Source organism: Thalia democratica, chromosome 9 (assembly GCF_965202585.1).
Source record: "Thalia democratica chromosome 9, ktThaDemo2.hap1.1, whole genome shotgun sequence".
Taxonomy (NCBI): Eukaryota; Metazoa; Chordata; class Thaliacea; order Salpida; family Salpidae; genus Thalia; species Thalia democratica.
The window spans coordinates 26,762,401-26,834,489 of NC_139173.1; the positions used below are offsets into that span (position 1 = coordinate 26,762,401).

At 26.2% G+C, this 72,089-nt stretch overlaps 1 protein-coding gene across 1 annotated transcript; it reads left to right on the forward strand.

Moving 5' to 3' along the window:
- The first annotated feature begins 31,942 nt into the window (after positions 1–31,942).
- On the forward strand, positions 31,943–49,330 carry LOC145845133 (WD repeat-containing protein on Y chromosome-like). The gene is made up of 30 exons (XM_082952554.1): positions 31,943–32,208; positions 32,621–32,732; positions 35,508–35,657; positions 36,149–36,217; positions 36,552–36,586; positions 36,651–36,819; positions 37,664–37,766; positions 38,171–38,255; positions 38,491–38,612; positions 38,675–38,748; positions 38,978–39,147; positions 39,279–39,346; positions 39,653–39,798; positions 40,211–40,357; positions 41,032–41,143; positions 41,773–41,990; positions 42,141–42,211; positions 42,355–42,536; positions 43,014–43,141; positions 43,354–43,486; positions 43,796–43,844; positions 44,253–44,445; positions 45,197–45,412; positions 45,700–45,835; positions 46,286–46,489; positions 46,781–46,887; positions 46,970–47,080; positions 47,906–48,070; positions 48,349–48,444; positions 49,265–49,330. Exons 1-30 carry the CDS (start codon positions 31,943–31,945, stop codon positions 49,328–49,330), a joined length of 3,903 nt encoding a protein of 1,300 aa, XP_082808680.1.
- Positions 49,331–72,089: the final 22,759 nt, after the last annotated feature.

Below are 72,089 nucleotides of genomic sequence, written 5' to 3' on the forward strand. Positions count from 1 at the left end.
ATATTAAGTTCCTTATTTCGTAACGCAAAAAATTGGTAAAACACAAAAGACCTTTAAATTAAGATACACTATTAAGATAAAGAATAAGACTTATTCATAAGTATTAGCCCGCAAATAAATACTATTACCTTTGGAAAGAAAACATGTTTTTTTGATAGAATAATAAATTTTGAACGTTCTATCAAATGAAGCAAATCTTCTTAATTGATTTGAGGAATTTTTTTATCAATAATTTCCCACCTGAACACAAGGACAACCATTCATTATTTTACTTATAGAATTAAAGCTTAAGTTAATAAAAAATTTTACAATAAACAAAAATTATCAAATTTAGCAACTGTAAGCAGCTTTTTAATTTAAAACATGCTGTTGAATGAATTAATATTTTGCTTTGTTTTTAGATTGTTTTTTGTTAAATAAAAGTTTAAAAATTCAACACATTTTGTTTATGAATGTTTATTTTATACTAAAATTCATAGTAAAGATGTAAAGAAACTTATGATCCATAGCGCAAAAAGGCTAGAAACACCAAAATCACGAAAAAGAAAATAGTCAAGATGGCTAGGGCTAAAAACGTTGGGAAAAGTCTTCTTTCGGTCAAACCTAAAGTTTAAAAATTACTTTGTTAGTGTTATAATAAAAAAATTAAACATATTATATTATTTTTCTTTACTTTGTTGACTTTAAGCTGTTTCTAAATAAATAAAAAACAAATTAATGCTTCAATTAAGTAAATCACACGATTTTCTAAAAAAATAAGGCTTTAATAATATATACTTTTGATATTTTTTTGATTATTTTATGTGCAGCTATTAAAGTTTTAACCATTTAAGTTTTTAGTTTGAGTTTACATGAAATTAAAAGTAAATAATAATTTAAGGTTTTGAACTGTATATACATACTTAATATGTTTTGCAACAAAAAAAAACTTCTTATAAAAGTTTATTACGGTTTTTACTATACTAACAATAAAAAAAAAATTTTGTTTATTTATTAAATAAATAAAATAAATAATTTATTAAATATGGTAGTCTTAACCATTTGTTGAACTATTTACTAAAAAAATTGTAAAATTCAAACAAAAAAAAATCTAACGTATGTAACCATCTTCATTATTTTCCTCAGGGTCTGTGGTAAAAAAAATCGTTTAAATATGTTTAAATTAAGATTGAAACAATTCACGAGCGTAAACTTAGCTTGACAGCGTTTTTTAGGAATTTTATAAAAGTGTCCAAAATTTAGACCTAATTACTTTCCTTATCTTAATAGCTAATTAAAAATTTCTTTCTAGAGAACAGTCCTTTGTCCTTGATTAAATAAAATCCATTGGACTGAGGTTTAACTTTTTGATTGGGGTCCCTTTAATAATTTTGAGTTTTTTTTCTATTTTTTATTTATACAAGCTTTTCTCCAAAATTAATTTTTTTTTCAAGTTTAATTTTCTAAACATACTTTCTTTTTAAAATGAGTTTAATGATGATGTGAATTTTTTTTATGACATAGGACTGAATAATTTTTTTATTAATTTTTGTTTTTAAGGACTTGTTTAGTTATGTTTTATGATGTTGTGATATTTTTTCCAAGTTTAAATTGTTTTTAAAATATATGACCCCTACAAGTTTTAACTAAATTCTTAGCAACGCTATTTGAAGGATTTCTTACTCAAGTGCTAAGAGTTTAAGTAAAACTTGTATGGGTCATATATTTTAAAAACAATAATAAACTGGGAAAAAATTATCACAACATCATAAAACATAACTATACAAGTATTTTGAAAATAAAATTTATTAAATAAATGTTTTGTTTTTGCATAAAAAGTTGTATATCTAAAAAACGAAAATCGTACAAAATTGGAACTTTTCTGGAAAGTTTACTCAGGCTTTTAGTTTAAAAAAAAATTAGAAAAAAATATACAACATCATTAAACTAATTTTTCTAAGTATGTTTAAAAAATTTAATTTGAAAAAAAAAATATTTTTTCAGAAAAGCTTGTATAAATTCAAAAATAGAATAAAACTCAAAATTTAAATTTTTAAAGGGGTCCCACTCAAAAAGTCAAACCCCAATCCAATGGATTTTTGTTTAATTAAAGACAAAGGACCTTTCTCTAGAATAAAAAAAAAATTAATTAGCTATTAAAATAAGGAAAATAATTTGGTCCAAAGTTTGGACATTTTTATAAAATTCGCTGTCAAGCTAGGTTAACGCTCGTAAACAATTTAAATACAGAAAAAATAAACTTTTGTAGATTTTAAAACAGAAAGATACTGATAAATTTATATAAACAAGCTATTTATGTTTAGAAACATTTTCACTAAACTCACAGAAGATATTTGTAAAAAAAATACTTTTATTACGCTTTAAAGTTATTAGTAGTACGTAGAGTACAAAAACTAATTATAAATTATTGACCGCATTCGTTTTTAGAATATATGTTTTAGTTTTAAAGCAATCGTTGTAAATAAATTATCTTTTAAATCTCATTGAAATTTAGGTAAACTAAAAATGCTTTAAAAGTGTTTATAAAACTAATAATATTTTTAATATTTGTAAGTGATTCTTTTTAAGCTCAAAGTTTTAATAACTTAAAAAATTATTTATTTTCATACATATTTAAACTTATATAAAAGTATGCAAAAGTAATCGACTTTAAACATAAATCTATTATTTTTACTTTTTAATTATGTGTATTTGTGAATATTTATAACTGCGTTAGAAAAATATATCATGAATACATTATTTAATCAAAAAACATATAAGTAGAAACACTCTGTCAGTAAAAAAATTGCTTTTTTTAAAAAGAAAACTTAGTACAAATATTTTAAAAAGCGCTATCTTGAAGTGAACCAAGGTAAGCTTCGAAATTTTTCAAACATACGTTTAACTTAAACTAGAAGTTTGCATAATATAATTTTGTACTATAAAAAACTGATACCTTAAAAGGAAAATAAAAATTAAATGAAACATATACATAGCTAGTTCTTTAGAAGCGATGTTATCTGTTTTTAAGATTATTTAAAAAATCTAGAGAAAAACAAAAACTTATGATATTATTTGATTATTTTGTTTGTTTCCGATAGCCTTGTATTTTTCAACATAATTTAGATTTTTATAACATTCACAAAATGCAATAAAAAAAACCTTTTCTCCTTATAATTTTAGATCAGTAAGAATGTAATTAATAATTGCCTTTCACGAAATTTTCAAGATAACAATTTAAAGTATCAAAAAATAAAATGTGCATTTAATTTTATTTTAAATTTTATTTCATTACAGAATTTTATAAAAACTAAAAAAAATTTGATAAACATTGAAATTTTAAAAAGTAAAAAATCAAACTAAGTACCAAATATTAATAGCATAAACAGTAACACATAAAATTTACAGCAACTATTCTTAAGTATGTAAACAGTTTTTAACTACGATAAATTTTTTTAAATTAGCTAAATTTAGTGAAAAACAAGAAAAACTAACGGTGAGTAGTAGAATTTTTTTTCATTATATTTTCTTCAAACATTATTTGTTTATCATCTAAACCCACTGAGTCTTTGTTTTTAATATCGGGGTTGTCAGTCTCCGCTATCGTCTTGTTATTTATCATTTCGCACGTGAAGGAGTTATAGTTAAGCCAACCCCCCATAAGCTTGTAGCTCGTTTTAACACAATCTTTTCCTTTTTGGGAACATTTCTTACACTCGTTGTTCTTTCGAGCTTTTGTTTTATCTGAGAAGGTTTTTAAAATAATTCTTTTTAGTACTTCATAATAAGTTCTATAATACAGTAACTTGCTACTAAGATACAGATATTTTAGGTACGCTGTTTTTATTTTTTTTAACTTTTTAATTTAAAAAAACTTATAATAAGTAAAACAAATTATACGGTTTTAAACTTAAGTAAAATAAAGTTCAGGAGACCAGAAAAATTTTGCTGTATATAAAACTCTATACAAAATTTAGTACGAATTTATTCTTTCAAGAATTTATTTTTCAAACTAAGTTTCGGTCAAAGACCTCGTCAGTGCTTAAATAAATCTAAAAAAGATATGTGACAGTCATGGAAAGTAGCATTTAAACAATTAAATTAAAATAATAACAAATTTTATCGAATTTTTACTTAAAAAACAAAACAAATTAAGTTTTAATATTAAGATTGAGTTTAAGTTAAAGTTTAAATTGTAGTTAAGTTTTAAAATCAATACAACAACAATATTAATAATAAAAGCTGTATGTAGCTTTCTTTTTTCTTCTAGTTAATTTTCAAAGTAAACATTGCTCAAGCAAAAATGTAGTTGAAAAAGTGAACTTAAAGTTAAGATGCATTTAAAGGTAGCTTATTTTAATTGTGACGTAACTATTGAAAATTTAAATAATCTTGTGTTTGTAATAGCTATGAAAGTTTGAAATCCCACCCAAATTCTTTTTATAAAAACTTATAGTTGAAACAAATTTTTACCTAAAAACAAAACAAATTAAATTATAATTTTAAGTTAAATTTAGTATGTAAAACATACATATTACAGTTTTTTATTTATAAAATAACGAACAGTGAAATTTGTATTTGCATGCCACAAAATTAAAACATAGAAATAAAAAATATTTTTGAAAAGTTTATAATTTAGACAAATGAAAATAACGAACAGTGAAATTAACATTTACATACCCTAAACTTGAAACATTAGTGTAAGTAGCATACAAAAATTTATATTATGTTTAAGTTGATTACAAAAGTTGTCTACTAACATAAAACAATAACTTAATATAAAAATAATAGATAATAAGTATAATAGAGTTAAGATGATTTTGATGAACCACATAAATGTAGAAAAATAGAAAACATAAGTTCTTAGGTAGGCACTTCCGGTCGCTTACACTTTGTTGTGTTCAAAGTGCGTACCTTAGTGATTAAAGTGCGTACAGGCTTGTAAGTTAAACAATAGCACAGTTCCGCTTTTTCAAAGCATAAGCTTAACTTTAAATGTTTCAAAAGTACAAAATATAATGTAAACTACTAGCAAGTTTTCCGTTTACACTAATAATTCTTTAAAGCCAAAAGTGTAAAATTACAACAGTTGGCACTTGTGTAAGTTCTATTAAAATTATTTAATTGTCTAAGGTTTTTTATAGTAATAATTGATGTTTGCTAATTTGAATTCGGATCTAACTTCTTAAAACTTTTAAAATCAGTTAAACACGTAAAAATCATATTTTTTTGGTAACAATGCTTGATTTCTAGAATTTATATAATCAATATAATTAGAGCGTCTATTTCAACTTGATATTAATTTAGAAAGTTAAATAGCTAAGGTATAAAACGAATTGAGCTAAACCAAAATAATACAAGAGGTTTCTGATTTAAAAACAATTATCATTGTCATCAAAATTGCAAATTTATTTTCAAAGTAACAATTTTTTAATTAGTATTTAAATACTTCTTAACAATTTTATTATGGAAAATTTAAGAAGACTTGGTCCCAAACAAATCAAATGCTTTGAATGTCACTCAAAAATAAAGTATAATAAATGTTAACTGACCTGCTAAAGCTCTGTGATATGGCTTCTCACAGTAAAGCGCTCTCGCTGACCCGACTAACCTTGCATGATCACCTAACAGGCAGTGTTCACCTTCCAAGCAGTTAAGACCAAGTTCGGAGCACTCTTCTAAAAATTTGGAAAATAAACTAACTTTAGAAACATTATAGAGCTCATTGAAACTGAAATTGATTGAGCTAATAAAAGCAAAAAGTTTTTTTAATAATTTTGTTTTGTAAAAAAAAAATAACAAAAACCAAGTTTTCGAAAAGCAAAAGTTAGCTAAACATAATTAAAGCAGGACACCATAGCAAAAGAAAAAAGACTAAACTATACAAAAAATCGTAAAAAAAAATTTGAGTCATTAAAACTCAAACAGAAAAACCATCCAACCTAGGGGTAGCCTGGTGAAACTGTAGCAGACGTCCAAAGTTTCGCCCTCGTGCGTTTCTTTCTTGCAGAAACCGTTCGTGCAGGTCACGAAGTGTTTTTCGTCGCACCTGATGAGCTCACCGTTGTAATCGTCAGCTACGGAGTATATCTTACTTTCTCCTGCGCAAGAATGTTTGGTAAACCAACAAAAATGCTGCAAGATAGCTATAGAAAAGTAAATGATAAACTTAACCAAAATACTGCTCTCGAATGTTTCAGTAAAGTTTTCGTAAACTTTCAGGCTTTATATAAGCAGCTCAGAGAGCAGATTTGACTTGTTTTGCAAAATAACGTTTAGTAACTTTGAGTAAAACACATGATAAAGTTAAGTAAGCGTTTACTGCTTTGCCATAAACTTTATTAAAAAAAAACTTTTACGTTTTAACAGAGTTATTATTAAATATTAGATTATTTTTATTATATACTCAAAAAATACAGTACAAGTAAAAACGAAAACAAGTCAAAGTTTTGATTTAAAATTTAACTTCCCGTGCGTGTAGCTCATCATAACGTTATCAAGTAATTTGTTCTTTAAGAAACTTATATAACTGTATTATTAATTGCAACAGTGTTAGTTTTTTATTAAGTACAATTTATGAGAAAAATATTGTTTAACATTCTGCAAATTCTTCTACAATATAACCTTATTTTAAAACTTTATATTTCTACAAAAACTGCTGTCTATGAATTTGTTTAATACTGACCGAAAATTTGTATTAAACATTGAAATCACACACAGCATTGAACATTTTTTTAAAAACTTCAGATTTTTGTTCAGAAGAGGAGCATAAATTAGTTCACATACTATCATTTTTAAATAAAATTTAAAGCAAATTAGAACAGCTCTTTTTTTTATCTAAATCTTATTACGTATAAGTTCATTTTTAAATCATCAGTTTTGAAACTTAAAAAAATCTAAAAGTCTTTTAAAGTTATTTCAAAGAATGCTGTACTACTATTTATCTGTTGTTTACATTTATAAATTAGTCAAAAAAATTAAAAGTTTAGTAAGAAGTTGTGAGCATTTTATTTTTATTTTTTAATCTTATGATTCAAAATTTTTATGAAAACTTTGTTTTTTTCTACTTTTTTAAGGTTTTAGCCTGTAAAAAAATTGAATTACCTAGGAAATGTGTTACAGAAATACTTTTACAAGCTATGTAACATAATGGGTGTTAGAGTCGATATGAATTACAACAAATCAAGCTACCTAAATTTTATTACTTGTCACATCTAAAGTAGCAAAAATATATAACATTTACGTATTAAGTATAACAACATTTTACCTAATTTATGTTGCTCTGTACCCCAACTAAAATATCACCGGAGTTTATGTTTTAATAAACTTTTACTAAAAAAGTTTAGTTTATAACTAGTAAAATAAACCGCTTAAAATTAAAACCTGATGCTGCTGCCTACACAATAAAATTACTAAAGAAGTAGTTTTAATCAAATGTAATAATGTTGTAACCACACAGTGCCAACCTGCGACCATTTCCCATCCACGCACAATTCCCACCCGATAAAATCCTAGAATCGCCTACCCACCGAGGTTAAGGGTTAGGGGCAAAAGTGATAGTATACTTTTTTTTAAGTTTTGGTGAGAATTGTACGCGGGTGGGAATTGTGCGGATAGGAAATGATCGCGGGTTTAAACTGAGCGGTTTCCAATACTATTACGCCTGAATTGAATTTTAAGTGAATACTTCTGTATAATGCGACCATACACTTTTACTAGAAAAACGTTTTGATATTAAATCAATCGGGAAATTGAGTGGGAATTGTTAGCATATTATAATATACTTGAGTGCCTAAAATAACTTTTAAACTACATAGTTAAAAAATTGCTTCAAAAGTCTAAACAAACAAATTTTATACTTTTAACTAATAAATCTTTTAAAGTATAACAACAAATGGTGTTAATAGATTATTCTTGATAAATACTATTAATTTTGTTAGCTATCTGAAAGCAGTTACATGAAAAGTATTTTAAATCTGTACAGACAGATGTAAAAATAATCGTAAATTGTTTTAAAAATTTAGAAGCTATACAAAACAAGCTATACAATTTTATAATATGTTTTTACTAATAAGATTGTACTTTAAATTGTTTTACACCACGGTATTTTTGTTTATAACTATCAATTGCAATTTTTGTTTCTAACATATTGATTTTATAAATGTAGATGTTTATATCGAATTCATTAGAAAACTTATACTGTGAAATATAAATTTTTACTGAAATTAAGTGTTTTAAAGTATCAATTCATTTTGTAAAAATAGTACTTACAGATTGAAGAAAAAATCTATCATATGCGAAACTAGTGTGAACTTTTTTAAATATTGTTGTAAATTGGTAAAACTTTAAAAAAACTTGATAAGTTTATAAATATTTGCTTTGAAACTTTACATTTTATGTTTTTGTTCCCAGGTGTTGAATACTTAAGCATCACAATTAGGTATAGATAAAATACCTTGTAGTTATTTAGCAGTTAGTTTTTTTTAAAGAAAACTCAAACAAAATTTGATAAAAAAACATTGTTTTCGTTTTAGCGTACTTTTAAGGTTTTATGTTTTTTAAATCCGTATTTAATATTCAGTGAAACAACTTACCTATTTTGAAGAACATCATAAAAAACACTAATAATATTAGTAAAAGGCTTTTTAAACCAGTCATACTTTTAAGTGAATTCCTGCAAAGTTTAGCTGTTTGTTTTGACCAATAATTTATATTTACGAACATATTACGACTTAAAAAACTTAGTTTTTTACTTAACAATTTTTTTTTCACTAAATGAGTTGATAAAACAAGCTGATACCAATTTTATCGAGTTTAGGGACCAAAATTACTTATATAACCAATAATTTGAATAGCATTTAAAATAACTAAGTTTTAGAAACAATACTTATTGCTAATTTAAGTTATTGTTTTTTTATTAAACATATATATATTATAAAGAATTTTTTAAGTTAACAAAACATCATATAATATAACATCTTAGTTTGTTTAACATAAATTTTTCTCTGTGATCAAAATTTTAATAAAAGTAACATTTTACTGTAGTTTTAATAACTTAAAAATGTTAATTCACAAGTTTGTTATACTTGGTCAGTTTTAAATTTCATACAAATGTAGCATATAAACAGATTTTTGTTTTTTCTTTTAATATATGTATGCTCATTGCTAAAGTAAGGGTCTTTAATTTAGTTTTATATAAAAAAATTTACTGCACTTGAAGTCTCATTTAAGTTTAATAATTTTTACTTTATGAATTTTATTTTAGTTAAAACAGTTTAATTAAACTTAATTATATTAGTTGTTGTTGCATTCTTTACGCAGAGTTTGAACTATATGAATAATTTTACATTTTTGTCAAACAAGAAATATTTTTGTTTTTTTTAAACTTCATTATGGAGTAATTGTTAAATTAAAGTTTTTAAAGTAGTATTGTTGCTTTACACATTAGAAAATATAAAAGGCAAATATATGTGTTTAAAACTGTTTTATTTTTATTTTTTATAAATTACTTATGGCAGCTAAAGTATTAAAAAAAAGAAACTAGATTTATTAGTTTAGGTTTGTAGTATAACTTGCATAACTGTTTTTATTGTTGATTTCTATAAACTTTAAAACAATACTGATAACGAATATGAAAATGATCTTAGAAAACTTTACAATGTAATTTTTTTTGGAAAAAAACTTAGGATTATTTGATTAATGCAAAAAAGATATATTCAAAAAAAAAATTAGATTCAAAGTCAAACTATATCATTAAAATTAGTTAGTTTACTTATATTTTATTTAGCAACTTAAACATTTTCATCTGAGTTTTTAGTAATATGTGTCATTTAATTCTTTTTTTAAATTAATCTCTAAGTAAATCATATTTTAATTACAAGTTGTTTTTGTTAATATAACCAGTCTTTAAGTATGTTGAGTAAAAAAAATATACTATTTACAGGGTTGCCACTCTTTTTTTTTTTAATTATTCCAAGTTTCAAAATTTCCTCCAAATTTTTAAAAATACACATTTTTAAGTCTATTTTTAGCTTAAAGTTAAGTTTAAGGTAAAAAACTGTGTTAGATAGTAGAAAAACTTTGAAAAGATACTGTAAAGCTACTTTAAATGTTATTTTAAATAAAATACTTTGATGATGACAAAAACTTTTCATCTTAATGATAAATTTTTTGTGTCAAATCGAAATTTTAGTACTTAACATGTAAAAATAGTTTAAATTCCTTGGTTTTCATGGTTTTTTTGTGAATTTTGTTCAAAATTCCAGGTTTTTAAAGATTTTTTTTTTAATTTCTTAAATTCCACGTTTTTCCAATTTATTTTTTTAATTTCTTAAGTTTCAGGTTTTTCCAGGTTTTTAGGTAGAGTGGCAACCTTGTATATAAAAAAATTAAGATGATTTAAATGTACAGCATATCTCAAAACTAAAAAGCTAATACAAACACAATTGTGTAAAATCTAAATCTAATCTAAATAAAAAACTATCTAATATATTTTCAATGTATTGTTTTAAAGTTCCAATTTTTTAGTTTGTATTTTTTTTAAACTATTAAATTATACTTATAACTTAAAAACTAATATGTTTCATTCATAACCGCATAAAAAAAACTGTTAGTAGACTATAATATTTTGATCATTCTGAATATTGTTATTGTACAAATAGAAACAGCAATCTATGTTATTCGGTATTCATAATATAGGGCTCATTTATATTAAAACATTACTCAGTACCTACTGTTATTTATACTAATAAACAAAGAAGAAAAATTGTTCTATAAACTTTATGTATTACGAGCTTTTCTAATTAGTAGAATAAAAGTCTAATATGACATTATTTTTTTTTAGTTTGTATAATAAAACAGTAATAAGACGATTAATAAAAAACAAAACAACTAGCAACAATTACAACTAATTAAATTTACATACAACTTACCTACTTAATCTATAGTTTTATAAAATTCTAATAGTTAAAGCAAGTAAAAAACTTTAAAGTTATGTTTTATAATTAATAAAAAAAAATAACTTTTTTAATTAGATAAAAACATTAGTTATAAAGCATATAATTCGAATATAGCTTAATTATGTTTTGTTTAAAATTTTTCTACAGCCTTCTAAATTTTTTGTAAGTTACACATACTTTTAACAAATTTTAACTTTAAAGATCGTAACACCATAACTTTTTTTTAACAAATATTTTCCTATATTTTCTACGTCAACTTAAATCACAACACGTTTTTTGCAGTGTGTGTGTATTATGTGCTCGAAATTCCATAATTCTAAAAGGCCAAAATACTGCATATCCAAACTGGGTGGGTGTCACTTTTGCACGAGCGTCACCTTTGTACGAGGGTCACTTTTGTACGAAGGGTCACTTTTGCACGAGGGGATACTTTAACACGGCGACTCTTTTGCACGAGCGTAACTTTAGCACGAGAGGACACTTTTGACATTTTTTTAAATGTCGCCGTGCAAAAATGTCTCCTCGTGAAAAAGTGTCACCTCGTGCAAAAGAGTCGCCGTGCAAAAGTGTCCCCTCGTGTAAAAGTGACCCTCGTGCAAAAGTGAAGCTCGTGCAAAAGTGACCCGTTCCCATCCAAACTAATTACTATACGTCTACATTTTATGTACACATAACATAATATATAATATTTCTTTTTTACTGTATCTATATATTAGCTACTTCGCTTTTGTATTTTTTTAGTATCAAAAACTATTTTATTATAAAAGGTACAACTGTTTAGTTGAGTATAGCTTAGTAAATTTGTTTATCATGTTTAAAATAATTAATAAATTTAAATTTTGAAGTATTCTATACATTTACCTCACACTCATGCAAAGTATATAAACAATATAAAATAAATTTGTAAGCTATTTATACTGTTCCAATACAAATAAATAATTAAAGTAACCTCTCGCTTATTTACGCACATTGTGTCCACAGAAAAAGTGCGTAAAGATATGAGAGATCGTAAAGAAACGAGAGGTACCAAATATACTCACTCAAATGGTTGTTTTTAATATTGCTTCTAGTTAAAAGCAGACTGGGCACTTTCCCACTTTTAACTATTTGTTTACCTTATTTATAAATATGAAAATAACAGATAAAACTATACATATATAAAAAAAGGATTTGAATTTCTATAAAATAATAATACGAGTAGAAATAATTTTACTATTTTAATAATAAGTAGAAATTATCTTTATCTTTTTTTATATGTGACATATATATTCTTTTCTACTTAGCAAATTCAATTTATATATAAGCATTTCTTTACAATTATAAAATGGTGTTTATTAATATAAAGGGCAAGACCGCTGTATTATTTCTTTTTGTTTTAAACTCTCATTATTTCATTATAGTTTCATTATTAAACACAGTCATGTTTATTTCAAAATTTTGATTTAATCTCTTATTGTTAACAAAATTTCTGATAAACTGAGGTATAACTAAATGTTTATCAATTATTCAAGGAACATAAATTTACAAAGTCTAAAGATATAGAGAGGTTTGTTAGCATTCAAAAACATATTTTAATTTAATAATATACATTAAACCTAATTTGTGCAATATTAAAGAAATTGTTGTTTTCTGAATTTTATAGAATTCTGAAATGCGTAACTAAACGAGAGTGCGTAAAGATCCGAGAAGTTACTGTATCATAGGTAATAGACTTTTCACTATAAATAGAATGCAGAAAAAAAACTTTCACTCAAAAAACAAAATAACAAAAATTCAAGCATAACTAGTACTCTGTAAGACTTATTAAGTTTATTAATTATTTTTAATCATAATACTTAATACTGAAAACTATTTTTTACTACTACTAAATATCATTTAAACATAAAATAGGATACTACTTAATAGTGAAGCTTAAAAATTCATCGATGGTTGCAGAACAACTTAATTTTTTCAACTGTTTTTTTTTTAAATAAAACAAAAGCAGTTCAGGATTAAATTACAGAGAAATGGAAAACTTAAGTATGAGATTTGTTTTGTGTTTATATATTTGAGGTAAAAAATTATTTTTGCACCTCTGTGGCGTTCTCACAGCTTACCCCTAATTGATGAATTTGCAAAATCTTAAGCACAACTTTTTCATTAGAATGCTCATAAACGTTTTAGATTAGTTACTTTAAAACACTTGTGCACATCAGTGTGCTTAGTTTTTTATTTACTGTTTTTTAAAAACAAAGATTATTTCAGGAATTTGGTTTAGCTCTACATTTTTGTTTTGGCTGAAATTAGACATATTATTAACAAACAATTACAATTGATATATAAAAAAGTACTTTAAAAAGTGTACAATGACGGTGAGATATTATGTTGCACACAAAATTTTAGAAGATACATGGTGTGAGGCTCAATGACCGAAAAGTCTTTCTCCACACAAATCCATTGATAGTTGTAAGCGTTCACATTTCTTTTCTTTCCTATTTTTAATTCTTCTTCTATGCATATTACTTAGTACTTAAATTTTGAAGAACAACTTCTCAAAACTTTAAAGTTGTTTATAAAATTGTAGAATAAATTAGCATAAAGGCCATAGTGTTGGTAGAAACTAGTCAAATTTTTTTTAAAGACTTAACTGCTATAATCAGTTTTGTAAACTCAAGCAACTAAGACAATAGTCAAAAACTTGCTGAGAGCAAGACAAATGTGGCTTGCCAAGCAAAAAAAATTGGCTTAAAAATAATGATTAAGTAAGGAAGGCTATTTTATATAACAAAGTTGCAAGTGTGCTCTTTTTGTTCTTGTATTTAACTTGTGATAGTTAATTTATGCTAATTTTGTTATGCATTTTCTCCGCTTTATTTAGTAAATAAACTTCAAAGCAAGAATTTAAAATGTACTGTGCACCCACAAGCATCAACAACACTTTTTCCTTTTAAGGTAGCTCACGTTTTATTTTCATTCTTGATGTTTTTAATAAAAGGATGTCACCCTGAAACAAAGTAAGCAAATAATAAAAAAAAAACCATACCTAGGTTCTATTACTATTATAACTTGATTAAACACAAGTTCAAGCAAAGTTTAATTAAAGTACTTATAAGAAATTTATAGTAGTTGTATAAATTGTTTTTAATTTTTAAATATAGACGCAAAATGCCATAAGCTTCCTATTATAAACAATTGATTTTATTTTTGCCTTTCAAACAAAGTATTTTTTGATACTTGGATCATGAAAATGCAAATTCGATAAATATTAGTTTTATACTTTTTAATTTTTCAAACCTACAACTGTTAAACAAAAAAATAGGAAGTTGAAAAGTATCCGCCCTGTCCTAGACAAGACGTTAACAGGTATCCAAGTGGTGTACGACTCGATAACCGAAAAGTTCTTTGTGCACCAGGTCCAAGTGCCAATTATAATGAGCGTTTTTTTGTCGTTCAATAAACTATGTTTGGGACGCACAATTTAGTAAACATTGTATGTTTCCATCAGTTATTGTATGTTCTCATCAGTAGAATACAAACCTGATATGAGGCAAGATTTAAAAACTTTTATAGTAACAAAAGTAATCATAAAATTATCAAAATAGCAGTAAAGGAATAAAAGAAGCTATAAACAACTAAAAATAAATTAAATTTGCTCAAAAATAAACAACATATAGTTAAAATATACATTGATAAAATTAAAACAACACTACTTACAGAAAACTAAGTACAACGAAAATGAATAAACAGTATAATTTAATTCTCTTTGCTTACATTAAACAAGTTTCTTTAACAAAATACAAATAGCTTACAGTTTTATTAAGTGAAAAATTATAACCGTGTTTATTTATTATATTGTTTTTAATTATAACCATTTACATATGTACACTTTGGATTATTTACTGAATTTTCAGCAATAGACAAAAGTTTTGAAGCATTTAAAGCATTAATGATATGATTATCATTTTGTGAAAGCTTGTCTATTATATGCATCAACTTCAGAAGATTCCTATGCTTCTACTCTTCCACTAGTAAAAATTATTTAGTAAAAAAAAAATTTTAGAACAGTTTATCTAGATTCTGACTGCAGGTTTAGATCTTGATGCTGACATGGTTTTTCTGTGTTACAATTGAGGGAGAAATTTAAATAGGTAAACATGCCTTTGGATATCCAAGGTTACTACTTACCCCAGGTTTCCCTGGATAAGTGGATTTTTACGAAAAAGATGAATTTCTCTAATTAAAACTATAGAAGTTATAAAAAAACTAATTTATTTAGAATGTACATATTTTTCCTAGTACTGGAATAGTTTTGAGTTATGCATAAAAGTGTTTATGATAATCTTGCATAAATTTAAAGTCGAGTATGAACAACAATAAGCCTTTCAAAATGATTTAAAAAAGGTCTTTTATATATTATCCAATTTTGTTTGATTAACTAAACAATGTTGCTCCTACATTTCTTTTAACAACATGACACATTTTGTCACATTTTAGTTCTAAATACTATACAAAATATACACCAAAATATTTTAAAAGCAAACTTTAAACCTCTGATAAAAGTATAGAAATATGAGCTAATACACTATAGTTAAATGTAAATAAATTTTAAAAGTCTGTATACAGTATATAAGTTAAAGGAAAGTCAACAACAAATTGTTTACTTAAAACTTTTATGTAAATATTGTTTAGGCTTCTTTACAGATTTTTTTTAGATCTATCATCAAGAAAAAATTTAAATAAATGTAAAAAAGTATGTTCTAAAATATTCGGACTTCCAAGTGAATAAAATTAATTTTTAAAAGATACTTCTGTTTTTCTCTTTGAAGTTTTAGTAATAATCCCTATGTCGCTTTTTTGAAACCTTATCATATTTTACGATTAAACAGAGAAAAAATGACTATTTGTAGTGTTTTTAACAACTATCTACCTGCAATGCTGTACGCTAGTTAGTGCTATTGAGTAGAACGAATGAATTCTTGTGTGCGTAAACAAAAAAGTAGTGAGGTTATTGATTTAGGTTCTACGAGGTGTGTTTGTGCACATTTTAAAAGTTATTGTGTGTGTTATTATTAATTTTTAGTGTAAATTAGAAAGCAAGTCTATGTTTGTTATAAACTTTTATTTCTAAGTTTCTTAGTAGTTAATATAGAATCATGAAAGTTACTTATGGTATTTAAACTGAGCTCTAACAGATTTAAAATGGTAGTCTACAACTAGCCTAGTTGTTGATTAATATGCAGAACTGAGTTAAATGCGATTACGTTCGTCGGTTTTATACCCTAAAAGCCTCTTAACCGGTATATATTTTTTTCCACAACAACAAAAACTTGTACAGCATAACGACAATATTCTTTATTCACTTATGATTAAGAAAGGAATGACGTGTTGTTGCGTTTTTACACTGACTCTTTTTAGGATTGTCATTTCAATGTTGTAAAAGCATAGTTTTTGCTCATTACACGTTTGTTTTGAGCTTCTTACCAATTATGGCGACAAAGTGTCCAACTATGGATGTTTGAAAACAAAGAAAAAAGTGAAAATACAATACATACTCCTTACTCTCTCCTACCTTATTTTGCCATAAATGTTCGAACAGTTGTTGTTTATCTGAATGACCAGGTTTCGACCTTCTTTTCAGCTTTGAAAAAAACTAAAGCCATAGAACAATTATTAAGCCAACAATTAAGATCGGTGACTGTTACATTAAAAACGATACAAACTTAGAGATTAATTGGGGTTGGGGGGTCCGACATATTTTTTTACTAAAAATAACATTGGATCTTATATGAAAGCTTAAAGTACAAACTACAAGCCAGTTTTTATAAAATAAAAATATTTTATTTAACTTTTGAGATATTGTATTTTTTATAAAAAGTTTCCGATACAAACGTATCGACCGCAAATTTTTCAGGGTCAATTTTCTCGGAAATTTAAAAAATCACTAAAAACATATCTCCTCCTTCATTTTATGAGCTAGAGACCTCAAACTTTCAGGAAACGTTCCTTTTATAGTTTAAAACACTTTGAACGTTTGAATTTTCAAAATATAAAAAAAAAATTTTAGACAAAAAAAAACAAAAAAAATAGGTGGTTTTTTTTAATAGAATTTTCATTTTTCATAATTGAAAAAATTGCTGCATCCAATCTTTTTAAAATTTAATAATACACTTTCTGTGAAAATTTGAAGAAGATTGCTTAAAAAATGAAGGAGGAGATAGATTTTTAGTGAAATGGTCTTTTTTCGCGTTTTTAGTTTGCGCCTTCCATTAGTAACCTATTGAGGTCACCGTCTTTAATCATTTATATCTCGAAAAAAAACTTTGAACTTTTGCAAGCGGTTAAAAATTTCTGATAGCTTAGATAAAACTCTACAAAATAAGATCAACTTGTAAAAATCAAGGTGAACCCACCCCCCCTTATGCCCTTAATGTGTTGTCCAGGACTTGTGGAAATGAACACTATTTATAATAAAAATTCTGTATTTAAGTTTGTACATTTTTCAAAAAATGTTTTATTTATTATCTAAGTTTTTGGATTTCAAGAAAAAACAACAGAAGGTAACTCAAAAATTGATGGTAAACTGTTCTAACAAGCTTAGATCATAAAAACACAACTTTAGGTATATACTTACTTTAAATATATAAGTTCTTAATTTGTTATTAAAGCTAATTAAGAAATTTATTCGTATAAAAAGTAGTCGTACTAAAAGAATAAAAGATATGGTTTTTCCGTTAAAAGTTTATTTAAAGTATTATAGTACTTATAGACTAATGCTTACCGTAGTCTAGTGAAGTAGCTCTTTTAGTAAAAGTGTTTTAAACACAATGTGTGTTTCTTTTTTTTTGTACACTAAACTTACTAAAATCTTGCTCTTATAGCCATGTCTTAATAGATATCTTTCATATATATATATACTTGTGTGTATTGTAGAAAATCTTTAGTTAGTTATCAAACTATAAAATTTTATAAAATTAATAAAACATTTGATTAATTAGTTAATTTAATAAATTAATACTGTCTTCATTTCACTTATATAACTTTCAAGTTTTTATTAAGCACAGTTTGTGCGAATTTTTTTAACCGGTTTTGTTTTCTTGTTCGTTTTTTGTACTCAATGAACTCAATGTACTCAATCTTTTATGTTTAATAAGGATTATTTATTTAATACGCTCGTTGTTAAATTATATGTACTAATGTCTTTGTTGTTTTCAGAAAAATAAAATCCATTGAAGTTTTTCTTATTATTGTAGTCTAACATGGTAAATATGTGTTATTCTCAATTGAATTTATTTAATGGTTTTTATTGTCTTTGTTCTAGTCACAACAAGCTGTATGAACAGTGTACCACTACAATGTCCACCTGATGAGTCTTAATAATAACGAAACTGGTTGCAAAAATTTCGTGCATTGTTGATGGTTGTGCGGTGCAGTCTAGTTATTAAATGATAGGGTAATGACATGTCAGCATCACTGAAAATAATCGAAATAACTATTAATTAGTTATATTACAAAAATAATACTAATTTTTTTGCGTTTTTTCATTTTAGAGCTTATTCATATCTGTTTTTCAAAAATTCAAAAATAAGTTGTTTTTTTTTCATTTTTAAATTTCTAAGAAACTTGATTTTTATTTGTTATTAAGTATTTATCATGCTTTAGTTACTGCTAGTAGATATTTTTTTTAATTTTCTATAACTTAAATTGCCATATGGTTAAAACAAATATTGTACATTTATTTTTTATTATCTTCGCTATTGTTGTTGTTGTTCTTGTTGTTGTTTCAGTATATTTACTTTTCTAGCTGTGTTTACATTTTTCAGTAAATTTTTGTAGTTGGTTTTTACTTTTTTAAATAAGATATTATTGCTACAAAAGCTGCTGTTTTTTTTATACCACCACTAGTTTAGTGTTTATTCTTTATTTACGTAGATTGATTAAGTTTTAATATATTCTTTATCCAATTTCTGATATTAAAAACAAAATGTAGTTTTATTCATTCAACTTAAATATTTATTGTTTAAATTTTTATTATTATTTAATTTTGTATACTAAGTTATCAGTTTATATTTCTATTTCAATATTACCGGTATAGTTATGCGCTTTTTAGTAAAGTTTTTTGTATTTCGTATAAAAAATTATTATACTGAAGTTAATCATAGCACTATTATAATATTATACAAGCAAAAAAAGCACAAATAGGAGATCATGTAGTTAAGTTACGACTAAAAAGCTAATTAATAATTTTAAAAAGATTAAAAGTTGATTATTTTAGCTAATAACTTAACTAAAAAAAAGTTTTTTGAGTAAAGGACTATTTTTTCATTTCATTTATTTGTATTATTCTTGACTAGGAGACTAAATAGAAAATATTAATGTAAAAGAAACTAATCGTAATGAAAAGAATGCTACGGTTGTGTTGTACAGTTTTATATAAAGATTAAAAAAACACGTACTGTGTAAACTTTTGGAAACTAGTTTTTTAATAAATATAATTTTTTTGTTTGTTTTGTTGTTTGTTTTAATATAAAGTTACTCGTTATTTGATCATTATAAAAAACTTAATAGCAACAAGTTTAGTTTTTAAACTTAAAATATCATTTTATTTCAACCACTTTACATAAACAAATTAACTAAGTTACACAAAATTTGAAATACTTTTTCGATAGAAAATAAAGTTTACAAGGTAAAGTAGTAGATAAGTTCTGTTATAGTAGATATATTTAAATCTTTTAACAACTTTTTGTTGAAATGCGAAAAAAATATCTAAACAACTTATCAAATTGAAAAGAGTTATGAAGATAAATAGATTAATTAATTTTGAGAACAAAACTTTTTTTTATGTCGGCTAAAAAGTAATAACAAACTAAAATTTTCCTTAAAGTTAGTTAACACTGAGATTCTATAACATGAAGTCTGTGAAAAATGAAGTGGTGTTTTTACTACTTTTGTTGAACTACCTCCTGTGTGTGTCCTGCTATGTTGTCGTGAAAGGTTGATTGTTTTTACTCTTTTTGTTTGTTTTTACATTTTTAGCCATTATGTTTCAGGTGTTGAGTACTGTGATGACACGATAGGTGGTTTCCCTGGCTGGGGAAAATGCTTGAAAGTTGAAGCAGAAAGTGGAGAAACTAAGGAGGTGTGCTTAAAAATAGAAGAAGTTTCTAAAGGTTCGATAATTATAGAAACAAAAAAAGTAAATACTGCAAGACTCCTGAGTAAAACTTTTTATCAAAAACTGTTCTAGTTTTAAATTTATTTTTGTCTTTTTTTCCTGATTTTAACTTTAGAAGAAATTTTTTGGCTATAAAAGTGTGAGAGCAGAATAATTAAGGGTTTTAAAACTTTACAAGCTTAAACAGATTATTGTGATGACATTATGATTAGAACAGACCAACTTTGTTTAGGACAAACGTTAGACGGAAGCGCTCCAGTTACATTTTTGTCACTCCCGAAAAATTATGAAATAGTTGGACGTTAGTTTACACATTTTCAATTAAGTTCTACAAAAATTTAATTTATTGCAAAATAATTGTTTCAGCTATGCACGTACGATTATTGTATTTGAAAGTCATTAAACTTTTTTATTTGATTTTGAAATGCTTATATCAAATACATGTTAGCAGTATTTACAAAAACAAGTTTCAAAAATGCTAAAACATTAAAATAAAGTAAGATATCAATTAATGGATTTAAATTAATTAGTTGCTCATTCCCAATTTTAAAGAACTTTTTTTATTTTCTTATAACGCTTTATAACTTGTTTGAATAAAGTATCATAAATAAGTCCGAAAAAACAAACTTAATTAACTTGATAGTTTATACTTAGTGGTAAAAATAATGAATTTTTTTACTTATCATATATTACTATCTCAAAAATTTTAGTACTTAGTTTGTTTCAAACTTAAGCGTGTTTCAAATAAAAATATCGAATTTAAAATTAAGCTTTTAATAAAAAAACAAAATTTAAATACATAAAATAATTGTAAAAAATTCGCTAGTAAAAATGTCTGGCCTGTCGGCTGTGAAGATAATGAATGCATTAAAACGTCTTACAAATACAATAAACATATTCAATTTTATGAATCTTATTACACTCTATTGAACGATGCATCCGAAAAAGTATATACTTGTTAAACAAAAGTTTTATTCCAAAGGAAAATGAAACAACTAACAAAGTTGGAAAAACTGATATTTATGGTAAGTAAAATGAAGTTTTCAAAACTTCAATTACTTATCAGCATTTTACTTTTTGAATTACTTGTTTAACTAAAATTCTTTTCAAAACTCTTTTAATACACTTTTGTTTCGAAAAAAGTGTTTTAATATTATTAAACTTTTCTTAAAATTAATTGAATTCACAAAAATAATATTTCTTTGTTTGTTTTTCTTCTTTAATCACATACTATAATTACAGTCAAATAACTTTCAATGTTCACTGTTATACAAACAGTGAACATTTTTGTACGTTATATTTATAACTGCCACATGGTTATATATTTTCAGCTGCTTGAGTAGGCACTTTGAAAACGATCTAAAAGTTTATATAATAAGCATTTTGAATTAAAAATATTCCAAATGATTTAAAAGTCACTAAAGTTTAAATACGTCATTGAAAAAATAAAAAATCTTTACTATAAAAAACACTTCTACAGAAGTTTTTAAAAGTATGGAGTGATTGATTTGCTTTTTGTGTTTAAGTCATAAATTTCAATCTAAAATTGTCTATCTTTAACATTTGGTTAATGCTTAGATGAAGCTGCCTACTCAATCGATAGCAAGTACTAAACTGATAGAAAGTACTCAATTGGCCGTTTACTGATTAAATATCTATTTAAAAAAAAACAAGTTTTATAATATTTTTGGTTAAGCTACTAGAAAACAATTAAAAGTTTTTTCAGTACATAAATGCAGTATAGATACAGATTAAGGATAAGATGAATAAGTTTTTTTATCCTTGGTTCTAAAAAATAATTCAAGTTTAAGACATAAACCTTTATATGTTACAGCTTTTCTTTTTCAATACAGTCTAAGAAAAACAAACTTAAATCATTTTAAAACATTATACAAAAATTATAAATTACCTATTTCAAGTCATCGTTAAACTTGTTTTATACAAAATAAATAAAAAAATAATTTAATCAATAACATTTATATAATGGTGAAGATGATAGTGTTTTTTATCAAGAAGAACCTAAAGACAATAAAAACAGAGTTAACAATACCAAAAACAAAAAAAGCTATGGTGCAATGTATCATTTGTTTTTATTTTTTATCACTGCAAGTACCTTATGTTTTTTTGTCAATGGTTATAAAATTATAGCTATTTTAGCAAGCTGAACTCAAAAAAAGTTTTTTTAGAATTATTGTTTTCTAATTTTTCTAAAAAATAGGGCTTTAACAAAATTAAACTTATTATTTTTAGTTTTGGAAACGAGAACTTGTTTATCTTGGCGCGAACACGGTTAATATAAAATGACTTTGCAGAAACTGTAATTTTTAAAACAGCATTTGTTTATTTTTTTTAATCAACTATACAGTTTTGTCCATATTATCTAATCCAATTTATAAAGTTTATACAATTAGTTGTTCTTTACTCACTACAATAAATTTTTTACTAAGTTATGCAATACATAAGAACAATGTCATATTTTAAATGTTTCATTCTTCGTTTATTTTGCACTTAAAATTATTAATGAAAAAAAAATTAAGTCAAACTAAGCAGTAAAATATATTTACATTGCTTAAATATATTACACAAATTTCTAAATCTAATTGTATAAAGTAAAAATTTTAAAAACTTTTTTTAACTAATTAATTAAAAACTGTAGTTATTGATTTTTCTTTTGTATTAGCAAAATCTACGTACTTTTCAATGCTTCATAATACCAATAAACTAAGCAAACTTGAGCTTTGCATGTGTTCAGTTTATTGTTAGCCTTATATGTTTGTCAAACTTTTTTAAGCGATTAACCTGTTGCATTAAGTTTTATAAACATATTACTTTAAAATACTTTTGTTGCTTTCTAGTTTTTAAGGCTTTATTTTTTGCTTATTTGTTCAGCAAAGGTATAAACTTTGAAGTGTATAAAAAGCAAAACTTTATCGTGAGTGAAAATAAAATAAATACCCATCAAGAAACACTTCAGGCATTGTTTTCGATAAAATATTAATTAGCAGGATAAATGTACTTTATTTTTCACATATCAATGTTTTTAAAAAAACTAATTTGAGGTTTATGGTGGTTTTACAGTCACCTAATTAAGTTTAAAAAGTTAATGAAAGTAATAAATTTATATCAATATAAACATTGAATAAAGCTAAGCTATACTAATAAAATCTAATACTTGCGAAATCACTTAATCAATTTTATAAAATAAAAAATTTTGACAACCTAAACAGATTCCTTTATAATTTATAGTTAAAATTGTTACAAAGTTTCAAAGGTAGTTATGTAAAAAAAAAACAGTAAAACATTTCACATTAAATTACAACCTTTCTTTTGTTAACTTACATGTTTTAAGCAATTTATAAACTTTTTAAAAACCTCTACTTGTAGCATTTTAATATACTTACTTTCTTTAATTAGAGTTAGTAAAAATAATATAAAGTTTTGTATGTTTATAAATAACTCTTGAAGTAGCTAACGTTATAAACTTATACAAACTAAAACCAAAGACTTTATTTTTTATCTTTACTAAAACTTTCAATAAAACATTACAATAATTTTATTCTTTTTTTGTTTTTTTTCTTTTTTCAACTAAACTTTTTTAAGAAACAGGCTTGCCAATAAAAACAAGAGATTATAAGCATAAACTAATACTTATAGTATTATTATTAGACTAAAAATTAAGGTAAGTTTTCAAATTCTGAAATTCTCTGGCTAGTTGAAGGAACTATTATCTAGACTTTTTGAAAAACTCGTGGTTTTTAGGTTTTATACGAGAAAGGTTACTTTTTGTTATTTTTGACTTTTTTAAACTTGTTGAGGTATAAACATTATGATATTTTATACACTTAGGTTCGTCTTTTTAATATTTATACAACAAGTGACACAAGACACACAATTTCAAAAACACTAAATATATTTCGTGCAATTCTCTGCAGTAGAGTACAATGCTAACAAATAATAAGATTTTACACATTTATATAGAAATCAAGTAATCATAAAGAAATCAAGAGATTAATAAAAGACAAAGGCAATTAGTAACAGCTAAATCAAATAAGTCCATTTACGTTATAATTGATCTACAGTAAAACTAAAAATAAGTAAAATGAAAACAATCCTTATAAAATGTTACGAAAATAAAGAAACAGTATAGTCAAAATTTTTTTGCTTACATAAAACTGGTTTCCTTAACAAAATATAAAAGGCTCTTTGTAACGGTTACCCACAAGAGTTAGTTAACAAAACAATTCATTTACATGTGAAAATTTTGGATAGAATAAAGACAATAGGACCGGAAAAATGTGTAGTTACTTTAAAAATTTCATTTATTAATAAAAGCTTATAGATGTTAGAAAAGAAAATTAGACAATTAGTAAGAAATACTTATTATGCAGCGAACCCTAGAATTGTTTTTACCTCTAAGCCACTGATAACACCAGGTGGTAAGGATCCAGTTTCAAAATTAAATAAAAGTACAGTTCAACTACCAGTACAGTTGCTGTTGTACAGCAAGTTATATTAGATTAACAACCAGACATCTAAGGAAGATAATAAAAGAACACATACCAAAATTTGTAGAGAATTTTTGCTTGTCATATAAGAAAGATGATATACCGGTAAAGGTTTTAAACGCATCTAAACATTCATCTATTTCAGAACATTTAGTCAATAATCCAACTTGTGCAAAAAATTATGATATAGATAGATTTAAAATTATTTAAATTTGTAGTAATTTTTTCGATTTGATTAAGTTAGAAGCCATTTGTATTTTGTTAAGGAAACCAGTATTTGTTTTATGTAAGCAAAAAGATTTTGACTATACTGTTTCTTTATTTTCGTAACATTTTTTAAGGATTGTTTTCATTTTATTTATGTTTAGTTTTACTGTAGATCAATTACAACGTAAATGGACTTATTTGATTTTAACTGTTACTAATTGCCTTTGTCTTTTATTAATCTCTTAATTACTTTATGATTACTTGATTACTATATAAGTGTGTAAAATCTTATTATTTGTTAGCATTGTACTCTACTGAAGAGAATTGCACGAAATATATTTAGTGTTTTTGAAATTGTGTGTCGTGTGTAACTTATTATATTTTTAATACTTGTCATTTAAAAAATATTATTTAATAATAAAAAGTAATTCAAGCTATTCAAATTAATCTAACTAGTTTTTTTTGCCTCAATGACTGGTTATTTTGTAAGAGCAATACTAAAGTAAAAAAATAATCATCAGCTTAAATATTTTATATATGCATAACACTATGTATAACTACTACAAACATGTTTAAGGTCAAAATGATCTTACTATGGTTTAGAAATTAATAGACTATTGTGCTAAAATTAAAATTAAGTTAATTTATTGTAGCTTAATAAGATTAAAAAGGTTTTATTGAAGTAATCCCATTATTTTTTTTTATTTGAAACTCCTTATTTTTTTAGTTTAAGCAAGCTTTTTAGAATTTTGTTATAAAAGAAACAAAAAGTCAAAAAAAAAAAAAAATTTTATAACTCAAAATTTTTTTTATTTAAACAAGTATAGTAACAGTACTAGTAGTGGAAATTAACTAATTATGTTTTTATATTTCAAAAATGTTATAACAACTTGTTTTTTTTTAGAATTAGTTTTATTGAAAATTTACTTAACAACTGTTGCTTAAAGTAAAACAGGTCAAAGTCTAATGTGATGTAGTAATGATAAGCAAACTGTACATTATTTGCTTGTTTTTTGTTATAATAGGTGACTATTCGATGGCTTCATGTTGTAGTCAATAATTATAACTTCTATTAAAAGTACATAAGTGTTATGAAGCAGTAAGTTGATCTTTAAAATCATATGAAATTAAGACAGTAGTTTAATCGCTAAATATAAAATGAAGTTAAGTAAACTAGTTTTGAAAAAGTACAAAAACGTAAGTCTGATTTATGCTTAAGCTTATTTTTATGAGAGATTATTTTTGTGTTTAAGTTAAAAAAATTTGGTTGTGATTAATTTTTTATAAAGGAGAAACGAGTTTTTTTAATGTTATTTTAAAACAAATAGTAGCTCATGTTAAAAGTATTAGAACTAAAATTTTTAACTATGGCATTATATACTATTTTAATTAAAAAAAATTTTAATACATAAATTTTCAATTTTATAATTAAAACTTTTTTTAATAGTAAAGATACAATAAAATAATGTCTATAAGTTATCATGTGAATAATTATATTTCAACTGCTATTTTTTATTCTTAAAGACCTTACATACTTACGTGTACATTTAAAACTCTTCGTTATAATCAAGCAACTAGAAAACAAATAAAAGATGATTTAGTTAATTATTAAATTAAAGAACTTTTATCTTTAAGAGTTTTATGATGCATTTTCATTTGAAAATTTCAGTAGACAGATTGAAAATAAAATTTTAAAGCTTTATAGAAATAGATTTAGTGTTGCTCATTCTTTCAACCAATAGAAAGTACGTTTATTTAAAAAGCTAGTATGGTTATAGAAGTAGTAAAATTATTTTGTAACAAAGTATCAAAGATTTTTAAACGGTTTTAAATTATAGTTGTTTTTAAGTAATACTTGACTGTAGCTTGTAGTAATAATTTAGGCTAATTAGTAAAATTGTTTTCTATGTTATTGACAATTTTTACTTTTGTAACTTATTTAGCATTTACAACAATTATCGTAAATTAGTCTTTATAACTGCTTATTTCTAAACAGCTGTAAACGTTACAAGTATGTCAGAAAATCCATTTGACTCTCTCTTGAAGTGCGACTGCAAAATTTTCATTCACTTTCCCGACCCTGCCACTGGGAGCTACGATGAGCCAATACCTTATTTAGGAGGTCAAGAGGCCGCGTTGAATATTTTTGAATGTGACAACGGATCCATAGACGAGCTATGTAAAAGTTTCGTGACTGATTTGACACGAGCTTTTATTCCTTTTTATAATTCCCCTGAAAATGTGCCAAGGTGTCTTGAATTTTATGGAGACGTAAGGAATTTCAAGTAAGCTAAAACTAATCATAAGCCCATATCAATATGTTATACTTGAAACAATCATCGGTAGTCTTAAATAAGTTAAAAATCTACTAGTTTTTTTTACTTTCATAAAATTTCAGGTTTAGTAACATTTTAAGTTCATGCATATTGGATGTATTTATATTTTCTAATATAGTTCAGTACATCTGATTTTTTAAAAATAAGTTTAAACACACATATCACGATTAAAGTGTTAATAACATACTAATCAAGATCAAAATTTTCAGGTTTTCTTACATCACACCTCCTTTTTACGGACCTGGCAACGAAGGCGTCTCAATGGTTGATTTCGTGAAAGCATACAAAGCTGAAAATCCAGGAGCCGAATCTGCGGAAATTGTAGTGAATATTTTCAGGTGGAACGAAAGGCCGTGGGTAGAAGAAGATTTCAGTTTTGTCAAAGACCGTGGCTTTTCTCTTGAAAGGGTCCTAAAGAAATAAATTTAGAAGAAAAAAAGTTGTTACAGGGGTGTTATTGACAGTCTTATTTTTTTTGGGTCTGTATTACTCGCTTCATGTTTTGTTTATAAACACGAACAACAATTTAAATTTATTGGCAGTTAACAAATGGAGGTTTTAGTTTCGTAAAATCGCAGTTTTTTTTTTCATTCCAAAACAACTTAATTTTTGTCGTAATTCTTGTGTTTATTGTATTTATGTGTTCTTGATTTTATTTTGTAAAATAAAAATCTGCACAGAATTAAATGCTTCAATGTAAATAAAAATCATATAGCTTGTGCCTAAGATAAACTATTAGTTATTTTGTAACTATGACTTTTTAAAGAGGGATTTTACTTTATCCAGCAGTATAAAACTAAAAAAGTTAAAACCTAAATAAAACCTTGCTAGTTTTTTGCCAAATAGCTACTAGAAAAAATAAAACTTGTAGCTCAGTTTTTTAAAGATGAACAATTTAAGACTAAAACTAGTTGACTTCCAGATAGTAATTTAGATTTACTTGCATTTCTAAAAAAACTTGTAACAAAACTTTCAAGCAAAAATTGTATTTATCTCAAACTTATAGTATATATTTATGCACCTTACACAATAACAAATCAATAAAAACTGTTCAAAAATGACCATAAAATAAAACATTTTTAGTAACAAACTGTAATATAAACTAGTTAAATTTAAGATTATAGTTTGAAACTTGCACTTGTATAAATCAATAAATTAAATTGTTTAGAAAAGTACTGTAAAAACAAAAAAAACGAATACAAAAAATAAGGGATATATTGTATCAAAACAAAATGTTTAGCTTATACTACTTTATAAAGTTTGTTTTGTTTATAAAAAAACTTACTAAGTATTTAATACTACATTGGAATTTAACAATAATGTTTCAAAATAAACTAACTTGCGTTGATTAAAAAATGTTGCTCGATATCCTGGGTAAAATATAAATATTTAAATTTTATAAAATCATAATAATGTTTATTTAAATCATAATAGAGGTACTAACTAGCAATAGTAAAATCATTATTATTTGTATTTTAATATAAAAAAGAAACTTTAATTTTTACTGTTCTCTTTTATCATTCAACTGCATACTTTGAGCTACTATAATCTAAGGTTTGTATTTGTTTTACAAAAATAACAAATTTATGCATTTTTAATCCAAATAAATTCAATTTTTTTTGTCAGTATAGAATATCAAACCTAAAACCTATTTTATTTAAAAACTAACAATGTTTTAACAAAATTTTTGTTAATAGTTTGTTATAAAAAACAAAATTAATTTTAGATTTTTCGCTTTCAGTAAAAAAAAATTAACTGAACTAAATAGAACTGAACCTATTTTATCTGCATAACCAGGGAGTTAAATAAACAGTTTTTTTTAAGTACACAACATTTTTAGTTATATAAAAAATAAAAATGAAAAATTATATGTTACAAAGGTATTGTGAGTGCAACAACGTAAAATTTTAATAACTCGTTAAACTAATTTGCTTAACGAATACAGAAAAATAAGCTTAACTAAAGTTGAAACACTTCAGAAAGCTATATAAAACTTAAGGTTTAAAATATTTTATCAACAAAAACTTCATTAAGAAAAAATGTGGAAAAGCTTTTCTAAATTATCCTATGACAATGTTGCCAGAATTCCAAATATAAAGTATTTTGAATAATGATTCACTTAAAACTTTATGCTCGAGTAGTTTTTGGCGATTTGTTCAAAGCAAATCTAGCTACTTTTTGCTATGGTGAAATAAAATTTTAGCTTAAATAAAATTTTTGCCTTACTTAATTCTTGTTTGGTTTTAAACTACCTTTTAATTTTTAAACAATACTTAAAAAGCATCGTAATCTTAGTATACAGCAAATCTTTTTAAATCAAAAAACTATTCGTTTTGTTTTAGTTTTTTTTCTAGCAACTTTTTCAACAAAGTTACTAAAAAGTATTTCTCACTAAAAAAATAGTATCGACTAAAGGTTTATTATATATATGTATTGATTTGTAAAAAAGCTAAACGACAAACATGTAAATACTTTCTATAAGTAAACATATATTTTTTATAAATAGTTTTATATACAATCTCTTTTTTTAATTCCGATAACTAAAAAAGTAATATAAACTAAATTACTTTTCGTATCTAAGTTTCTTAGCTCTTTAATGTTCAAATTTTATTACTTTTGTTCTACCATTTAGTAAAACAAGCTCGATTGAGCATTTGCTCTATGTTTTCAAAACATTTTATTTGTATAAAAGTAAAGTCTTATCAATCTTAATAGTTTAATTATCAAGTAATATGTTTATAGTTTTTTAAAACCCATTGAGTGCAAAATAAATATAAGAGAGGTCATTAAAAAAAAATTAAAGGTATAAAATATTTTGTGTATCTAACTTAAAACTGTAATTTACAAGAAAGTTTATACTAAATCTAACGAATGTTATACTCATAATATGCCACAAGTATACTTTTTTACCAATGCGATAAGTTCGAATAATATGTATTTTTGATAACTAAGCACATTTTTAACAGCACACAACTGTTATAAAAACAATAGCATTCGAAATTTGAAGTTTACAAAACAATTGAAAAGAAAATCTTTTATTTAGATAAGTAAAAAAAATAATCATTAAAAATATAAAACTTTGGTTATTGGTTTATTTTTTATGTTAGATTTTATCAAAAATTTCATTTTATAGTTATACTTCAATATCAAATTAAAAATTTACAATAAAAGTATCAAAAGTTTATCTTAAGTAATTAAACTAGAAAAAGTACTAAACAAATAAAAAGTAGTGTTATTGTAAAGTAAACAAACTTTTTTTAGATAGTAAAGATTAATTTATAATATTTTTTGTACTGAATTATAATAATGAAAAAACACCTTTATGTTGAACTTTTAAACTTTTGTTTTTCTAAAACAACTTATACGCATAATACTATGTATAACTACAAATACTGTTTTAAATTAAATGATCATACTATGTTTTAGAAATTACAAGACAATTGTACTTAAGTTAGTTTAAATTAATTTAATTTGTTGTAGCTTAAAAAGATTAATTTTCTTTAAAGTAATCCCATAATAATCTGTTTATAAGCTCTTTATTGTTTATTGAGATTAATCCAGTTTTTCGCAATTCTTGTTATAAAGGAAATAAAAAGTCAAAAGTACATGATACTTTAAAACTATAGCTGTTTTTACTTAAAAAAGTATACTAATTTACTGATAGTAATGAAAAAAAAAACAACTAATTATGTAATTATATTGCAAAAAATATATGAGGACTTAAAAGTTTATTTTTATAGAAATGATTTTATTGAAACTTATTTAACAACTGTTGCTTAAAGTAAAAAAGGTCAAAGTCTAAAATGATGTATTAATAAAAGCAAACTGTATATTACTTGTTTTATTTTTTGTTAGAATAGTTGTATGTATTTAAAACATGTAAAACTAAGACAACAGTTTAGTTGCTAAAAGTGAAATGTATTTAATTTTTTTTTTAATAAAAATCAAATACATAAGTCTGATTAATGCTTAAATTAATATTGTTTAAGTGATTTTTTTTCTTTTTTGTGTTTGAGTGTGAAATTTGTTTCGATTATTATTTATAAAGCACAAACAAGTTTGTGAAATGATATCTTAAGATATGAAATGTAGTTTAAAATTAATTTTTTAAAGTACTGCATTGCTGTCTTAATTATAGAAAATTTTAAAAGTACATAAACTTTGTAGTTTATAATTAAAATGATTTTTCTAGTAAAAGTTCCACAAAATTTTGTTCTTGGTAAGAATTAACATAAGATTAATGTTGATAATACAACTGCTTTTTTTCATTCTTAATGACCTTACATAGTTTGTTTCAGCGTATGTTTACATTTAATATATTTGCTATAATCGAGCAATTAGGAGAAAAATTTAAGATTGCTTAGTTCTTTTTTAAGATAAAGGTGTTTCATTTCCTAAAAGACTTATGATATTTTTTAATATAAAAATTTCAGTAGATTGTAAAAATGGAATCTTAAAAGCTCTACGCTTAAAAATATTAAGTGTTTTATTTAATTTTCTCACGCAGTAGAAAGAGAAAGCATACTGAAAAAAATATGTGATAAAGTTTCAAAGATAGTCAAATTATTTTAAGTACAACAAAGCTTAAAAAATTTGTCAAGTGACCTCTAACTGTAGTTGTTTATAACTAATGCTTGACTGTAGCTTGTAGTAATAATTTACTAAGTCTTTATAATAAGATACAATTTTATTTTGTCTAACGTTAGCAATTTTATCTTTTGTAATTTACATTAGTATTTACAAAAACTATTGCAATTTAGTCTTTATGACACGCTTAATTCTTTAAAAGCTCTATTTGTTACAAAAATGTCTGAAAACCCATTTGACTCTCTCTTCAAATGCAACTGCAAAATTTTCATTCACTCACCCGACCCTGCCACTGAGAGCTACGGCGAGCCGTCAAGTTCTTTACAAGAGGCCGCGTTGAGTATTTTCGAATGCGATGACAGATCTATAGACGAGCTATGTAAAAGTGTCGTGACTGACTTGGCACGAGCTTTTATTCCTCATTGTAATTCCCCTGAAAACGTGCAAAGGTGTCTTGAGTTTTATGGAAACGAAAACAATTTCAAGTAAGCTCTACATACTTTATTCTGAAACTACTTATAGGCCTATATCGTTTGCTTAGATGCGCCATCGGTATATTATATATATATACTAAAAAACTTATTTTAATTTCATAAAATTTCAGGTTTAGTAACATTTCTAAATATTTATAAGTTACTTAACAATTAATGATATTTTCAAACCATTCACAAACAAAAAATAAGTTATTGACATCTTACTTTTTTTTACGCATGAATAGCTTTTTATAATACTTATAGCATGCCATAACGTGCTAATATCACAGTTTTATTGAAGATATCAGATTTTTATTGAAGCCTAAGGAGACTGGTACTTTGTCGTCTGTCGAAACAGCTGTTGTTTAAAAAAACTGATACTTGTATTTCTATGTAACTTAGTATTTAGCAATAAATTTTTCAGGTTTTCTTATATCACACCTCCTTTTTACGGTCCTGGCAACGAAGGCGTCTCAATGGTTGATTTCGTGAAAGCGTACAAAGCTGAAAATCCAGGAGCCGAATCAGCGGAAACTGTAATTAATATTTTTAGGTGGAACGAAAGACCGTGGGTAGAAGAAGATTTCAGTTTTGTTAAAAACAACAGCTTTTCTGTTAAAAGGTTTCTAAAGAAGCAATTTTTGAAGAACAAAAGTTATTACAGGGGTGTTATTGACAGTCTTGTTGTTGTTGGGTCTGTTTTGCTCGCTTCCCATTTTGTTTACGAATAATTTTTTTTATTGCTAGACAGTTAATAAATGAATAATTTAGTAAATTGGTACCGTATTATTTTCCATTCCAAAATTGTTTAAGTTTTGGTTGTAATTATTGTGTTTATTGTAATTACGTCTTCTTGTTTTTATCTTGTATAATAAATGTTTGCACAGAATTAAATTCTTCTATCAATACATAAAAACAATCGCTGATAGTTTGTGCCTAAGATGAATATATATTTGGTGTAACTATGACTTATTTTACTTTATCCAGCAGAAAAACAACAAAAGTATATTTAAACCTAAATAATCTTACATTTTCTTGCCGAAAATTTACAAGAAAAAGCTGTATATGAAAAATGTTATGATAAAGTTTTAATTATGACCATTTAAAAGACTAAAGTATATTTAGATTAACAAATAACCAAAAAAAAATTATTACGAGAATAACTTGAAAACGTTATAAAGCATAACTTTCATTTGTTATTTATGTTAATAACGTACAACATATTTTATTAAGTTTAAAATATATATCGTTTAACGTACAGCTTTTGTTTTTCGGTAGAAAACTTTTATTAAAAAGCGTACAATTTTCTCATAATTACATATTTTATACTGACAGTAAACTTTTTAAAAAATATTCAAACAATATATTTAAAAACATATTTAAAAGTTGAACTGAATTATTTCAAATAAGTATTTTAAAAGTTTCGGTTTTACTAAATAGTTAAACTTAGTTTTCTTTAGATTCAGACTATTCTTACAGTATGCAATAACTTTAATAGTATGTCTATAAGTATACAAATACTTATTATCTGTATGATTCAAATATTATCTAAATAACACTATTAAAAGGTATCGATACCATTGTAAATTTAAAAGATAGAAACTAAATTTTGATAATCGAGTTATAAAGGACAAAATATCAAGTATTTAAAAAAAACGTTGTGTTAAAATAATTAAATAATTAGAAGTTACTGAACTAGTTTTTCCAAAACATATTTAATTTGAAATATATAACTAAGATGTAATATAAGTTATAAAAATCGTAGTTAGTTTGAACTGTTAAAGTAAGTTTATGTCAGCAGCTAAACTACTTCTTAAAATGAATATTTTAAAAGCAGATTTTATTTACACAAAAAAGTATTTCATTGTTACATCATAAAAGCTCAACTCGTGCAAAGTTTTGGTACAAATATTTGACAGGAATAACTATTTTCAATAACGTTAAAATAATGATTAAACAAACTAGCTCATATAAATCAGAATGCAGTTCCTGTTCAAATTCCGAGTCTAGTAGTTTAATTTCAAGTTACTCTTTATATAGTTCCGTTAAAACTGACGATAATAAAGATGATAATTATCCACCAATGTCAGCTAGAGCTGCGTCAAGGTTTTTCTATTAATACATAGAAAATTAAAAAAATATTATTTTAACTTTATTATCATTTGAGTAAAAGAATCATTGTTTTTGTATTATAGGAATTCTGAAGTAGATATTGATATAACACTTGACGTTGACAGTAATGATGATATCAAAGCTGGTAAGAATTTTGCTTAGTTTTAAGAAAAGCTTAGTACTTGTTACAATTAGTTGTTATTAGATTTAAAAGAAATTAGTTCTTCAAAAACAACAACATATTCGACTAACCTTTTTGAAAGACTAGATGATCATATAAATTTTCACCATTTAAAGAGGCTTGAAAGAGTTTTTAAGGTTTGTTTGTTTTAAGCTGTCTAAAAGGGTTAGTATTTAAACTTATTCCTTATTGAGCTTCCTTTTAATTAAAAAATTAAACACTTACTAAACCAATTTTATTTTAATTTCAATAATTTGTCAATTTTATCTTATCATGTAAGAAATCCAGCATTAATATCGTATATATAAATGAAAAATAAAAAATAAAAGATTGTTTCAAAAATAAAAACAAAACTGAAAAGCTTATTAGAGTTTTCTTTGCTGCAACTTACAGTCATGAAAGTAAGCCACGTAATAAATTGAAATCAGTGGTTTTAATTAAGAACATTTGAATAGTAAAAAGAATCAAACATAGATAATGCTTTTTTTCAAAGAATTTAAATCACAGGGGCTGGAGAACTAGAACATTTAAATTTTTGTTCAGTACACCTTTACAATTTCAGTTATTCTTTGACTACAAAAACATTTGTAGATATATTTTTAACGGAAGAATTTTGTAACTTTAAACTATACTTTCTTATTTTTATAGACTTTTGTACAAGCCATACATGTTTCCTTAAGCAGACTTTATTTTTTTAATAACTACAAAAAAACTTCATTGCATACATGCAATTTTTATCTTAAATTATTTAATAATTGTTTTGAAACTTTTATTAGGCTACGTAAATTATGTGAAAAAAAGTATGCTTTTTCGGATGCATTTAAAAAATTTTGTTAGACTTTACACATTAGTCTGAAAAAGCCATAATCTAAAAACTTAAGATAACTTTCGCACAGAAGTTTATAACTTTAAGCATTTCAAGCTAAAGCAGTAGGCGATTCCATTAGTCGATCCATCTTGTTATACATTTGACATTTACCGCAAGAAAATGTTTTTTTAAATTAGTACTATTTTTTAGCACCATGCTGTAAAATATGACGGAAGAGGTTTGGACATTGACACATTTTGCGAGGCCCTCGGTGGGCTGCTGGGTTGCGACCCCGAAGACGACAACCTACGCATGCTCTTCATGAAGATTGACACTGGCCTGACCGGAAACATAGATTGGGTGAGCTACGAAAATAAACTGTTGTTTTGGTACTAAATAGGAGAAAAAACTGGGATAGCAGCTATCAATGTTTTGCTGGCGCTCATATTTTTGAATAGTTATCAACATTTTATTATGAGTTTAACTTCTTATCATAATAAGCTTTGCGAAAACAAATATGTCTATATGTTTGTATGTAATCCTTTAGTTGTTAAACATAAATTTGACATAAAACATAAAGTATAGAGGCAAATAAAAACAACCTTACCAGATTAAGATTTACAGTAAGATAACAAAGTTTTGATAAAACAACAAATAAAGCTTTAAAGTACTAGACGATAACTTATTACAAAATAATACTTTTCAACTAGTTCTTTTTTAATAGAACTGAAATACTAAGTTTTTAATCGTAATAAAAGTTGATAGAGTTTTTTTAATTAAATTAATTAATTAAAGAACAGCAAAAAAGTTAAATTATAAATAAGATTAATACAATCATTACTTATTTAAAGGACGATTACTTAACGTACATGCAAGTCGAATATCAAGAAAAAGAAATGATGCCAGACACATACGGAGAAGTAATTCTTTTTAAAATATTTTTATTTAACTAGTTTTATATTAGAAACGGATAATTTTTTTAGTATATTAGAAGTTTTCAAATGAAAGTATTTAAAAAGTTTTTAAACAAAACTTACAAAAATACAAGTTATAAAAAATAATATAAACATAATAATTATAAAACAAATCAAATACAATTGGTACAAGCTGTTTTTTAAATTGTATCTTTGTTAAGAGTTTTAGAAGTAAAACTAGACTTTGAATTATTAGTTAGCCAATTTTAAGAAATGTTAATAATAGTTTATAATTTAAAGTTTTTAACCTAGCTAATCAAAGCTCACAACAAACTTGCAGGTGCCTTTCGAGAAGCCGCTGAGAAAAATAAAGTCGTGAGTTTCAAAAGTTGCATTTATGTCTCCAAAAAAAAAAAAAACTACTGGGACATTTCCACAGGACGCACCGCGACCTGATAGTGTCGATCAGGTTCTTCCAGCTGCTGACCAACAAGAAGGGGGAGAGGGCGGCGGACGCGGACAACTTGGGGGGGAGGTGGCTGGTGCTGAGCAAGGAGGGGCAGCTGAACATCTACAACATCGAAATGGAGTTCATCAGATCCGTTACTGTAAGCTGCTGTTTATATTGTATATTTATTATATGTTAGTTACTGTAGGCTATTTATGATTAAAATATAAGTGTAGAGTAGCTGTCTAATATGCACGAGCGTACAGTATTGCACGTGGGGACAAAATTGCACAAAGATAAAATTGCACGAAGATAATTTTGCAAGAAGGGTCACTTTTGCACGAAGACACTTTTGCACGAGCAGACGATTTCGCACGGGTTAAATTTATTATTGTTTTTTTTTATCATTGTTACCCCTAACCCTTACCCTCGGTCGGTAGGTATTATTATTTTTATTTAAACTTAAGAATTTTTTTTTACTTTCACTGTTACCCCTGACCCTTACTCTTGGTCGGGTAGCTTTTTTTAAAACTTTTTTTTGTTTATACTTAATCTTTATTTTTTTCTGCATTTTTTATTCTCGTGAAAAAATGTAACTCGTGCAAAATTGACCCTTGGTGCAAAACTGTCTTCGTGCAAATTTGTGCCCTCGCGCAAATTTGGCTTCGTGTATATTTGGCTTTGTGCAATTTTGTGCCTTCGTGCAATTTTGTTCTCGTGCAATTTTGTCCCCTCGTGCAATTTAGTAACCTCGTGCAATTTAGACCCGTTCCCATAAAGGTATGTTATTATAAGCTGGACATAACTTTGAATTAACTTGATTTCTACTAAATTCAATAGCACCTATCTTTCTTACTTACACACCTTGTAATAACTAATATATTCCAAACTCATATATTTTCAAAGGCAAGTTGCATGTGTTCAATGTACATAGCTAAACTTTATGAATTAAAAATATACTTTTGGATAATGCCTTCTAGTTGTACAACTGATAAATTTCTCAGATAGAAAGTACAAAAAAGTCTCATATACCGGTGTGGCTGACAGATTTGGTCACATGCCCTAACTTGAACATGTTTGCTATTAGTTCAACGCAAAGAGAAATAAGTTGGTTGTACTTTGATAAAAATTATTTAAATTACTATATTAAATTAATAAAAAGTTCAGTTAAATTTTTCGTACCTTTATTAATGACAGTTTTTATGTTTTTTTTTTAAGTTATTGTTTTCGTTATAAAAAGTGTGTTTAAGTTTGCATGTAATATTAAACATTTACTTGTACCCAACTAAAAAAATCTTACCCAAATGTTCAGCTTTTTATAAATCTGGTACTGAGTTCTTTACCAACTTTTAGATATAATTACTTCTTAAATATAATTACTTCTTAAACAAAATTAAATTTGATAATTCAATTATTATCAACACAAATATTTTTTAATACTAATTCTAAAAGTTTGCAACATGTAGTAAACATCCTGCTTTATATTTAACCAACTATAAACTTTCAATAAGCTTTTTATGAGTTGGCTCACGCGAAAATCGATAAACAATACCAACTGCTTGGTTTCAACAATGCCATTATGTGTATGAACTACTGGTTAGTTAAAATTAGTTATTATATTCAAATAGAATTCTTATTCAACTGATGATCTCTTTAGATTTATTTAAAACAAGTGTAAGATTTCTTTGTTAATAGATTCAAAAAATTGTGTTGATAGTTCTCCTTATCATTTAGTTGAGAACGTTTATTGTGATCTATAAAGTAAAAAGTACACAGTTAAAAAAATGACTAAAAGCTTTCATGTAAAAGTTAAATATTTATTTTGCTAAAGGTTTGACAACAACAATATTAACTGTGCGACGTTGCTAGCTGGTGACACTAAAGGCTGCATTTACGTTTTCAAGTTTACAAAGCTGCTAAAGTACGGATTCTTCAACATAAACTTCGATAACGGTAAGTTAGCTGTTGAGAGAGTTTTAAAAACATTTTACAAAATATTTTTTTTTTTCAATTAGGCAAAACCACAAACATTTGGATCGACAGGTTTTTCCAGAACAAAATACCGGGTGCGAGATTATTTGTATTAGAAGTGAGTTTGTGCAAGTATATTAACAGTTTAATTATGAAATAAACATATAAAATAACTATGCACATAACCATATTGTGCAAATAAAAAAACTAATATTAAAATAAAAAAATATATATAAGCTATCTACTAAATTGACACATAAAAGAATTTTTTAAACTACAGTGGGTTTTTCTGTACATTATATTGTTATGTCATATTTTACTTGTTCATTAAATTTTTCCTGTCACAGAACGTCCACACAGACTGGGTGAACAAATTGGAATACGTGCACTTGACTCAAGGATACGATTGCTCGATATCAATCAGCTCCACCGACAACGACTCGATGTATCTGGCCGATCTAGCGAATATCACCTACATTAAAAAGTACCCCGGCTTTGTTAAATGCCCTTCGAACAGGTTTGATCTTGAAAATAAACTAAACTTTAAACTAAAGAATATGTAAAAAACTTTTAAATGTATTTATTTTAAATTTAAAGTTATAACTTTTTGGTATAATTCAGACGTTTAAAATAGTTTTTATTTTTCAGGAGTCACTACTACAAGTCAAGAAAGGGATTCATATCATACGACTGGAGCTATAAATGGAACACAATAGGTTTGAACTTTTTATGATAGTTATGTTATGCCTTGAAAGAGTTAATCTTTTACAAGATTAACAAACATAGCTGTTAGATACAAAATCTATTGTTTAGCTTTAAAACTACATGATTCAAACTAAATTAAAATTACTAATTCTGTGTTTAACTAATTTTTGTTTTCGTTTATTGAAATAAAACTATAGGCTACAGAACTTTCTGAGCTTAAATAACCTTTCTTAAGCTTTTGCAACAAGACAACCTTGTGTATTACAAAAACGTTTTCAGATGTTTTAATTGCGCTTAAAACTTTTTTTTGTAAACAGCAACGGGAGGATACGACTGCATAGTTCGCCTGTGGAGCCCATACACCACGAAGAGCGCCTCCTGCATGATGCACCACCGGGAACCCGTCAGCTTCGTCAAGATCATCCCCGGACCGGGACACCTGCTCACCATAGACACAAGCAGGGTACGTACAAGTTGTTATAAAAAGTATAGTTCAAAGTAATTTTTCCAGGTGTTCCACCAAAAAAATGCACTTTAACTTTTTGTCTGGTATATAGAAATTAATTTTCTTTTTGTGTTTTAGTTTAAAACTGAATGGTATTTTACAATAAGTAAATATTTTTGATACTGACTTAAAAATAACTAAAAAGGTTGTTTTATGCATTTGCGACATTACTAACGTTTATTTTGACTCAAAGTTTAAAAAGTTGCAAAATATCTTATAATAAAAAAGAAAAGAAAAATGTATATAAAGATTCATACTTTATTGTAGTTTTATTGTAACTTTAAACAAATTATTATTTTACAAAAACAACTTAAGTTATAATTATTTTAAAATCATATTTTAAAAGGCTGAAAGTTTTTACGATTTTCAGGTACTTTACTTGTCAGATCTGAGAGATATGTCCGTCATTCAGGTTTTCAGGTCGAGGTTTTTCAGGAAGGTTGCCCCGCCCAACCTACCTTTTGAAACTTGTTGCTACCACCTCAGAACAAAACAACTCATTGTAGCTGCTTTTGGGGTAGATTATAGATTATTGTTTAAATTGATTTTATTTCTTATTACATTAATGAACCTGCTTACTTAACTTATTTTTATTAACTGTTTTTAGTGTAGTTATTATTCTACATATAAAATACTACTTGTAAAAAGTAAACTATGAAAAATATGGACTACATTGACTTTAGTCAAAACGTTTCTAAATTTATAAGAAAAACATAATATTATTTTATAAATACTTATCTGTTTCTGAGTTTAACTTTTTTTTATTTTTATATGAGCCATGAGTCACAAATCTAATTTTCTTTGTTAAAAAAACTAAAAACAAATAAATTACAATTATGATTTTATATATTATCTTTAAAACTCTAGCTTAGTATAAAAGTTTAGTTGAGAAAAGGTTTTTCATTAAGTATTTTTATTTTTAATAAACTTTTTACACCAAGTTTAGTATTGTACATTTACTATATAAAGGTTTCGGTCAAAAACATATGTTGAAATATTCATAATTTTACTAGTATCAACGCTATGTATAGATAAAATAGCATGTCAAAAGTGAGCATAAGTGCCATGTATGAAAATTAATTATTAATAGAAAATGCTGAGTGAAAAATTTCCAGTTTTACATAAACAACTTGGTGTTTTTGAATTCGGATAAGTTTAGCATAAAATTTACTTCTGTGGTGTCATTTTTAGACAGGCTTGATGGAAAAGAACGATGACGAGTCCAAGGAGGACCCTTCAGTATTCAAGGCACACGATGGGTGCGTATCGTGCGTTCTCTACAACGAAACATTCAATCAGGTCGGTAGTTGTCAACTTTTTATAGTTTATGACAACTTTGCGGTGTAGTTTAGTATGGCGGAGTATTTACATTTATCGTACTAAAAGACCTATCAAAGTTTTTTTAACAATATTTTCACTTAATTTTATTACCAAACTTGATAACTAAACTTTATGTAGCAGCTTAAACTTTTGTAAAACTTGTTGATTTGTTTGTCTTTGTTAATTAAAACTTTGTTACAAATCAATAAGTAAATAAAATAAATAAATAATGAAAACAAACAAGTGTTTCTGAAATATCACAAAAATAACTTAACGTGTTTATTTTTGAGCTAAACTTTAAGAGTGTTAGTTGATATTTCTTTTTTCGCTTGTGAAACGTAGAAAAAAGATTACGTTTTTTACAAAAGACACTAACATAACTAAGTTTTTCAAACTTTGTGAAAACTATTTTGAGATCACTTAAAGTTTCGTCTTTCACTGCTTTTTGGGTGTTATAAATCACAACTGTTATCGTAAAAGTAAATAAGTTTAAAAAGTTAAAACATGCGTTTTAAAAAAGCACTATGTACTTGAATTTTGGATGCTTTAAAGCTGTTGATATATTTGCATTCAAACTTTGCAAACAACTTACTCATTAAAAACTGCAGTTAGTGACAGCGGGCCACGACTCGGTGGTGTCGGTGTGGGACTTCACCACGGGCAAGAAGGTCATCCACTTTTACGCGAGCGAAAGCGTGGAGGTCACCTGCATGCGCTTCGACTCCACCCAGCGGAGACTCATCACGGGGTTCAGGGACGGGTCGTTGAAGGTTTGGAACTTCAACAACGGGCTGCTGCTCAACAAGCTGAACCCTGCCAACAACCTGGAGGTTTTAAAAATTGTTTTTACAACTTGAATGTTTTTATAGAGCTGCTTGAAAATTGTTACTTTCAATCCGGGGGATTTTTGAACATTAACTTTGATAGTTTATGAATCTTTGTCGGAATCATTATTTGATTATAATTTTTTTATTAAATAGGTTACAAGCATACTGACTGTTGGTCCTGAAATACTCGTTGCTGGATGGAATAGACAGATTTGGATATTCAAGTCAGTTTGACAACTTTAAAGCATTAAATTCTTAAAATTTAAATTCTGATTTTATTTAAAGAGACAAGCATTAACAATTTTATTCTAACCATTATAATAAGTAACTTAATTTGTTAAAATTCTAATTGAATCAAAATTAACAGTTTAGTCTTATTTAAAAGGGATAAGCAAAGCAAGGACACTCCCCACGAAGGTCACACCAGCTGGCAAGAAATTCACCAGGAAGACATAAACTCCCTGGACAGTTACACGCACAAAAATGACGTCACAATAGTCGCTTCGGCATCTTACGACGGAGAAATTTATATTTGGAGTCACGAAAATGGTAAGCGTGTAGTTTTTAATCTGTTTAATTTTTTTTCAAATGAAAAAGTGTGTTTACTAAGCAAAATCTAAGCAAATAACAAGTTTGTGTATATACTTTTAATACTTTTTATGCTTTAAAGACTTTTTTTAATGGTTTTATGTTTTAGGAACAGTTTAAGTATCAATTTATAATCAATACTTTAGAAAATAAAATATTGTAAAACTGATGATTTTATTCAGTGTCATAGCTTCTTATGTAATAAAGTAGAATTTTTCCAAAGTGATGTAATATAAACTTTGTTTAAACTATTTGTTTGTTATTTATCTTAGTTTCAATGTTTCAAATTCAACTAGCTATTTGTCATACCCTTCTCACGCATTTTATATAAGTTAATCATAAAAAAATTTTTCTATTAAAATACTTTTTAAGACAAGTTTTTTAAAATTTTAAAGCATAAAAATAAAACGTACTTAACTAGTTATGATCATCAAACAGGTGAGCTTTTGTGTCGGTTAAATCGTGGACTGAGTTTTGTCCCGATCAGCAGAGATTTTTACAGATGTCAGCAAATGGAAGGAAAATTTCCAGTCATGAACCAACAACACACTAAAGCACAACACAGAGTTAGTACTTTTGTGTTCCGTTTTGTACTATAAAATAGTTAGCATGAAACTGTTAACCTTTCTTTAAGCTTGTTTTTCATATAAAAGGTAAAGGCACTACTAAAGTTTACAAAAAAAAATGTGTACCTTTAAAGCAAATAAATTTTGAACAAAAACTCGTAATCTTTTTAACAAGCTCAATTTTTTGTTTATTCTATTGTTTTTTTCGATAGCAAGGACCACGCATATTACAAGCTCAATCTTCAATGGAAAACACCAGGTACGAAAAATGGGCGCAAGGGTCATCTCACAGTTTGTTGAGGGGCCACAAGAACGTACCTGACCCAACCATATCTGCATTTGCTTGTAATTTTTATTCAGTGCTTATTAGAATACTTTTTTTTAAATTTTTCAACTTTACATACAAATGTTAATCTTAATTCAATGTTTGTTTAAGTTTTTAATAACAAAGGTTTTAAAAGTTTTTTTTTTAACATACACTTATAAAAAGTTGCCTGTCAAGTAAAATATTAAGACTTTTAATTTTTTCGATTTAACCTATCTTTTTCTTTATTAAGGTTCAAACAAAAATTGCAAAACCCAAATCAGCTGTACTTTTTTTTAATAAAATACACTTATTAACAGTATGTTGGTTTTAATTAATGTATTTTGCAGCTGAACACAGAATGTTACGAGCTAGTATCAGTAAAATCACAATAAAAGAGTGAGTTTGACAGATTAAAAAATGAATAATAAATAATTAAAGCTAGATCTTCTTAAATTATTCTTAATATATGCAACGTTAGTTAAAGAGAGAAAGGCAATACAATATAATAATATAAAGTATACAGACGCCTAAACTAATTAAAGAGCTAATCTATGATACGAATACTTATGCCAAAAAAGTTATTACAGATATTATTTGTAAATGAAATATAACTATGTTGTAAATTTAAGATGATAAAGGTAATTTATATCGTTGTTGATCTAATCTTATAATATCTACTTTAAACGATACTTAAAAAGGTAAGATTTTAGTCAAAAGTTTTCGTAAAAACGTTTCCAAAGCGTTTAAATAAAAAAAAACTTGAGCAAGTGTTAATATAAAAATGTAAAAACAAAACTTTCAAAGATCAGACATAATGGAGGAGAATGAGGTCGGGTTGGAACCGAGCGCTCATCCGTATCAAAACGACGACAGGAACAATATGGTGTCTAGCAAGATGACGCTGAAAAGCAGGTCGGAAGTTTCACAGCATCAGCTGGACGTTCTCACCAACACCACCAAGAAGGACTACTGGAAATCTGACGTGTCTGTTGATAAGGTGTTGTTTTTTTTTTAAACTATCGAATAAATATAACTGGCTCTAAATTTGTCTTTGTTTAAATGTCTGTAACAGTAAAAAAAAAGTATTTTGATTTGTCCTTTGTAATCATATTTTTAGCACTTGGTTAGTTTCTAATAGGTAAGTAGATTATTTATTGAAGTATTTATATAACTAGAGTACCATACTTTCTATAACTTTCTTTTATATACTGTAAAAATGCCAAGCACTATTGTCAAACTAAATGTTAGTCTAGATTTTGGATGTTCTCTCTTAAGGTATTTTATTATTAAGATATTTATCACATTAACTATTGAGTTTAAAACAATTAAATAAGACACAGTAGTCTATCCACAAGGAGATTGATAACTAATAATTTATTACTTTTGAAAAAAACAATTATCAAGTTTCACCGCAGAGCGGATTATTCAATTTTATTCATTACTATTTTTTTTTTGTTTTTCTCTCAATTTTAGTTTTGTCAAAAAACTTAATTTAAACCAATTTTAAACTATTTGTCATTTTTACCATTATTTTACTACAGATCTACAATTTAAAAATCCGCTCTTTGGTGAAACTCAGTAATTGTTTTTCTCAAAAGTAACAAATTATTAATTTATCACATTACACTCAAAGTGAAAACTCTGCTAAAAACTTCCATGATAAACGTATAAATGTTTTAAAAAGATTTAAAACAGCTTTTGATAATTACAAAATAACGAACTAATGCACAACAAATTATACTCAACAGCTGCTCTTCCTCAAAAGCCGGCCGCACAGCGAAGACACTGCGGTCCTGCTGGCCAGCGGGTCGAGGGGATGGGTACACGCGTGGTCGGTCCACCCCAGGGGCGGGCTGCTGGGACAGTTCGTGGCGGTGAGGAAGGACGGGGACTCGGTGCTGGCCATGGCAACCAACAAGAAGAACACCGTTCTCGTGTGCGGCGACTCCAGGGGATACATTCACGTAAGTTAAATAAAATTTATATGTATCCCAACCGCCAATTTCAATTTAGTAATTAAAAAAATAGTTGAAGTAAAAATTTCACAAGTTTCCAAATACCTTAAAGTTCTATAAATTTTTAGGAGTTTCCGTAAAAGCTTACACATTTTTTTTTATTTGATGTTTGTTTAAAAGTAATAAAATGTTAAAAATATTTAAACTGGCATAGAACTTTCACAAATTCACAATAAATGATTTTTTGAAATTTACCAAAGAAGATTTTTGTGAATGTATACTTTTTTGTCTTCCAGATATTCGACATAGAGGAGTATTGTGTTGAGAGCAGCCATCAAAACAAGCGTGAGGCTTTGACCGATCTCATTCAGTTGATGCACGATTATCCGACACTTAACGAGAAGGGATTCGAGTTTGTTTATGATAATATATGTGTTTCTATTAGAACTTTTATCAAAAAACGTGATTTTAAAGCAGGAGAGAAAACAATTAACTTTAATTACTATCACTGTTAATTACTTAGACTAAACGTCTGTCCCTTTTTATACAATATTTTTTCTACTATTTTATGAAACCTATAATTTTGTCATAAACAGAAGTATACTTGTTTTTGCTACGAACAAAATATATTTTTTAGCAAAGTTTAGTTCAACTTAATTTTTAACACTTTCATAAACTTTTCGTATATATTTAAAGTGTTTTGTTAAAGAGAACGTTATATAAACTAAACTTAAGAAATAGCTTGAGTTTAAAGCTAATAAAATAAACTTTTAATTTCAAAAATTCTCATGCTAGTAACAGGTAACTTTTGTGAACTTAATTCAGCTAATACATTTACAAAAGTTTTTGAAAAGTCAACTTTAAATAAATTTTTCCGGGTAGACAAAATCTTTTATTTAAAAAAAAACAGAAACTTGTCATCGAAACGAGTGAGCAAACTGACCACGATTCCACCACGGGTCATCCTCTACTTTCAAGCCCACACTGAGGCCATAAACGACATTTGCTTGCACGAAAATGGCGTTTTCGTGACTTGCTCTCCATCGGGCAACGTCAGGGTGTGGAACAGAAGCGGACACTTTATAGGTTGGTTTTTTACTTGTGTATTTGCTAAAGTTTTATGGGAAAAATTCTACAAAATTGCTCAATAAAATAAACAAAGATTTACTTTGTAAAAACATTTATTAAGTGTTCAGAAATCATTATTTCTGGAAACTCCGGTCACTAATACAGTTGCACGTGTAAATTTTTATGTAAATTCAGTGCAATGAAAGTTCCTAATGTGTTTCTAAATTAGTTTGGTTAAATAGCGCGAGGTTTACTTTGCTTTTATTATTACTTCTTAAAATAGTATTTAAGTACAGTTAAAATACACAGGAGCACTCGGCACCAAGCTTGCTTGCAACTTGACGAAACGAATTAAGCTCAAAGAGTTTCAGCTTCCATTGGACGTGAAGCGAACTGCTTCGGCGAACACTTATTTTGTAAGAGTATAGTTTTCTCTTTAAAAAATAGTTGTAAAACTAAATATTTGTATGAAAAAAATGTTTACAGAGATTTTTTTAGGTTTTGATGGGCCAGAAAAAAGGAGAAGCGAAAGATGAAGATAAGAAAAAAGTGAAGAGTCAATTATTGAAACAAAAGAGTAAAGACGATTATATTGATATTGTTGATATGGTACTTTGAGTTGATGATGTTAGATAGATAAATATAAACATACATTTTTCTTTAAATTTTAAAATTTATTTACTTCTGTATGATTTAATTTAAAGTTCATATATACCTTTTTTTTAGTTTTGAACTTTATTTCAAAAATTTTTTACAATGTTTTATTGAGTTAATATAGTACAATATTTTAAATTATTATAACTTATTTTCACAGTTTAACATAAACAAAACAATGTCTCACTCTATACGAAGATATAAGAGATCATCAGTTGTTAAAATAATTCTTTAAAAAGTTTTTAACAAATAAATGTAAGCTATAAAAAATAAGTAAAACAAAACAATAAAACAAAGTATTGAAAAACTTATGTTTTGAAAACTTGTGGTTTAATAAACTTATTTTTAAAACTAAACTTTGTTAATATTACTGCATTAACTTTTGCTGTGAAGTATAAAAGTTAGTGCTTAAGTAGGTTACATAAAAGCAAAACTTAACAATACTAAACTTAAGTAAGAATTAAAAAGTGTATAAAAAATAAAAACTCTAAGTTCAGCACTTACAATCGTTTGATTTAAAGCAAGTTACAATATTGTATTTTAAATAAAAACAGTTGAACCGCAAGCTGCCAAAATTGGATTATTTTTATGTGATTTTATTTAAAGATTAATTTTGTCTAGTTCTTAATGTATTTCATACCTAATACTTTTGAACACAACTGTTTGCACCGAGTAAGAATAGCGTAGAAGCGATAAAAATTACGTAAGTTGAATATAGCATGCAAAGTATTCACAACGAAATACACATGTTTTTACAAAATGTGTTACAAATAAAAACAGATGAACAACAAGCTGCCGCACATCAGCACGAAGAAGACCGACGAGGAGATAAACGAGGCGTACGAGAGGGTGTGCCTCAGCATGCAGAGCAGCCCCCTCGGAAAGTCCTACCAGCCCAAGAGGCGCCACAAGGCCCTGCCCGTCATCAAGCGCGAACCCAAAAGTGTGAGTTAAAAGTACTCGTTTCAGAGTTTAAAAACTTTAATTGTTGTTTAAAACATTCATTTTTAGGCTAATGTTGTCAAAGTATTAAACGAAAGAATTATCTAACTTACGTGCTTGATAGCGTACACGTATTTCAAAATTCTTTTAAAACATATTATTTAATTAATTTGTTTCTAAATAAAGGCAAGTTAAGTTTGATTACAAGTTGAGTTTAAACTTTCTAAGCAAGTTTTATTTTTGGGTTCTGACAATTTTTTTTAATTAAAATTTTTTTTAAGGTTCAAATTCACAAAGCTCTTACTTACGTTTCTGTATCCGATCCTGGATCCTTGGAGCCTCCTGAATTTTTGAAGGAAAAATGGAGAAATGATAGGGTATGTACTGTTTTTACTTCGAATTTTTTTTTAATTACTTAAGAAAATAAGTTAGCATTATCTTTAGTTTAATTGTTTATTAACGTCTTTTTTGTTCTATTTTTTGTACTAGGTCTAGCTTTTTGCTCTAAAATCGTAAAAACATCACGGCAGTACTTTGCTTTTAGCTGCACACAACTTTACATCGGAATTTTTTTTAACATCTAAAGTTTTAAAATCAAAAATATTTGAAATTATTGTTCATTAGTCTTTGTTAGTAACTTGAGTTGGTGGCTGAAATGCTTCTATTAAAACACATTACAAAAAAAAAATTAAAGAAAAATAATACTTGTGGTTATTAATTAAATATATTTTAGTAGTTAACAACAACAGTCTTTAATGCAATGGAGGTCAATTATTAAGATTATAAACTTAAAGTTGTTACTTAAAAAAAAAACGCAATTTCATAACAAAGATTTGTTTTACTTAACTGAATACACCACAAATTTTTCTCAGTATAGTATACTACTTTATTATTAAATTTTTGTTTGTTTACATCTAAATTGACTTCATTCTTTTTTTTTGATGATATAATGTATTTTAATCATAATTAAGTGACTACATTAAAAATGTTTTCATAATGGAATTTTTCAAAGAAATATATGCTTAAAATATAAAAGAATGTATTTTACTAACTTTATTTTTAACTTCATATTCTTTCTTTGCAAAATATTATTTGTCTGATATATTTTTTTTTTACGGATTTTGTACCTAAAAGCAGCTAAATCAATGTCGAGCTTTTTTATCAATAAAACTAGCTTTTTATAATACCGTTTTCCAGGATCGCTACGATGTCAAGAAAACCAGAATTAAAAGAAAAATGAAAAATCAAGCCAAATTTGTATGAATAAAATTAAAAAATTGAGATTTGGTTTTGAATTTAAATTACTATTTGAACTAGTATTCTAGGTAAAATATTATAACTTACGAGCTTTTATTGTACGATTTTTATTTTTTTAGGTTAATTTATAATGTCAGCAAGAAATTTAATACTATTATATAATTATTTCATGTGAAATAAAAAGATCATTGAGTTCTTATTTCTAAAATGTAGAACAATAAATCAAAATTTAAACGTTTTTAGCATAGCAGAAATATAATGATGTTTAAGTTTCTCAAGTCGTTCTGTTAATGTTGGCCTTAAATTTGTCATTTCATAACGTTTAATATTGACATTGAAACCCTAAGATAGTTGCACAAATGCAAAAAAAAAACACTATGTTTTGAACTACAGATAAGAGTTTAAAGTGAACAAAGTAGACAAATAATTGCGTTAAACTTATTTTGTTACTTAATTCTATGTATAAAACTTTGGTGCATGGAAAGTATTTTAAACCATTAGTTTTTTGTTCGCGAGTGCTCACATATAAAAATAATAAACAAGGCCCAAATGTTTGACTTTTTTTAATGTTTTTGAAGCTTAAAAAGCGTACAACTAAAAGTTTTAAAACAAAGATCCTCATATTTTTGATGTGTTTCAAAAAACTGCAATATTTTGTAAACACAGCGGCTGTATGTAAATAGAAAGGTTTTTTACATTCTCATTATAAAGAATGTTATATATTTGAAGAATAAAGAACAAAAATATGCTATAGAGCTTTTAGATTGAGACAAGTTTTACTTACTTGTTTCGCTTTATGAACTTTTGTTGCTTGAATCTTTGTTAACAAACGCTTAAATTTTTATTTTTGAACATTTTTAAATAACATGAATTTAAAATAACACAAAATCAGTTATTTTTTTCAATGTTTAATTTTACTAACTGTGACTGCTAATAAAAGCAACAAAAAACAATCATAACAACAAAAATGCACCAACTTCAACAAACTAAAAAATATAAACGTCAAACGTCAAAAACTTCATATAAAACTTCAGCTGGAGGTTCACACGGGATCAATTTTTTAACCAGGGGGAATAACCTCGAATGCAAAAGACCAGCTGCATGTTTTTTAGCATGACGGCCGCCCTCATGGCGTCGGGGTTGGTGATCAATGGTACCTTTACTCTTCCTGAGCCTCCTGCCGGGCGCCGACCGAAACCCGAGGTCGATCTTGATGGGTGATTTCCTTGGAGCAGGTTGCGCTTCTTCTGTGCAGCTTTCTGATCTCGCGCAGGGGCGACGGTGCCGGCAGCAATGCGGCTGATTCACGTGGAATAAGCTAATAATTCTGTATAACAGCAAAAACATTATATTGAAAAATTTTTTGTTTAAGTACTAAAACCAGCAACTGTAGTAACGTTGTAAAAACTCCAATCTGTTTTATTAAATTAAAAATAAGTCTTTTATAATACTGTGTAGCGTATTCGACAAATGCTTACCAAATTGCTTAACAAAAAATGGTTAATACGTAACAATAAATGTCTAAAAACAGTGACGGCTATGTAGCGTTTATTACATTTTTAAAATAATGATAACTTCTAAAATTTTTTTTGAACAGTCAAACTAAGGGTTTAAATGAAAAGACAAACTTATATCTTAAATTAAAAATGACTAGACATTTTTGAAAAAATATTGTGAAAAATTATTCAAATACCTCATATTAAAAAATTGGAATAGAACAACATTTAGTAAATTAATCTAAAATTCTACTTGTTTTTAAGTTTACTTACACACGAACTAATCTTAACAAATGAAATACTCAATTTAGTAATTTTTAACTTTCTTATTTTACCAGGCTTTTTAAATTTTAAGACAGATCGAATAAGTTTTTAATGCTTTAGATGTGCATAAAAAAATTTCCTAGCAGTTTCTAGCTTAAATTGAAACATGATTTCGTTTTATTTGATTATAAAGTTTGATTTCTCTTCTACAAGTAACATTACATAAATATTAATTCTTAACTGCTCTAAATAGTGTTTAACTGCATTTATTGAATTTAAAGCTATAAATTGCTAATTAATGTCTAACTTTAATAATAAATTGACAACATAAGTCATCTTAAACATTTTGCTTGTTAAATCAAAATAAACCAGTAAAAAATGAACTCAGACAACAAATTAAAGCAAAACATTCGATAAAAAAAATTAATTAAAAATATACTCACGCCAAAGAGTTGTACATGGATCTGACAAAATAATCCTTGTCGTTCATTAAATTGTAAATTTCAAGCGCTTTGTCGAATGTCTCGGACAAATCAGCGTCTGAACTTAGTTTGTGAACTTTTCGCAATTAAATATCAATAAATATTGATAAAAATGGAGCCGCACTTGGGAACTTGTAGTTTATAATTTTTTTATACTGTGCGTTTATGGCTTTCGTGAAGTTGTTATCGCTGTTAAAACTATTGCAGAGAAACCCGTTCATACGGTCTTTTAGTTTTATAAGGCTTTGAATTACCAGATGAGCTTTCTTTTATAAATGCTACTCTACTACTATCTTCAATAGTTTTCAGCAAAGTCGTCTGCAACTTTACTGTTGCACACAATCAAGTCTCGAAACATTTTCAACCCTAGATCAATAACTTTGTCCTTATTAGACTTGATAAGAAGATCGTTGTAGTGTAAAAAAACAGTATTGATTCTGCTCATACAACCTTTGAACTCGTCCCATTGGTTTTTCAGTATTGTAAGAAATCCATCAGCGAAAGAGCGTTGAATTTTAATTATAACAACAGAACTGATGTAACTTTTTATTTTATCCGTCAATTTTTGAATAATCCAATCACAGTTATCATACATCAACAAGTGGTCACAGGATTGGTAAATTTTACTGAAATCATTGAATTGAATATTCCTGCTGAAACATTTTTCTTCAAACGTATTTATCTTCTTTCTTGCACTCACCAAATCAGCAGTTTTCACAATGTTTCCCAACTCGTTGTGACTGCAAGCCATATTAGCAGAATTTTACAAAAGCTGTGAAACATTTCATTTTAATTTTTTTTTTAAAGCAATGAACTACACGTATACTTTGAAGAGGTTTCCAAATTAGTTAAAGAAAATAAATTGAGCAGAGTTAATTATAAAATACAAGTTATTTTATTTTTTCTAGGCTTTAAATGTTACAAGTTTAGCTTTTAGTTAGCCGCAATTATTATCTTAAATAACTTTTAGTAAATAGTTTTTTACAGCCGCTAACAATAAATAATAACCTCAACTGTAAATACAAACCAAGGTTTTTCAAAATGTGCACTGTACATAAAGTATATTTCTGTGCAAAACTATTTTGAGTATTAAAAAGTTTTCATTAAAGTGTAAAACATTTTTAAAAGCTATTTTTTATAGTTTTTAAAAGTACAAAACGTTTTGTATGATTAATATCAATGATTGAATCACCAAAAGTTAGTAATACACAAAACAACATTAGCAAAAGTTAGTTTTTTGTTTTTATATAAACTTACAACTAACTTTACTGAAACCTTAGTTTCAAAATTTTTGTGAAACTACTAAGTTTAAACATAGCATCTATACAGATTCTATAAAATAACCATATGTTATTTCTAATGTATTTTTAAAACTGTAAAAAACTACTTGACTACTACTTGTAAGATAAAAGCAATCTTAATAAAATAAAGTCTTGAATTTTAAGAGTGAAATAATTTATAGTTTATAGATGTAAATAAAATGTTTACTTATGTTTGATAATTTAGTTAAATCTTATGTTTTTTATACAACTTTTAAGCTTTTACAGACAACAAGTTTTTTAGAGAATGGTTGCTCAAAACTACTTTATAAGCTAACAAAATGTTATATGTAATGTTTTTTAGTCCTAACTTTTAAGTGTGTAAGGAAATTTTATTAACTAACAATTACTACAAATGTAGTTTCTTCTAACTTTTAAACAAAACTTTCACCAAAAGCACATGTTTTATTAAAAATAAATTACAAATCATAAAAATATATTTGTTAGTATTCTTCACAATAATCGTCATATAGTCACCTGCAACTAAACTTTGCATATTCGAACAGCTTTTAAACACGAAGAAATACGGCAGATAAAAAAAATCTGTAACAATGTTGAAATTTAGGCTTTAATAAAGTTATGTAAATTTGAGTATTAGTTTTATATTTCATAGATAGTAATAAAAACGACATTTAAAAACTTTACTTAAGCACATAAACTTTTTTTGTTTTAAGCTCAAATTAGAACAACATAAAAATTTAAACCAGAAAAAAATTACACTTTTCTTATTTTAAGAAGTCGTAAACTACTTTTAGTAACTTTACTTAACTTATAACCTATAGAACAAGTATAAGTTGTAAATATAATCTAAATTCGAATTCGAATCTAATGAATTTCCAATAATTCAGACAGATCATACCTGATAGATTCTTTTCAAAACATTCTGGAGCAAAATTGGTAGCAAAATGAAACAAAATTTTCAATTTTTAACACAGTTATATGAATTACAACAGTAGTCTTACAGAGTGCATCAGGCTAAGTAATAATAATGCAGTCTAAATATTTGTTTGTGATTAGGATTGTTTCATTTAAAGCTCTTTACATTTCAGTAAATTGAGCTATGTTTTTCAGTTAAAACAAATAACTATATAGCATTGAGGTGTAGAAATATTTCAATATCAACTTAGTTGTTAAGTAAATTTATTGGTAACATAATGTAGATACTAGCAAACTGTTTGAACTTACTGAAACATATACATCGGTTTTTAAAATTAGAGCTTAATATAAGTTAAGAAAAATCGTTCATTTTTATGAATTTTTATTTAACACAGCTTTGACTGCAAATGCAAATGACCACAAAACAAAAAAATTAACAAAAACGCATCAACATCATTAATTAATTGTCAATAGACAAAAATGCAAACGTCTAGAGCTGCAGATAAAATTTTAACGACGATTAAGGCAAAAACAAACACATTTCATTCAGGGGAGTTCACCTTGTATGCAAAGGACCAGATGCGTATCTCTGGTCATGATGGTCACCCTCCTGGCGTGGATGGCGCACAGATTGATGTCATCGAAGATCGCCACCAAGTGGGCCTCCGAAGCATTCTTCAGGATCTTTCCTTGAAGGGAAGTTTGCAGATAAGCAGCACGAGTTTGTGCAACTTTTTGATGGTTTTTCTCTTAGAGAAAAAAAAGAGAGTTTTAGCAAGGCAATAAAAAACAAATCTTTCGAACAGGTATTTGTTGTAAAGCCTCTAACTTTTTTAAGCTACTTAAAAATACGTTTTGTATACTACAGCGCAGCCTGTTTGCTAAATGATTAACGAACCGCTCAATAAGTATGTACAGTACATAACACTAAATGTCAAAAAAGAAAGTGGACTATGTTGCTTTTGTTACATTTTAATTTTTTCTAAACAGTTTTTATGTAGCGGTTATAAGTAATGTCATACTTATGTTTTATATTTGAAAGATACATTTGTTAGAATTTTTTTCTCAACAGCTTTTATGTAGCGGTAATTAGGAATGTCATACTTATGTTTAATATTTGAAAGTTTACATAAAGACCTTATATTATATACATAGTATACAAAAACTTAGTTATATAAATAAAAGTTATACCCGTTTTAAAATGTACAAACAAACTAATTTATCTTAACGAAGCAAATAGTTAATTTTGTATTTATTTTTCTTTTTCTACTTGGTTTTTCAAATCTTAGGAAAAATTAAAAGATATTTCTAACGCTTTATTTCTGCATAAGAAAATTTTCCAGCAGTTTAAGACTTAAATTAAAAACTAAAACATTTTTTTTCCAATTATTATTAATTCCAGTTTGATATTTTTTTCCAAAACTTACAAAAAATAATTTATACTTGCTTTAAAATGGTGTTTAGTTATATTTATTAAATATAAAGCTATAATTTGTTAATAATGTCAGACTTAAAAAACTAACTTGACAACATTAAGTCCTATTGAACATGCGGTTTATTACAAAACAATCATCAAAAATAAAATTGTCAAAAATAAGCTTAGACAAACAAATAAAATAAAAGGCAAAAGCATTTTATAAAAAAGGAAAGTATGAAGAGACTCACAGCACATAACGATAACAGGATCGGTCCTTACTATCACGTTCAACGTACTTTAGTTCGATAAGATACTCAATACTTTTCTTGATAACTCTTACATCTGGCTTGAACCTGTGAGAAAGTTGCTCAATAACTTCAGCAAGCAAGACCTGGTGCTTGATTTTCTTTTTTACTTTCATAATGCAAAGAACTGCCTCATCTATCTCTAACTTTCGGCTCAATTTCTTTTTTTCTCTCCTTTGCCGTTCCTCTATAGTTTCACCACGTTTTGGCAAAATTATCGGAATCTTTAATTTTTTTCTTTGATGAGTAAAGTTGTCATTCACTGAAAACGTATCACTTTCAAGAACATTTTTGGAGCCTGATAAGTTTTTTAGTACATTTGATCCAGCATTAGCGCCAAGCGGTTTGATAAGTGATTCAAGAACAATTTTAAGCAGCTTGAAGGGAATTTTACTATTGTTTTCAATTTGCTTAGCGGTCATTTCATTTTGCTGGTTGAAAAGCATCAACACTATCATCTGCAAACTGTTCACTAGAAGCACTTTGTCATCTGACTTTTTGGTTAGTGAAAAAAATTTCACTTCACTCTCCCCGCGATCATTAAGCAGGGTCAACTTTCGACCCTGGAACTTACTCATGTAAAAATCATTGAATAACTGAAATGAGTCGAACAGGGTTCTCGGCAATGTTGGCTTGCATCGATACATTTTTTGCCAAACGAATGAATTGACAACATTAACAGACAAGTCAATGTTTTGGCTTTTCCTGTCACTTCTAAACTCATGGTTAACTTTAGTAGATGCTTCAATATCTTCAAGCATTGTGTTAAAGGGCCTTGTCACAATAGCACTGCATCTAGTTTTTAGCTTTTCTATGAGCTTCTTCTCATGGTCGATTGAAGTAATATCAGTAATCAATCTCTTGGCAAAGTGGGTTTTAAACATTTTCTCAAAATAATCCTTGTTGTTTATTAAATCGTAAATGGTAAGCGCTTTGTCGAACGTCTCGGACATATCAGCCTCTGAACTTTCCTTGTGAACTTTTCGCAATTCAATATCAATAAATTTTAATAAAAATGGAGCCGCAGTTGGGAACTTGTAGTTTAAAATTTTTTCATACTGTGCGTTTATGGCTTTCGTGAAGTTGTTATCGCTGTTAAAACTATTGCAGAGAAACCCGTCCATACGGTCTTTTAGTTTTATGAGGCTTTGAATTACCAGATGAGCTTTCTTTTTATTATCTTCTTTCATTATAATAGTGCCCTCCTTGTCCAGATAAGTTTTCACACATTCAATCAGTGGCTGTAAACCTTCTTCAACCCTGCTCAATGTGTAGTACATGCTGGCTAGTTGTTCGTTCATACCTCTGCTCAACAAATACTCAGCACCGTACTCATTAGAAACAATTTCGTTCAAATGCTTCTCAATCAACTCTTTTTCAAGAACTTTTTGATTTTTTTCAACGCTTGCTTTGGTAATATACAGCTCATTACGAGCTAATTCAGCTCTATTTGATGCTCCACAAATGAAATGTACTCAGTGGCTGAACTAGCTGTTATTTTGTTACCAGACAGCTTCTTGTAGTAGCAAGAAGACTGTTCAAGAAATGCTTGTTCAAATACGCTTGCGTAAACGTTTAGTTCGTTTTCGTAAGAAAGCTCATTGAGCATTTCGCAAGCAGTGCTAATTGATTCCAGCGAACTGGTTTCAATACGGTACGCTACTCTACTATCTGCAATAGTTTTCAGCAAAGTCATCTGCAACTTTTCTTTAACTTCACGGTTGCACACGATCAATTCTCGAAACATTTCAACCCAAGATCAATTACTTTGTCCTTATTAGACTTGATAAGAAGATCGTTGTAGTGCAAAAAAACAGTATTGATTCTGCTCATACAACCTTTGAACTCGTCCCATTGGTTTTTTAGTATTATGAGAAAGCCATCGGCAAAAGAGCGTTGAATTCTAATCATAACAACAGAGCTGAGGTAACTTTTTATTTTATCCGTCAATTTTTGAATGATCCAATCACAATTATCATACATCAGCAAGTGGTCACAGGATTGGTAAATTTCACAGAGATCATTGCATTCAGTATTCATGTTGAAACATTCTTCTATGAATTTATTTATCTTCTTTCTTGCACTCACCAAATCAGCAGTTTTCACAATGTTTCCCAACTCGTTGTCACTACAAGCCATATTAGCAGAATTGTACAAAAGCTGTGAAAAATTTAATTTTTTTTTTTTGTTAAGCAATGAACTACACGTAAACTTTTAAGAAGTTTTCAACTTAAAAAAAGAAAGTAAATTAGCAGAGTTGATTATAAAATACTACTATACTGCTGCACGCCATATTATCAGAATTGTACAGAGACAGTAAAATTTTCATATTTAACCATTTGAATAAGCAATAAACTACACAAATAATTCATATAAAGGTTTTTTAATTAGTTCAAGTAAATTCATGAGAAATTATTACAAAATATACCCTTATTTATTTTTCTTAACTCTAAATTTTTTTTTTAGTTTTTAATTGGCAACAATTATTGTCTAGAAATTTAAAATATAAACTATTAGCAAACATTTTTTTATAACAACTAGTAATAAATAATAAAAATAACTGTAAATACACAACAAGGTTTTTTAAAGTGTGCACTGTGCATTAAAATAAAACTCAGTGCAAAATTATTTTAAAAATTAAATATTTTTTATGAAAATTTAAAACTTATTTGAAGCTGTTTTTAATAGTTTTAAAATTACATTACATTTTGTATGATCAATAACAATGACTTAACTACATACAAAACAACATGAGCTAAAATTATATTTTTTTATAAACATCTACTAACTTTACTAAAGTTTTAGTTATGAAATTTTCGTGAAATTATTAAGTTTAAACATAATGTATATACAGGCTCTATAAATTTAGTATCTGCTTTTGCTAATGTCATTCTAAAATTTTAGGAACTACTTGAACACCACTTGTAAAATAATAGCTATTTTAATAAAATAAAATCCTGAGTTTTAAGACTGAAACTTATTATACTTTATAGTTGTAACTAAAAATATCTTTAAGAACTAGCTTTGTTCTTATACTTAATAATCTAATTAAACCTAATTTTTTATACAACTTTAAAGCTTTCTTTTAACAAACAACTAATTTTTAAGTTATGGGTGCAAAAAGTTATATTCTAAAGGTTTTTTTTATTGGGAAGATCTACAAACATAAAACTATCAATATTAAGATATAAAGATTAAACGAACTATGAACTAATTATGTATTAGAAAAAAAAAAATATTTAGCTGCAAAGAAGAATTCATTAGTTTAAGTAATGTATGGTACTTTAGTTATTTTCATAATTTTACTACATCTTTTATATAAACTGTTTTGTAAATATTTTTGACAGCTATATTGCCTTCGTAGAATAATTAAAACAAAGTATTCTCAACAAAAATTATGTGCTTGTCTGTAGTAAGAAAAAAGTTTAAAATTTAAAAAAGAAATATTTTTCTTAGATATTATCATACATTTAAAATATAACATTTTTTCTAGTAGTTATAAAACAATTTTTTAAACATAGATACTGCATTTTACTCAAAAAAGTTTATAAACATAATAAGCTGTTATGAAATTAAGACTAAATTATACGTAGATAAAACTCGACTTTTTGAAGTTGCTATCATTCTATATACATTGTCTATATGTCACCAATCAATTAATTTTACATTGAACTATTTTTTATAAGGCTTTGTAGTTTGTTAAGGCAGTAAATATTTTTAAATTACATAGAAACTTTGAGTTTCTGCCTAAACAGCATTAATATGTAATGTTAATAACTTTTATTATAAAGTAGGTGTTTTAATTTACATATAAATACTTGAAATTTTTTTTTTAGTTTATAGCTTATATTTTAAGCTATAATAAACTGATTAGTTTGTTTATTTAGATAATAAGTTTCCATTAGTTACATCTATTTTAAAAATTTAAAGTTGTTTAAACCCAATATTGTATAAGTATTTACCTAGTTTAACTATGTTTTGTATTACAGACTTTATCATTCTTGTAATTAGTTTGTGAATAAACTCAACCAAGAAAGATATATTTATTTATGATAAAGTCTTATTCAATATTTTTGAAATGTTTTTTCTCAACTTTACCAGAAAAGACAAACTTTTACAGTGGTATGTTTGCTTTTCTCAGATAAGGGATACTACTTAGACATTTGCAAACAGGAGGGGTAAATCTTCTTAGAAACTTACGATTTTGAACAGTTAAGCGACCTGATCCATCAACTTTGACAACACATTGATGACAGTCCTTCACTTCCACCACCACTCCACTTTTCCCCCACTTACTAGGAAAGTTACCTGTTTGATTTAATATCACGACATGATCACCGCAATTCAAAGGTGGCAATGATTTTGTGTTCTTTCTGAAGTAAGGTAATGACTTCTTATCATTTGGAGGTTTGGTTTGGGATTTGTGCGGTTTCCGTTGCCATCCAGTGTGTGGAAATATATTTTTCTGTCCCTGTACCTCCTTTTTCTTCTTGAGGTTTTTACGCTCGAACATATTTTTCCTACGACCTCGGCTGCAAATGTTATCAATGTTTTGTGTATACAATCCACCAACTAGAAGTGCATTAGACTCATCAGCATAATTTTGGTGACTTTGATAAACTTTTTTACGGGACTTTATCCAGCATTGTTTGCAGGCAGAACACTCAATATACCTCATATTTTTACTGCTCCAAACAAATTTATCAGTTGATTTATTACATATGCCACAAGTTGTTTTACCACTTGGTTTTTGTATGGTTTTCTTCAATATTGATGTTGAACCGGAATGTCTCGGATTTGCTTAGATCTATATTTTCTTGACTTATATTTTATACAGAAAAGCAAACAGACCACCAAAGTTTACTTGCGAACAATAATCTGTCCGGGATGAGTGTGTGAAATTATCAAATTATTTGCAGCGTTTCTGTCTAAGACTTTATAATGCTTTTCAAAAGCTTCGTGACACCAATGTTGCTGATATTCATTTATTGTCAAGTTGGAATGCTAACTGTAAATTAATGTTTTATGGTCTAACTAATGAATGAATTTCAGTCTAATGGTGACGTCATAAAGTTTGTAGTTAACTTTGCAGTAGACTTGTCTAACAGCCATCTGTTCAAAGTAATCTTGGATGAGGACGCAGGGATTGACTTTCAAAAATTCGAAAATTAGTTGGTATCGAGTATTTGGAAAATAAGTGTAGCAGTATTTCCTCAGTGTTTAATGCCATCAGTAATGCACATTCTACTTTGTTTGAAGTCGAAATTATGATAAACATGTTTATCGGCAAAATAAGTGAAGTTTCAAGTTAACTAGATGAGTGGCGTGTAGTTTCGTTCTTTAAAGCTGAAAAGTTCAAATCGCTGAAGCAATTAAGTTTTTGAATGCTTGTATTCAGCAAAGTGAAGAAAAGTTAAGATTAAGTCTTAAATTTTTGTTACAGTTTGTTTGTTTGTTTAAATTGTAGTTTGTTTTAACAAATCATTTAATAGTGAACTAAGTTAATCGTAATTTTTTAAATGTTTTGTCTTTTTGAGTTTAGTTTCGTTGAATTTTAGACCTAAAAAATGTGTTTAAGTTGTAACAAATTGTTTTAAAATAATTTTGTTTCGCAAGGTAAATTTACCATTTTATCTCCTTCGTAGATAAAATCTGGGGGAGATGTATAAGTATTTACCTAGTTTAACTATGTTTTGTATTACAGACTTTATCATTCTTGTAATTAGTTTGTGAATAAACTCAACCAAGAAAGATATATTTATTTAAATATATTTCTTAATTTGTTTAAATAATTTATGACGTATTAGCATTTATTATTGTTATATGATATTTGGTTTTAAATACTCTGAAAATAAATTAAATCTCCTTTTCTTCTCTTAATTTAATCCTTGTTATATTTAAAAAACAATTTTTTTGTTTGAAAGGAATTTATGTTTTTTCGTTTAGTAAAATAAGAAAAGCGTATATTTCATATATAGAAACTTTTAAATACTTTTAAACTAATTTGAACTTTTTTTTAATTATTTTTTTTCTAGCAAAAATAATAGAATATAAAAATCAGTCTAAAATAAATTAAATAACTTCGATTTAATTTTATTTCTTTAATTAATTTAGTATTTCTTAAGTTATATTTCAGTTGCTTACTTTTATTGCAAACTACGCACTATCAATAAAGTTTTAAACAATGAAAAGTGTTTTTTTGCTATAAAGTAAAAAGTTATATCTAATCTAAAAAGTAATAACTTTATGAGAATTTAGTTTGCTGGGGTAATTGAAAAATTTAATATAATAAGAAAAAACAATATAATATGAAAGTTTTAGTTGCTAGTATACTTTTAAAAAATTCTTAAGGTTAAGTTGTATATATAGAAATTTTATAAAACTGAAAATGCATCATTTAACAGAATATCTTCTACCTCTTAAGCATAAACATGTATCCTACAACTAGGGTTTAACTAAAACATGTTTTTTTTCGTAAACTTCATTGCATAGCAAGCTTTTTTTAATTGATATATCAAACTAAATAGTAAAATTGTTTAAAATATTTAGTTCTGTGCAAACATTTATCATACAAGATAAAAACAAGAAAACGTAAATACAAAAAACACAAGAATTAAGACCAAAACTTAAACATTTTTGGAATAGAAAATAATACGGTATTACTATACAAAAACATTCATTAATTAACGGTCTAGCAAAAAATGCTTTTATTCGTGTTTGTAAACAAAATGGGAAGCGAGTAAAACGGACCCACAAACAACAAGACTATCAATAACACCCCTGTAATAACTTTTGTTCTTCAAAAATTGTTTCTTTAGAAACCTTTTAACGGAAAAACCAAGGTTTTTAACAAAACTGAAATCTTCTTCCACCCACGGCCTTTCGTTCCACCTAAAAAGATTAATTACAATTTCCGCTGATTCGGCTTCCGGATTTTCAGCTTTGTATGCTTTCACGAAATCAACCATTGAGACGCCTTCGTTGCCAGGACCGTAAAAAGGAGGTGTGATGTAAGAAAACCTAAAAATTTTATTGATAATTAGTTAGTTACATAAGACGGTAATACACAAATATGAGTTTTATTAAATAACAGCTGTTTTGACAGACAACAAAGTGCCAGTCTCTTTAGGCCTCGACAAAACTTTGATCTTAGCACGTCTTGGCATACTACAAATATTGTAAAAGCTTATTAAAATGCGTAACAGAAAGTAAAATATCATTCGTTGATTTTTTGCATTCTAATTTATTACTTATCAATTTACTTGTTTCATTTATATTTAGTAAGCTATTGAAAATTTGCTCGTGGTTTGTGTGTTTGAAATTATTAAAAACCGTCAGGTGTTCTAAACTATTTTTGAAAAAATCATTTATTAATAAGTAACTTATAAATAATTAGGAATGTTACTAGACCTGATTTTTTAATCAAATTAAAATAAACTTTTTAATTTATCTAAAATTTACCGAAAGCGCATCTAACCAAACCACATAGGCCTACAAACAGTTTTAGAATAAAGTATGCAGAACTTACTTGAAGTTGTTTTCGTTTCCATAAAACTCGATACACCTTTGCACGTTTTCAGGTGAATTACAATGAGGAATAAAAGCTCGTGCCAAGTCAGTCACGACACTTTTACATAACTCGTCTATGGATCTGTTGTCGCATTCGAAAATACTCAACGCGGCCTCTTGTAAAAAACTTGACGGCTCGCCGTAGCTCTCAGTGGCAGGGTCGGGTGAGTGAATGAAAATTTTGCAGTTGCACTTCAAGAGAGAGTCAAATGGGTTTTCAGACATTTTTGTAACAAATAGAGCTTTAAAGAATTAAGCGTGTTATAAGACTAAGTTGCAACAGTTGTTGTAACTGCTAATGTAAATTACAAAAGATAAAATTGTTAACGTTAGAAAATAAAAAATTACATTTTTTTATACAGCCTTAGTAAATTATTACTACAAGCTACAGTCAGGCATTAGATATAAACAAAAACAGTTTGAAATCAATTGACAATTTTTTAAAGTTTTGTTTTAATTTAAATAACTTGACGATCTATGAATTTTATTAGATATTTTTTTTGAGTATGCTTTCTGTTGCGTGAAAGAATTAAATAAAACACTTAGTCTTTGTAAGCGTCTTTTCTATTTAAAAATTCTATTTTCCATCTTCAAGTTTTCATATAAAAAATACCATAAATCTTTTCGTAAATAAAACACCTTTAACTTAACAAAGAACTAAGCAATCTTAAGCTTTTCTCCTAATTGCTCGATTATAGCAAATAATTTAAATGTAAACATACGCTGATGCAAACTATGTAAGAATGAAAAAAAGCGGTTTTTGTTATCATTAATCACATGATAATTCATACCAATAACAATATCTTATGGTATTTTAACTAGTAAAAAACATTTTAGTTATAAACTTTAAAGTTTATTTACTTTTAAAATAATACAACTACAACTAAGACAGTAATGCAATGCAATATTTTTAAAAACAATTTTAATACTAATAACATAAAATACATTTTATATTCTAGGATAACACTTTAAAAACTTGTTTTCGCATTATAAAAGTTAATCACAGTCAGTTTTACACTCAGGCATAAAAAAGAAAAAAAAATCACTTAAAAAATAAATTTAAGCCTATATCAGGCTTATGTATTTGTTTTTATTTAAAAAATATTTAACTGCATTTCACTTTTAGAAATTAAACTGTTGTCTTAGTTTTACATGTTTTAAAAAACAACTTGCTGTTTCATAACTCGTATATGCTTAAGTTATGTTTTATTCTTTTATATGATTAAAGCGTTAACTTTCTAAGAAAAAATTCAAAAAAGTAATGTACAATTTGCTTATTATTAATACATCATATTAGACTTTGACCTTTTTTACTTTAAGCAACAGTTGTAAAATAGATTTCAATAAAATTATAAATTTAAGCTCTTATATATTTTTTGCAACATAATCACATAATTATTATTTTCCAGTACTGGCAGTAAATTAGTATACTTGTTTAAGTAAAAAGAATTACAGTTCTAAAATATCATTCACTTTTGACTTTTTTTTTCTTTTATAACAAGAATTGCGAAAAACTGGATTAACCTTAATAAACAATGAAGAGCTTATAAATTAATTATTATGTGATTATTACAAATAAACTTAATCTTTTTAAGCTACAACAAATTAAATTAATTTAAACTTACTTGAGTACAATTGTCTTGTAATTTCTAAAACATAGTAAGATAATTTAATTTTAAACAGTATTTGTAGTTACACATAGTATTATGCGTATAAGCTAATACACCTTTTAGAAAAAACAAAGGAGTAAAAATAGCACATAACAATGTTTTTTTCATTATTACTACTCATTAAAGAAAATTTATATTAACTAATCTTTACTATATTTTTTTTTTCTTTATTATGCAATACTTTTTATTTGTTTAATAGTTTTTCTCGACTAATTACTTAGGAAAAACTTTTGATGCTTTCATTTTAAATTTTTAATTTGAAAATGAAGTATAATAATAATTTCAAATTTTAAAAAATCTACCTAAAAATAAGCAATAAACAAAAGTTTTATATATTTAACAAAGATTTTTTACTTATTTAAATAAAAGATTTTCTTTCCAAATGTTTTGTAAACTTCATATTTCGAATTCTATTGTTTTGACAACAGTTATGTGTTAATAAAAATTTGCTTAGTTATCACAAATACATAATATTCCAACTTATTGCATCGGTAAAAAATATACTTGTGATATTTTAGAGTTATGATATTCGTTAGTTTCAGTTTAAACTTTCTTGTAACGAACAGTTTTAAATTAGCTTTAAAAAATATTTCATACCTCTAATTTTTTTTTAAATGACCTCTCTTATATTTATTATCCACTCGATGGGTTTTCAAAAAACTATAAACACTATACGTAACAATTGAACTGTTAAGACTGATTATACTTTATTTGTATACAAATAAAATATTTTAAAAACATAGAGAGAATTCTCAATCGAGTTTGTTTTATTAAATAGTAGAATAAAGTTAACAAAATTGGCACATTAAAAAGCTATGAAACTTAGATACGAAAAGTAAGCTGATAGAAGTTTATCTATAAATAAAAATAAGTTTTTGCTAAATAAAAATTAGATGAATTTTATATTACTTTTTCAGTTGAAGGAGTGAAAAAAGAGATTGCATATAAAACTTTTTATAAAATATATTTGTTGTACTTGTAGACAGTATTGACCTGCTTCTCTATAAGGTTTTTTTACAAATCAATACAAATATATACTAAACCTTTAGTTGATACTAGATTTTTTTTGTGATAAATACTATTTGTAACTTTGTTGAAAAAATTGCCAAAAACCTAACTAAAACAACACAAATGGTTTTTAGGTTTGAAAAGATATGTATACTAAGTCTACGAAGCTATTTAGGTATTATTTAAAAATTAACGGTAGTTTAAAACAAAACAAGGTATAAGTAGGCAAAAAAATATTATTCAAACTAAAATAGTATTTCACCATAACACATAATATCAAAACTTTCTGTAAAGGAATCGCAAAAAAGTACTCGAGATATAACTTTAAAATAAAATAAACATATACCATTATTCAGAGTACTTTCTATTTGGAGTTCTGGCAACATTGCCATGGGACAATTTATAGAAACTTAATCTATGTTTTTTTTTTCATGAAATTGTTGTTTATAAAATATTTTAAAGCTGAAGTTTTGTATAGTTTTCTGAACTGTTTAAACTTCAGTTAAGCATATTTTTCTGTAATCGTTAAATAAATTAACTGTTCTATTTAATTAAATTTTACGTTTTTGCACTCACAAAATCTTTGTAATACATGAAATTTTTAAATTTTCTTTTTAAATAGCTTAACATTTTGTATACTTTAAGAAAAAAATTGTTTATGCAACTTCCTGGTTATGCAGCTAAAACAGGTTCAGTTCTATTTATTAAAAAATTTCTAAGTTTACTTTTTTGAACTGAAAGCGTAAAAATCTAAATTATTTTTTTTTTATTTAACAAAGTATTAAATACTTTATGTTAAAATAATACAAGTTTTCAATTAAAATAGGTCGTAGGCTTGATATTTTATACAGACAAAAAGTCCAGCATTTATTTGGATTAAAAAAGCACAATTTTTATTATTTTTCTAAATTGAATATAAACCTTATATTATAGAAGCTCAAAATATGTAGTTAATAGATAGAAAAGACTAGTAAAAATTAAAGTTATATTATTCTATTAAAATAAAAATAAAGAAGATTTTACTATATCGAATTAGATTCTTTATTATAATTCAAATAAACTTTTTACTCAGGATATCGAGCAATATTTTTTAATCAACAAAAATTAGTATATTTTTAAAACATCATAAGTATTTTGCTAAATTCCTATGAAGTATTAAAAATTTAGTAAGTGTTTAGTTTAAACAAAACAAACTTTTGAATGTAGTTTAAGCCAAACATAATCTTTTTATACAATATATCCCTTATTTTTTGTTTTTTAGTACTTTTTTTTTACAAATAGATTTATCAATCTATACTATAGGCAAATTAACTAATTTACATATTTAAAATTAAAATCTAAAACTTAATTAGTTTTTATTTCAGTATTTATATTACTAAAAAAAATTTATTTATGGTCGTTATTGAATAGTTTTTATTGTTTTGTTATTGTGTAAGGTGTATAAATGTGTACTAGAAGTTTGAGAAAAATACTATTGTTGCTTGAAAATTTTGTTACAAATGTTTTTTTAGAAATTGCAAGTAAGTCTAAATTACTATCTGGGAGCCTGCTAGTTTTAGTCTTAAATTGTTCATCTTTGAAAAAACTTATCTTACCTACAAGTTTAATTTTTTTCTAGTAGATATTTAGCAAAAAACTAGACAATTTTAATCAGGTTTTTACTTTTTCAATTATCCACCGCTGGTCCAAGTAAAATCCTTCTTTGAAAAGTTATAATTACACACTACCTGTTTTTCTCAGACATTAGCTATATGTTTTTTATTTACATTAAAGCTTTTAACTCTATGCAAATTTTTAGTTTACAAAATAAAAAGAGAAAAACGTAAATACAATAAACACAAGAATTACGACAAAAGCTTAAACGGGTTGAAATGAAAAAAACTATGATTTTACTAAACTAAAACCTTCATTTATTAACTGCCAAGAAAATATAAGCTTTCATTGCATCTATAAACAAAATAGGAAGCGAACAAAACAGACTCAAATACAACCAGACTGTCAATAACACCCCTGTAATAACTTTTGTTTTTAAAAATTATTTCTTTGAAACCTTTTAAAGGAAAAAGCCATTGTTTTTAACACAACTGAAATCTTCTTCCACCCATGGCCTTTCGTTCCACCTGAATATATTCACTACAATTTCCGCTGATTCAGCTTCCGGATTTTCAGCTTTGTATGCTTTCACGAAATCAACCATTGAGACGCCTTCGTTGCCAGGACCGTAAAAAGGAGGTGTGATGTAAGAAAACCTGAAAATTTTGATCCATTTAAAACTATCCAGATATTAAACTTTTTGTAATATGAATGTTTGAAATTATTTAAAAAAGTCAGATGTACTGAATTATACTAGAAAATATAAATACATCCAATAGTTATGGACTTTAATTGTTACTGAACCGGAAGTTTTATGAAAATTAAAAAAACTACTAGATTTTAACTTTTTTTAAATTTACCGAAGCGAATTAAAAAAATTGATATATAATTGGTTTTAGCTTACTTGAAATTGTTTTCGTTTACATAAAACTCAAGACACCTTGGCACGTTTTCAGGGGAATTATGAAAAGGAATGAAAGCTCGTGCCAAGTCAGTCACAAAACTTTTACATAGCTCGTCTATGGATCCATTGTCGCATTCAAAAATACTCAACGCGGCCTCCTGACCTCCTAAATAAGGTATTGGCTCTCCGTAGCTCCCAGTGGCAGGGTCGGGAAAGTGGGTGAAAATTTTGCAGTTGCACTTCAAGAGAGAGTCAAATGGGTTTTCAGACATATTTATAAACTTTACAGCTGTTTAGAAATAAGCAGTTATAAAGAATAAGATAGAACAATTGTTGTAAATGCTAAATAAGTTAAAAAAGTAAAAAATGTTATTTATAGACTAAAAAAACTTCAATAATTAGCCTAAATTATTACTACAGGCTACAGTCAGTTAATAATTATAAACAACTATAGTTTAATACCACTAAAGAAATCTTTGAAACTTTGTTACAAACTAATTTTACTACTTCTATAACTTTACCAGCTTTTTTAATAAACTTACTTTCTATTGCTTGAAAAAATGAACAACACTAAATCTATTTAAAGCTATATAGCTTTTAAGGTTTTTTTTCACTCTATCTACTGCAGTTTCAATATAAAACATCTTCAATATAATAAGTAACTAAACCATCTTAAGTTTATTTTATAAGACCTTGATTACAGCCTAGAATTTTAAATGTAAACGTATACCGATACAAGCATGAAAGGACGTTAAGAATGAAATAAAGTAGTTGTATTATCACTATTCACTAAATAATTCATAGCAACAACATAATTTTATTGTATTTTTACTATTAAAAACGTTCTAATTAGAAAATTTATCTACTTTTAAAGTTTTCTTTAATTAAGACAGTAATCCAATGCTATATTTAAAAAAAAATGATTTTGATATTTTTAGAATAATTTATTATTCATATTCAAAAATAACATTAAAAAACTTGTTTCTCGTTTATAAAATTAATCACAGTCAAATTTTTTATACTTGAACATTAAAATAAATCTCTTAAAAAACAAATCTAAGCATAAATCAGACTTACGTATTTGTGATTATTGAAAAATAGTTTATAAAACTTCTTTTTATATTTATCGATTTAACTATTGTCTTCATTTTACATGTTTTAAAGATCTACTTGCTGTTCATAACACTTATATACTTCTAATAGAAGTTATGATTATTTACTACATAATGAAACCATAAGATAGTCATCTGTTTTGACAACAAAATCAAGCAAATAATGTACAGTCTGTTTATTATTAATGCATCAAATTAGACTTTGACCTATTTTATTTTAAGCAATAGTTGTGAAACAAAATTTAAATAAAACTAATTCTAAAAAAAAACAAGTTGTTATAACTTTTTTGAAATACAATTAAATAATTAGTTATTTTCAACTACTAGTGTTAAATTACTATACTTGTTTAAATAAAAACAGTTAATAGTTCTGAAATATTCTTAGTTTTTGACTTTTTGTTCCTTTTATAAATAAATTTCTAAAAAGCTTGCTTAACCTAAATAAACAATTTTAGCCAGTATTTATTTCGGCCATCATCAACAATGTTGAGATGTTTTATGCCATCGATAATAAACAATGAACTTTACCGCAAGATCAACAACAACAGCATCCGAGACAATCCTACGACCGGTTTCGTCCTTATTAGGACTCATCAGGCAGGAATAGTCGCGAGAAACCGCTATTGTGATCTTAAACAAGCGGGCTTAAGTACTAAGCACTGAAGCGTCCGTTTGTGGGTAAAGTTGAAAAAATGAATTTATTATCTAAATAAACAATAAAATGCTTACAAAAAATATAGTTTGATTATATTAATAAAACCTTTTTAATCTTTTTAAAATCATTAAATTAACTTAACTTCAATTTACTTTAGGATAATTGTCTTTCAATTTCTAAAACATAGTAAGATCTTTTTAATTTTAAACAGTATTTGTAGTTATACATAATGTTATGCATATAAATTGATACAATTTTTTGAGAATTAACATTATAAAAGTACAACATAACAATTTTTTTTTACTATTACAATTCGTTTTTAATAATAGTAGTAAAACTATAAATTAAGGTTTATTATCTAAAATAACAACTGATTAATTTTTAATAACAATACTTCGTACTTGTTTAAAACTTTTTCTCAGTATAACTACTTAGAAAATATTTTAATACTTTTATTCTAAATATTTATTTTGATAGTGTAGTATAATAAAAATAGAAATATATAATATACGAAATTTTATATTTTTAATTAAATTTTGTAGTTATCTAAACAAGAGATTTTTTTTTCAGTTGTTTTGTAAACTCTATATTTCGAATGCTATTGTTTTTACAATAGTCATGTGCTATTAAAAATATGCTTAATTATCACAAATACATACTACTCAAACTTATTACATCGGTGTATAATATATTAGTGTAATCTAATATATTAATTTTTTTTAATGTACCAAGATTAAATATTAAACATAAATAACTCTCTATCTTTGATAATATTTTTTCTTTATCTAAACAAAATACTTTCATTCTAAATTTGTTTTTAAAATTTCATATTTTTAATGCTGTTGGTTTTATAACATTTATGTGTTATTTTAATTATGCTGAATAATCATAAACACATACTTTTCCAAATTATTGCATCGTAATAATAACATTTTATTGAGTTTTATAAGCTCAATAATCGTTTTACTTAATATATTAACGTTTCATATTGTTTATAAGAACACTTTCAAACTATATTTAAAAAATATCTCATAAACTTATTTTTCCAATTGATTTCTTTTATACTGGATTGCATGTAGTGATTAAAAAAAAAACCGCGACTATTCCTGCCTGATCAGTCCTAATTAGGACGAAACCGGTCGTAGGATTGTTTCGGATGCTGTTGTTGTTGTTGATCTTAAGGTAAAGTTCATTGTTTACTTAGTGCTACAAAACAGTAAACTAGTAAAATATTTAAACTATACAAAACTTTTTTTTGTATCTGCTTCAAATCCATTAAGCTGTAGAGTCTACACTGTAGACCACGGTTTCCCAAACTCATTTTCTATATCGCCCCCTTTTCAGAAATTTGAAAAATAATCGCCCACACTATTTTACAAATTAGTTTTTCTCTTGAGTACAAATTTTTGAGTCGAAAAAGTTGTGTTCAGAAGTAATTTAATCTAGTACTTCTTATGCACGCACTTTTGAGCTGTGTTCAAAGTAGTTTTCAGGGCTTGAGAAAATAAGTTACAACTGTTTTCTTATAAGCCCAGTAAACTTTATTAAAATATTTAAGAAAGCCTTCTGTAATCTGTAATTAATCCTGTTTAGATATGAATTGTTTAAAAACTAATAAAACTTTTAGGGTAGTGGTGGTCAACTTTTGTAGACAGCAATTCAATTAATAAAAATCTTTTCTAGTGTTAACTTGTTAAAAAAATCTAATTGCGGGCTGCATAATTTTAAAAAATAACATATAAGAAATTAAAAAACTTAAGCAAAATTGTAATAAAATGATTTAGTATTATTGTGATCTAGGAAATACTATTGTGAACTGAAAACCAAATTGAAAGTGTATTTAAAAATATTAAATATCTAAAAACTAAATTTTGTTTATTTTGCACAAGTAGTTTTCAAGTTATTAGGCGGGTCGAAATTTGACTGGATCTTAACCGTACGTTACCCATCTGAAATGTTAACTGAAACCTGACATTATAATAATCTCTCATATAACGAATTTCGGACATTTAGAAGTTAATATGTACTAAGTAACTTATTTAAGCCGCACAAAATACTTAAATAATTTTAAAAAATAGGCATATTCTGAAATTAC

Coding starts and splice junctions, on each gene's coding strand:
- LOC145845133 (XM_082952554.1), top strand. CDS start 31,943: ATGTCTGAAAACCCATTTGACTCTCTCTTCAAATGCAACTGCAAAATT. Junction 46,490..46,780: donor CAGAAGCGGACACTTTATAG/GTTGGTTTTTTA, acceptor TAAAATACACAG/GAGCACTCGGCACCAAGCTT. Junction 46,888..46,969: donor CTTCGGCGAACACTTATTTT/GTAAGAGTATAG, acceptor AGATTTTTTTAG/GTTTTGATGGGCCAGAAAAA.